Consider the following 70,511-nt stretch of genomic DNA (forward strand, 5'->3'; position numbering starts at 1 on the left):
TTGATTTTGTACGAACAAAAAATATAAAACATTTAAATACAATAAAAATGTAAAAAAAGACATTGATAATTTGAATTATTGTATTACAAATTTATTTATTTAATTATATTATTAATAATATTATATATATATATATTATTTTTTATTATATCATAGATAAATAAATTGATGGATTTTTTTATAAACTTAAGTTCAATCTTTTTAAATAAATAATTCTTTTTATTAAATAAACTAGATCAGATCATAATTTAAATAAATAAAATTATAGATCTTTATTTAAAATTTAACCTATTTTTATTTTTAATTATGACATTTGAGTACATGTTACTTCGTATAGTGGAGAGTGATAAATTTTAACAAGGAAATCACTACTAGGTAATATCGATCAATTTGAATTTTCTCTTTTTCCTCTTTAAATTAAACAAACATAAATAAAATATAATGATATATATGGTTCGTTCTTCCTTCCTTCTAATCACCGGAAATTCTTAACTCTTGAATGTTTTAACCATTAATGTGATTTTCTGTCTCTCTCAATGAGAGTCATTAGGGTTAATAGTAAAATGTGAGTCTTATTCGATTTAATATTATAAAATTATGTATAAAATAAGAATTATTTTTTACTTATATTTATATTTTTACAATTTTATTGATTGATGTGAAATTTGTAATGAATATAAATGTATATTTTTGGTCACTGTATATACTATAGAGCAGTTACATGAAAACTAATCAATGAGAAGCACCTGGATAAGTCTATTAAAAAGGGATTTGAAAAATATGTAGAATGCTCTAGAGTTCTAGTGTTGTGGTGTTACTGTGTACACAAAAAGAGAAAATAGAATGAAAAATAACAAGTATATAGCGGTGTAGCAGTGGTTGGATTGCAGTAGAAGTAGAAAGTAACATAAAATATGAGAAAAGTAGAATAGTAACAGCTAGGGAAGCAGAGAAGTGGTAAAAGAAATGGACATTTCGAAGAAGAAAAGAAAAAGAAGAGAGGAAGTCCAATGAGAAAAGGTAATGATGAAGATTACGAGTCAAAAGAAGGAAAGGAAGTGATTATGCAAAGGCATGAAGATTGGCACTTTTGGTGGGCGGAGGAGTTAAAAGTAGTGCCTCAATGCCACAGTGGGGAGCAGCAGCCAGACCATTATTGGACCACCAAACATATCCCTTCGTAATCTTCAAATCTGTCCAGATTCTGTTTAATTTATTTTTCAGATAATGTTCCATTTTTGCACAATCCTCTATTTCACAACTCAACACTAGTGCTTCCAGATTTAGTTATTAATTAATTCAATCTTATCACCGCATCCATCCTCATTTTTTATATTTCTTTATGTACTAGCACCGTTTCCATTTCATACTCTTTGTTTTTTATCTTCCCCGAGTGAACAAAAACTTCTACCACATGTAAATATGAAATAAAATTGTCCAGATAAAATCAAACTATTTTCCAATTGCTAGTATGGCGTTATTTTCATACATTGATTGATTAACTCCTGGTCCGTTAACACATATAATCCAATTACAGTGGATCTGGATTGCCAAATCAAATTATTTTAACATTATAACGAATAAAGCTTCACACAAGCTCTTCCTTTATATAATCGTATGTAAACAAGATAAATCTAGAATGTAGACTTAAACCAAAACAAAATATTACTTGAACAAGTATCCGAAAAATGTGATAATCATGTCATCAAGGGATAGATATTGCCTAAAGGTTGGGATTAAGGTCCTCTAAACCTAAATAACAATGGAAGATATAAGCCATAAAAAATTGTGTAACTATAATGAGAAAAAGTAAATTAAAAATAGAAGATGTAGAGCACGTAAACTTGCAAGGGGTTTGAATAATATACAAAAACAAAATGTTAAAATCTTCATTTTATGACATCAAGAGAACAATTGTCTAATTAATCTAATTATGTAATTTCATTATCTTGTATAATAATAGTTAATATTTGCTTCCATTAAAAAAATTACTTTGTAATAAATAAAATAGTACATTAAATCTCAAAACAAATTTTAAATTGTATAGTTTTACTGATTTCATTTATTTAAAATAATTTCAAACCACTTGTTATGCTGACAAAATTCAGTGTTGATATTTATTTAATAAAATATGTCGAATATTGTTCTGGAATAAATTTATCAACGCACACTTGTGGAAGATATCCCTACGAAATTGGTATGGGAGAAGAGGGAAACTAATTTGAAATGTAACATTATAAACAAGAGTTTCCTTAACGTGTGACGTGACGAATATCAGGTTAAAAGATCCACGCGGCTTTCAGGATCAGCCAGCTGTCTAAGGCCCTTTGAAGTTTGTATTGTACATCTGATATCATTACACAGAAGAACTTGCACTTTAGCCATAAATGTAATATATCTATATATATATTTTTTCAATCTCAATTTCATTAGAATCCATTAATGGGAAATTTTACCAAACCAGAGAACGTAACATTTTCCAGGAAGATTTTGGCTCAAAAAATGACCCAACAAGCCAAACAAAGCGAGAGCTTAAAATAACTGAAAAAACAGACTTGTTGATCCATCTCCAAAGGTCCGCAGATCAGCTGGTTTTACCAATGCCCTGCATAATGGGCAAGTTCGTTCTCTCTCAAACCTGAAAAACAAGCATGTTTGTTGGTTAAGAGATAAGTTACAAACACGATTATCAACAAATCAGAATACAATTTAAAGGCATCTGAATACTTGTCGTAGTTATTTTTATTTAAACACTTAATGAATATAAACGTGGTGAAATAAAAGCTTTTCATAGAACTGAGGTGCTAAATTTTGAGGGAAGTACTTCTGGCCATGAAGCATGCAGAAGAGTAGCAGAAAAATTCCATTTTCATCAATACATTTTCTTCACTCACCAACATAATGCAAAAGAGGAAATGACCATTCATCTTTCTTTGTCAAATACCATACATTTTCTTCAATCACCAACATAATGCAAAAGAGGAAATGACCATTCATCTTTCTTTGTAAAATACCCCCATTCTCATGTTCCATACAATTACAAGCTAAACTCAACAATGCAACGCTTGGATAACAAGGAAAGGCATAAAGATAAATTGAAAACTGAATTTTTTTAACAGGACAAAATCTTAATAAATAGCTAAGGATGCACAAGGATGGACAAAAACAATTGAACAGGTGTTGAACTGAACAACACTATAAATATTCGAATTGTTTGTAAAAAACTTGAGCCGAATTATTTTAAAAATAAAATTGAACTAAATTGTTTAAAAACTGAACTAAACTAATTTTACAAAAGGATAAAATTAAATGTGTCTAAAATAATCCTTCTTGATGAGTTAGCCGTTGGTCCGATAGTCCGACAATCAAGATATCAACAAAAGTGATCCAAAAAATAAATTGTGTCAATTTAGCCAGACCCAAAATGTTAGGCCACTAATTTTTAGACTTAAAATCTACTGGGTCTATTTGGCCCGATATATATATTCCTTTGAAAAATTTCAATATAATAGATATAAAATAAAATTGGCAAATTTGTCCTGTTATAACAGATCAACATGTCAAAATAACAGTTCAATTCAAACTTTTATAGGGCAGTACAATTCAGTTCAATGAAATCAAAGAACAGATCAGTTCATGTGAACTAATGTGCAATTTAATTCAGTTCAAGCGAAAGTTGATTGCAGATTTTATAAGTTCAATTTACTTCATTTTGCCCGCTGCTAAGATGCATGACAAACTAGGGTTTTAATTTTTATTAGTAAATAGTTACATAGCCTATTCAATTTTTTGAATTTATTACACAGAAAAGTATTATAGACCATTGAAAAAGATACCAAATATATGCCTAATTTTAGTTGAAAGGGTGATGTAAACCAAAAGCCAAGAACGACACAATCTATCAAATTTAATATTTGACAATGCGTTCCAGAGAATTAATAGATGCAGCTTATAGGATAAACTCTAGACTGATAACTAAACCACCCTAACCAATTATCTATCTATTACTTTTAAAATCAGTAAGCTTTCAATTTAAAAGGTCCAAACAAGGAATAAAACTCTAAACTGACCATTCCGATACACACTCCTCACAGAACATGTGTTTACAGCTCAACAATATGGGAGCCTGCATCTTCTCCTGGCATATAGCACACATGTCACCAGCTGCATTCACCTGCAGTTAGATACTTAGAATCACCATTAAAAAAATTCCTCAACAAGTTTAAATGATTGTATATAAAGAGTTCTAGCCTCATTATAAAAGGAATAAATGAAAAGAAAAAATCAAAGGAAAAACACCACATTGAATAAAAAAAAGTAAATAACATAATACATAATAAAAGTATAAAACCACATCAATGTATCAAAGACCTTCAGCTCTGCTGCATAATCATATATAGAAAATACTTCCATTAACCAAACACCATATAAAATAGACAAGACAGAGACTCTTCGACAAAACAATGCAAAAGCAGGAAGTTATCCTTGAAAATTTTAAACTTCTCCTCTCAGTTGAAAACTGCAAACAAGGCATGTCACAATCATCTTTCCTCCACACTCCTAAAAATTAAAAACTCTATGCCAACTTAAGCAAATTTGAAGCCAGGCTCAAGATTCTAAAAAAAGCCAAAATACTTAAGAGGGCATTTAACGTATGATTTTTGGACATGAAAAAAAATTTCTTCACAAAACGCACCCTTTGTGTATGTTTATTCAGATTCTTTTTGGAGAAATAATTGTTTTTTTTTGTCAAATTTCAGTTGGAAGCTCTTGCTGAAGAAAAAAAGAAGCAATTACTTACCAGAAACAATCTATTTAACATGCACTTAATCTAAAGATACAGGTAGTTGAAGTGGTAAAGAATTTGAAGGCAGGCTAAAGATTCTCAAAAGACACCAAAATGCTTAGTGTATGTTATATTCAGCTTCTTTTGGACAAATAATTGCTAGCTTTAGTCAACTTTGAGTTGGAAGCCTTTGAGAAAGAAAAAAAGCAACTATTTTCCAGAAACAATATGTTCAGCATGCACTTAATTTGAAGATACATAGATACATTGCAATAGGTAAAAATATGTAAAAGGGCTACTTGGTGCATGAGGCTTCCACCTGGTGGGGTTTGGGGAGGGGCGATGTATGCAGCCTTACTCCAATATGCAAAGAGTATGTTTCCAAAATTTGAACTAGGACTTTCAAGTCACCAGACAAACCTTACCATTGAACCACAGCTCAACCTTAAAGAGTAAACATCTGTGCGTAAAAATAAAAGTAGTGTGCCAAACCAACAACTAAAAACTATTGAAGTATGATAAAATAAAACTGATAAACAAATTTTTGGATCCACAAAGAAATACAAAAGATGTACGTTTCCCTTTCTCTAGTTAAATTTAACACTTCAAAATGTTTTCTAGATAAAAATGGTGGCAAATGAAGAAAACATGCTTGTACAATATAATAGATTTCCTGCATGTTTTGGTAGGTCCTCTGACAGTAAAATCAAGAGTAACAAATAAAAAAATTAGAAGATATAATCAGAATTTACTGCTCTGCCACCAGAAGAGTTGTTCCCTTCAAACAACTGTAATACAGTTTTCATACAATCCTTTCTCCTGCCTCTCTACCCCAAAACATCTATTTATAGCTTATAGGTTCCACTTATAAAGCTGTACAACATATTCTCCTGGAACTAACTAATCTCTCTTCCTTCTAGCATATACTTTAAATATTGGAACCTCTTGGTTCCTAAAATGTTTGGAATTTGGATGTCCATTTGTTGGGGTTGGATGGGCATCATCAAAGCAACACAGTTGTTTTTGATGCATTTTAGGTTTTATCGTGGAAATTGGTTGAGACGTCGATCACACATGAGAACCCAAACCCACAGTTCTTCCCAAGGATCCCTCCCCACGTCATCCAAAAAAATGTTTTATTTTAACACACAACTGCCACATACAAGCAAACAACTAAATAAAATATATGGAAGCCATGATGTCATAATACATTTCTGAAAAGAGAGAATGCAGATATATCCAACATCTTTTTACTATTTAATGACGGATTTCTATCTACATGTGATTACATAATCCTACGGGAAATAAAGGACTAAAGAGTTAAAACTAGGAAAAAAATATTATAAATTCATTTTAAAATTCATATTTAAGCATAAAGATTAGATAGAATATCGTTTTGGTCAGTTGTGACAGTGAAGAATTGGGGTTTAACATGTTTCCTCCATTAACCGTCTGGATGACCTAGTTTTTAACAATTTTGACTTCATATTTTCAAAAGAGCGAAGAGTTTTGTAACTGCAAGAAAACCCCAAACATCAGCACCGGATAATGTTATCAAATTTTAGAATAAGATATAAATAGTTAGAAGAACATAGTTTATAATCATTCTCATCCTTTTGCACTTTTTGCCAGAGGTTTGGAGCTTGGACACCTTGAGGAACAAAACAAAAACCAAGGCTAACCAGCGATTTAAAATGAGAATATTGCACTCTACTACAATAATGTTTCTATCTATCTGGTAATCCTTTTGCAGTCTTCAATCCTTGGCATGAACAAAACACCATGGCCACAGCAGTGCCTGGGCATGGCTGTTTTGTAACATGCCACAAAAACCATGGTGGGGTACTGTTCTTGTCACTCATTGAGGCTGCTTTTAACATAGCATTTATGGAAGAAATTGCCACCATAGCAGAAAAAAAATTGGAAGTTTTAGGGTTTTATTTTATATTAAATAAAAAAATATAAACAGTCTCCATGTGAGACTAGCCTTCTTACTTTTGAAGAAAATGTGGCTCTAGCCATGTTAAACCTAAACTCTACATAAACCCAAACCATCTCCATTTCATGTCCAGTTGTCAGAATACCATTGGTAATAACCAGAAGTTGTCTCTGGCAATCCATGACAGTCTTCAGGCAATCAATTCTATTTCTCATGTAATGGGACTGCCCCCCTCTGTTTCTCCCTTGACAGAATTATAGTTCCCTATCTTCCATTATTTTATTTGGTTTCTTTCCTCTTGCTTTTCCTTTTATGTTCTTTCGTTCCCTCAATGTCCTGTTTCATGAATCTGAAATTCAGATTCATTATTTGCAATATTATATTCTTCTTTTTACAAATAAATTGTCCTTGACATAAATTCTGTTTTACAAATAAATTCCCATTCTTAATTCTGAAAACAGAAATTCTGTTCTCTCTGGAGCCAGTACTCTTCTTTGAATCCAAGCATGATACTGAAATTCTGTTCTCTTCCCCACTTTTTGTTCCCTCAGTTATCTATGTATTTACTCTTTGTTCCCTATTTTATGAATTGCGATACTCTTACTGACTTTTGTTTATATTAATGTTTCAAATTTATTTATCTTGATATATATTATATTATACTGTTATTAGTTCTTTTATTTATAATATTCTACAGTAATTTTGTGTTTGTGTATAGCCTCATGCTTCTGCCAAAGTCTGCTAAGGCATCCACCATATAAAAACAATGCAATTGCATTGAGTCAAAAATTAATCAATCTCATTCATTTCACAATCAATTTTGCATACTCCCATGCATTAAATTCTTAAATAGTAGTATTATCAGTTCCATGATACATGATTAATATGCAACAATTTACCACCATACATGTACACTTCACTAAAATGCATAATCCATACTAAAAGTAATTATATTTTAAGTAATATGATGGAGAACACTTGCATAATTGCATTAACTTATATTACTTTTTTTTTTTCACATTCATGAATCATGCAATGTACTATAGAATAGTTAAACATCGCAGAATTATTTGATTCATTAATTCATTTTACAAATATATAGGTTTGATGGTTCATAATTAAGAGAGGGACTCATCTTTTTGTTGTGCATCTAAAATTTGCATACCCAATTTTAAATATATCATGTGCATTTACAAATATAAGAAAGCTATAAGTTCCAAACAAGAAAAAGCACATAACAGTATCACCAAAATAAATATATAGTAACAAAGGAGAGAGAAGAATTACTTATAAGGCAATTATTAAGATTCAGACTTAATCAGAGCATATTACAAATTATTTACCTGTTCCGTTGTGGCATAAACCCCATAATGAACTTCCTTTTTCGATAACGCTTTTAAGGCAGAAACGAAGCATTGGACCTAAATAAGTACATAGAAGGTTGAACAAATTGGAGTAATTTAGGTTCATGCACAAAAGTTACAGCACTGGGTAGGAATGCCACTTTCAGAGAATGAAAACATACCTTCTCAACTACTGATGTTAGCTTGAAAGTTAGATACAATCCTGTGGTCAGTGAGGAAAAGAGACTTCCGTACTCCTTGTTCAAGAAAAATCGGTACCAAACAGGTGTTGGCAACAAGGCACGATACAACAGCAGAGTGTACTCAACCAGAGTTAACATTTGACCCTTTAATTAAGTTAAATGATTTTAGATGATTATAGGAGGAAGGAAACTATACTTGAAAAATATATGCTTGTTAGAAAAAGTAAGGAAGGTACTAAAAACCTGCCGACGGAAGTTATGGCCTCTTCCATTTTTGTAGTAAATAAGCAACACACACTTGGAAGCCATCGCTGCTTGCCGCACCAATGTATCTAAAAGTCAATGTATATTGTGGTCATCAATACCAACGAACCAAAAAAATATTGACAAATGAATTAGAAACATTATATGCCAAGACCAAAAAAAAGATCAACCAGGACAATATGAAGAGATTTACAAAGATGCTACTTATTATCAGTGTTGCCAACGGAAGAGAAATAGTGAAATGTTATGCAAATAACAAATTTTTTTTTTTTTTTTCGGGGGGGGGGAGGGGGGGGGGTTGAGATTTTACTAGAACGTAGAAAATACTTCAAATAGGCACATAGTGGAAGACCCATAAATCTTGGCTCATCATTGAAAACACATATAATATTGTAACTAATTCATTTAGATTCCACCAAGGTTGGCTGCATAGAAGACAGAAGAAATATGCAACCTAAATATCCAGATATAAGCATTTAATCCATCCACAATACTCACAGTCGCAACACAATTGATGTTAATTCCATGATTCATGTGGCAATATCAATTCAAATGAAACCAGGGAGTTTAGCTCATGCTAGTCAGTCACAATAAAAAATATTCAAGCTTTTAGAATGAGCTATTAAGCTATTGCGAAGTTGTAACAGTTCATCTAAACGCACATTTGTGTAAAGAGTTTAATTGCTTCACATGAGAACTTATGTCATAAGCACTTAATTCAATAAACTTATTTTGATAACCTTCACCATGAAAGCTCGTTGAATTAAGCTAAAAGGAACTTATAGGAAGGTCATAAGCAACTTTTACTAGCTTAATCAAACACATTCAGTTGCTTTAATATTTATGTTATAAGATAAGCTCAAATTCTCCATAAAAGCTCTTCCCAACACCCCTGAAAGAGTCTTGAAATCAGTTGATATCAAAATTAAGAGTTCAAAATGTTTTGAAATTGGTCACCATATAGAATTTTGGATCTTGAACAAAATGTCAGCAGTAATATTCCTTTTTTCCCAGGAAATTACCGACACTTGGGCAACACAAGGGGTCAAGCAATGACTGTGCATAGCACAAAAATGAGACTTTGTTTCTATGTCAAAGAAGGGGAAGAAAAGAGTGGTTAACATTTTTGGTTGATTGAAGTTTAGGGTGATTAAGGCTCTCCCGATTCCAAGGCCAAGAAAAAACACCGATCTAAACAAAGATTTTCAATGAGATTATAGATCATCCACTAATGAGGGAACCTTAAGATTCAAGCCCAATTCATGCAATTTCCATTAGTGAAAGGTTGACCAGGTAAGGCAACCCTCATTGGCAACAAACTGTTAACTTTATCCATAGACAATTTTTATTCAGGTTCAGTCCAGGACCACTGATTAAGTACAAAGAACCCTTTTTTTTTTGTATTTTTTCGGTTCTTCTACCCACAAGATATATTTTAAGAAATATAATAAATTACACTTTCATCCCCTAAGAGATATGAAATATTACATTGTCATCCCCTATTATGTTAAAATTTATATAACATAGTATTTAACATTACTAATATAGCATTAAGTAAATATACATATAAACAAATATTTTTCTTATATAGTATTAATTATTATACTTAATAAATATAATATATAATTATTTTTAATAATTATGTCAAATATTATATTATTAAATATTATATTATTAAATATTATATAATTATTGAATTTAATAAACTTAATGATAATAAATGTATATTAAACACACAACTTTTTATATGAATCTATATATCTACATATATTAAAGATTTATTATTAAATAAAATTTAATTATTAAAAAATTTGAATCTTATATATTTTAATTAAGAATATATTCTAGAGTCAAGCTAAATGGGTAAAGAATATTTTTTAATGGAGTTAAACTAAATGTGTAAACTATATATCTTAATATAAGAGAGAGGAGTAGTGTAATATTCACATATTTTAGGGAAGAAAATGGGTAATTTATTTTGTTTTATATTTGAACATAAAACAGGAGGACATTGTAATACACACATCTCTTAGAGGAGAGAGGTGTAATTTATTTTTAATGGTGTTAAGTTAAATGGAATAAATTATTATTTTAGCATTAGAACGATCAGTTTAATATTCGCATATCTTAGGAGAGAGAAATATAATTTAACCTAAAAATAAAATATTTCAAAATAGAAATGAGTTATGAAGCATCAGAAAAAGGAAGTCTTCAATTTTTCATCAATATCAATCAAGCAAATAACCCTACTATTGTGCTGAAACTTCCAAGTCACTTGCACATTAATCAAGCATTCAACAAGCAAAACAAACTGCTCAGTCATTCACTAAGGAGCCAAATTTCTGTCTCGGTCACATACTATTAACATACATTTTGTCTCTATGCCCAATAGAGTAAATAAAACTGTCTAGTGTAAACAAACTATAACAATGTAATAACTGTGTGTTGTGCACACAGAATAAATACATACCATTAACCAAAATGATGAATATTGTATGCCAGAAAGGTGGTGTTGATTTTGGTGGAAGCATAGCCAAAGGGTATAAAAGATCATCATTTCGATACCACCAGTAAATGCATATCACATGCAGCATAAAGGCAAAAGAGATGCCAATCAGAATAGATACTTTCCGATCTCCCTGCAAAATAGAACATGAATTGAGACTCTCAATTCTATTTTCATTTTCATTAAAAGGACTTCCAAAAATCTAGGTATAGCACCTTCAGGGCTGTCTGCTTCTTAACAATTTCATTTGACTTGAACATCACAGCTGATATACAAATTGTGACGAAGAAACCTGCAAGTTCCCAGAAATTAAAATAAGTTATGTGGAAAGAATCAACTCAAGATAAGAAATTCAGAGTAAATCAATAAACTGAAAGTCTGAAACTGTATGTGAGAGGCAGTTTACCACTCCACTAAAAGTAGAATCAATCAATGCAATATAAATAACAGCATTTAAAAATATACTAAAAAAAAAAGATAACCACATTGCTTCTTTCCCTATTCAGAAGGGATGAAAAGGTTGTAAAGAAGAAGATGAGATACAATCATAATCACATAGAAAATAAAAAGCAAGCAGTATGGTATTCTTCATTAAGTAAAACTTTGCCATAATCAAGTAAGTATAATAAAAGAAAAACAAGGAATTAACTTAATATCGGAATAAACTCTATAAAACCATCTTAAATCTCTTATGATTCCCATTTCCATACAAAGGAGTGGCAACTCCAAGTAGGAGATACAGTAAGCAAAAGACAGGCACAAGCACAACCCTACAACATCCTCAAATTGCTTCAGGTAATGGTAATCTTATCTTTCGCTCTACCTCTTTCCTTGGTGACACCAAGAGATGCCAAGCCACACAGCAGCCCACTCCAGCTTTATTCAGGTTGGAATTAATATAAAACATTAAGCAAGACAGAAACACCAAAAATCAATTAAAACCAAACGGGTAGCGTGTATGTTATTGACTACTAATGTCATAGTGTCCATCCCATCAAAAGGCTCGCAACCTTTCTTTGACCCACACCATTAGCACATATCATGAGAAAACCTAGACAGGCTTCCGAATACAAGAGGCAAGCTATATTGAAGCAACAATCATCAACATCAAAGAGAACCGGGCAGAAAATAGCTACGGATATTTTATTCACTTTTTCCAGTACACCAACAAGTCAAGCAGACACAATCTCTCTAATATCATAAATTGCTTCACCGACGACCTCAAACTCTCGCACATAATCAAAAGACAAGAAGCATTACCTTGCAAATGCTGGCGGATGAAAACTATCAACAACAAGAGCGAAAACGGAAGAATCTGCTCAATCCACTTGGCGACCTGCTGAATATCATACCTCTGGTAGGTAGACGACGATGATGATGAAGAAGAAGAATCCCTGCCGCCACCAATCCCATCATCCAACGAAACCAACGGAACCCTCTCCTCCGCCATTCTCCGGCGAGCCTCGGACGACAGCATCGCGCTCCTCCCGATCACTTCCTCCTCGCAGCCTGCCTCCCGGCCCCGCGACGACGACGGCGAGCCGCTCTCCTGCTCGCCGGCCCCAATTATGCGTATCGCAACCTCCTCCGCGCCGCTGCAGGCATTCTCGTCGGAATCAGAGGCCGAAGCGGACGCAGAAGCCGAAGCCGAAGCCGAAGCCGAAGCCGATTCAGGCTGAGCCTGAAACCGAGGGCGCGTGCGGGGAATGATGATCACAGGCTCCGCGGAATCCTCGCGCGCGCAGTAATCCATGACGAGAGAGAGCGGAGAACGGAACGGGAAACTCATCCCGAACCACGTGACAGCGCCACCGCCGGTCTCGCTCCCGGAAGATGACGACGAGGAAGAAGAAGACGGCGACGATTCCATCGAAACCCTAACGAACGGCGTGTTCCTCTTTTTTTTTTTCCCGATTTCGGCGATCAGCGACGGTAATTGAGAGTCATTAGGTTTAGGTTTAGGATATTTAGAATTGCGAAGTTAGGTGAATGAAGAAAAGAGGTGCGGATGTACATGGTGAGAGGATGCGAGGGTTTAATTGTGCGATGCGATGGACATGGCGGAAGCAGAAGCGGAAGAAGAGAGGAGAAAAGTCAAGGTCAGGAAGCTCAAACAAACCCTGTCTTTCGAAATTTGTGACTGTGTGTGAAAGAGGACGCGAGGTTGACAATGATGATAGAAAAACGCGTTTGATTGGATTGGATATTTTTCTTCTTATACTTTTCTTCCTCCTTCTATTCCAACGGATCAATTCCATTCAATTGCCTTTGCCTTCTCATTACCTCTTTTTTTTCTTCTTCCTTCATTATTATTATTATTATTAATTGCCGTTGCTAATTTGTTTTCGTTAGATTAATGGTGATCATTCGAGTTTGAACGGGTTCTTTTTTGGTATTAAGTCAGATTGTTTGTGTAATAAATTCTCAACATCTGTTTAATTACGGTTACGGGTATGTATCTTAAGTCTTCAAGAAAACTTAATTACGTGTACTTTTTTTTTACAACCCTACATTTCTAGTTCTCATAATTTTCAAAGTCTTTTAAAGAGAAAAAATAGCACTGGTCTTTTAATAATTTTAAAAAATATAAAATAATTTATTAGATAAAATTGGGACTGAATGAAAATAAATTAGATAGATCTCGACGGTAAGTTAGTGTCTCAAGATGATCATCTCGTTTTTCTATCAATAGAAAATGCACTATCAAGTAGTCTTGTCTCTTATGATTCTCCTTAAGTATCTTTTGAATGTAAAAAATGTATATGCTTTCATCCACTCCATAGATCTTTTCATTTGTAGTACGGTTTGATGGTATGAAATTAACATGGCTTTGAATTCATCAAACAAGGTAAAATTAAAGACTAATAAACTCAAAGTCATATGATAAATAAAAAAAATTAATGGGCTAGAATTTAAGTAATTTGGGACTGAATAATTAAATAAATCTATTATCTTATTTTTTAATATAATTTTCATTTTATTTTAATTTATTAAATAAATTTGATGAGTTTCTTTTGTTAAGGGGAAATAAATACTAATGGGAATTAGTGAGAATTTATTGGTGAGTTAGTAGACTAGTGAAGAGTCAATTTTAGTGGATATTAAGTATTAGTGAGAATTTTTGTCATCTTGCCCATCTAAGCTTATAAATAGGAACCTTTTGTAAAAAATTTAGGATGAAAAAAGAAAATGAATTATTCATAATTTGGATATTTCTTCAATTGAGAGGATTTTCTCTCTCTAAGTTGTTAGGAACTACTTTTGATTCTTACCCTTGAATTTCTTAATTCAAAGTAGCGAATTTTTCTCAACTTATCAATCTTTAGGGATTGTGGCGTTGTTCTTCCATTTCTTCCCTCAATCCATATTTTTTTTCTTTTAATTTCTTAATTATGAACTTTCCAACCTAGATATATCTGTAAAACGAATCCATCCCTCTGGGTTCATATCATTTTCCAACCTAGATATATCTATAAAACGAATTCATCCCTCTAGATTCATATCATTTTGTTAAAAGGTCTCATCTCTTGAAGTTCGATTCGCAATGCAATGCTCTTAGTGATATCATAGTAGGGTTTCAAACCCAACCTTGTTCTTGTGAAATTCCTTTTCCTTTTCATTCTCAAGTAAATAGTGCTAAAATTATTATTTTTAGTTCCTATTTTTATGTGGTTTTTTTGTTAAAAAAATATTTTTATAAATTTATAAATTTAAAACATAATTATTTTTCAATAATTTTTTCTCCTCCTAAAACTATTTTAGGAGATAAAAGCCGATTTTTTTTATTCAAACAAAATTAAATATTACAACCTTATTTTGCAAATTTATCAAATAAAAAATATATTTTAATAATAATTAATTATATTGTTTAATTTTCACAACTTTCTCTCACACGCCTAAGAAAAAAAAACTTAAATATAATAGATTATAATATTTAAAATTTAAAATATAGTCATTTTTTGAAATAATGAGATAAGAAAACTTATTTTAATTACAAATTCATTCAAATAACACAGTTAAAAATACATATATTATTATTTTCAGAGAATAATTTCAAAAAGTTACGTCACTTTTAATTTAGTTAATTAAAATATATTCATTAAAACTTAAAAAATGAATTAAAAAATGAATTAAAAAATATCAATATAAGAATTAAAAATACATTCGTTTACGAATATAAACCTTCTTTTATCCATATATGACCGGTTTAAATTTAAGGGAAAATTAACACAATAAATTAAAAAATGTGTTTGAAATTTTTTTTTTGACAATCAGTGTTTAAAATTTAAACAGCAAAAAAATGAAAAAATAAACAATTTATAATTTAAAATATTAAAATAGTATTTTGTTTACATGTGAGATAAAACAATAGTAATACCGCTTTAAACTTTATTTTATAACATATAGAGATAATTTTTTTTATCATTATTTAATTATTAAAATATTTATAATTTCTTTAATCAGTATTTCAGCTTTAAATTAATATTGAATGTAATAAAATATTAAAATTAAAAATAATTTTTGAATTATTAGTTAAATGTTAAAATGCACTTTATTTAATTTTTATTTTTTATTAATAATTGAATATTTTACGAGAATGTTTGCTATATTAATTGCCGACCTTGAAGTCACAGTGGCACCGACTCAGCAGTTGCACAAGCGTTTCGCCACTAATTGATGTCCAGTTGTATACGTTTGCCCCCCGCATACGCCAACTAAAATAAAAAAGAGGCGCGCAATCACCGCATGAACTAAAACAAAAAAGTAAAAACCAATAATAGTAAAGTTCGCATGAAATAAAACAAAATAAATCAGTAAAAAAACAAGCCATTATTTTCTGACAGCCACATATAGAATTTAGAAATGAACCCTATTTATATATTTAATTTTTGGTGTTTGTTTTTTTAAATTTCCCGGGAGAAAGTTACTTTGCGGCAGAGAGAGAATGTTTTTGAAGTTCACAAGTATATGACATGAATGGAATGGAACATCTTAGTATTAGACCAACCAACGTAACATACGTGTCTATATGACAGTACGCGAAAATTTAATCACAATCCACTCCCCTAACATGACAACTATCTCATATCTCCTTTTCAGTTTCAGCAACACCATTTACAAGATGCATATATATAAAATACCTGCACTTGGAGGATGGAAATTCCATTACCCTACCCCTTCCACTTGTCTTTCACCTTCCTTAACTCTCTTAATGCTTCAATTGGAGACTTGCACCCTATCTTCTCCTACAAATATCATTTTAACATTTCTCAGAGTTTAGAACAAAGAAATGAAAATATGTCATAGTATGTGCTATAATTACAATTTTGTACATTCAATTTTTTTTTCAAAATTTGCGTCTAAAATTGACAATTTAGACGTGACTTCCATTAATCAAGTATTATTCTAATACCGACGAAAATTAATTTTGGAAGTATCAAATCGACTCCAATGTCCAGGGTTGACCTTACCTCCTATTAATTTGTGCTCTCTTAAGCATACCCTTTAGTCAGAAAAAATGGGTAAGCGGGGGCAAACCTGAAGGGCAGGTAAATCAACCCTCATAAAAGGGTTGGTTTCCATCTCTTCCTCAATGGTAGAGGGAATTGTAGGTAGGCCAGCTTGCTTCTGATTCTGAGCCCATGTTAATTTCTGTTGTATCCTCGAATTATCTGGCTCAATAGTCAGAGCAAATTGCAAGTTCTTCTCTGCATACTGGAGACACACCATATTCAAACTCTTAAGCTTGATTAGTAATATGAAGTACAAGAAAGTATAGTAAATGAACAAGAATTCAAGCTTTTGTGGGTCAGAAGTTGATGGAGGACCATCCATGGAGCTTCATGTGAGACCCATCACTAAGCCAATGGCTAGGAGAGTGGAAGAGGATAGGGAAGTCAAAACCTTAGAAGACATGTTTCTCAAGATTAAAATACACTAATCACTCTCGTAAGCTTTGATAGCCTAGAATTTATCTTTATGCCTATTTTGCCCTTATCTTTGATTTTCCATTTTTACCCTTGTATTTTGGGGTATCTTAGACATATGATCTATTTTACTTGTATTTCCAATTTTATCCTTATATTTTGGGGTATTTTAGTCATAGGATTTATTTTCTTTTATATTTCTCATTTTACCCTTGTATTATGGGGTACTTTAGATCATAGGATTTTATTTTTGGGCTAAGGTATTTGATTAGGGTGGGAACAAAACCTAGACATATTTTTTGTGGCTCTTGGACCTATTTTTGGTGTTAGAAGGCTTAGGCTCAAGTGGAGGCAAAGGTTGCATGGTCTTATCATGCACCTAGATGTAGCCTAACTAATCCCAAAGATTCCATCATTGGCCACCAAATTGCATCTAAGGTTCATTTGCATTTCATTTGGTGTGCATTTGGCTTGTGAATTTCGTCCATGCACTCTCCAAATGCAACCCTAAATGCCTCTCATTCCTATAAATACCCTAGGCTATGCATCATATAAATACTTTGGAATATATGAATTTGAATGACCATTTTTTGCCTCAAATCCTCTCCTTAGTCACTAGGTCTACACGGCCTACCTCTCCTATGTCCTCCCTAGAATGAGTTTAGGGTTACTTTGAGTGGCCTTCATCTCTACTTGGTGAAGAGAGCCAACTAAACACCCAAAAAAACCATCCTCCCAACCTTTCTCCTATTTGCCCAAAACTCCACCTTTCACGCCTATCATCACTTAGCCTCACCCTTGAAGGAACGTCCACCCTCTAAGGTCACCATCTTGGCCTTGGAAAGGAGCTCCTCTTCACCATTGAACGTTTGATCATCCCCTTGGTGGAAGGAGTCTCAGAAGTGTCATAAGTCCACAAGCACAAAATAAAATAATGTAGAGAATATCCACTTTTCTCTCGTATGTTTTTAATGCCTCATGATATAAACTATTTGATCAAGTTTTTGAAACAGTATTTATGAATTACTTAACAGTATTAACTATAAAGAGTCTACAAGTATGGCCTAATGATTATGATTGTCAACAATAACTTTCACAACCAACCATTCCTAGGTTAGGTCACTATGCATCCTAAATATGTTCATAAGTGCTACATAAATTGAGCCAAGATGCTAAAGAATTCTGGGAAAGTGGATTTTAGTACCATATTACCTCATGGCCACAGTAAACTCGGGTTGATTTTGGTAATGAACCTAATGTTACACAGAGTGACTGATACATCTGTTCTGCAGTTCCTTCAAAAAATTTCCCACAACCAGCAATAAACTATACAAAAAAGAAATAACAAAATAAATCTAGGATTTAAACTTTAAAGTAGGAGTCCTACTTTAAACTGTAGGACCTCTACATAATTCATATACCCACAAGCATTCACACAGAAAGCGACTAAAAGGTAAGTCATATACACTGACTCCAAGCACTTGGTGTAGCTTTTTTAGAATCAATTTATTGTATTCTTTCCTAAGAACTCTTATCTTTTGGATGTGTTTCATGAGAACTCCATAAATGAAAAAGGTAAGACTGATCAGTCAACTTACCAGTGTGTCTCCAGTAAAAACAGCAGGTTGCTCATCCTCTTTTCCAGTAACATAATAGCTTATGTGACCTTTGGTGTGGCTGAGCAGGTCAGGAAAATGGTTTATGTTAACAAAAGATAGGGAAAGCATGAAATTTAGATTCAACCACATAAGGAATCATCAAGCTACTACATGTATTTGATAATAAGGAAAAAGATTCAAAGAAGCAGGGTGATGACTAATTGGTGGTTTATAACAAAATCAATGCATCTTTTGGTTTTCACACATAGACAGTGGTATAAAACTCTAACCCTGTGCTTGGAGTAATATGGCTATATAATTAAAATGATACTCCATGTGTCCCAAATCTTAGTCCTTCAAGATTAATGCATATGGATTTCTTTTGGTACATAAAACTTGAATGCTTATGGATTAAGAAATACTTAACAAATATAAATTTGGACTAAAAAAAAACCTCACTTAATATCCCACTATGTCGATGGAAAAATTTGCCTATTAAATAAGGTATAATTGAGAAAAAAAAGTCATTAATTAGACTATGAAATTCTAAAATGTCAATTATTTGAAAGAAAAAAAAAGAAGCTAAAAGGACTAGAGATTTAGGATGGAGGGAGTTTGATTTAAAACGTATGAGAAGTGTGAAGATGTATTAATCATAAAACCTAAAAAGGATTTGTATGAGTTGGATCCTTAAATGAGTATCATTCCCTACAACTTTTATACAATAATTCAGTTATAAATCAGATTCCAAACTTGGGTAACAGAGACACAAAGGATGAGCCAACTTAGCAGTAGCATGACAAAATTCAAGTAGTGTGCTTAGCAGTTAGCAAGTTGATGACTTTTCTAAACCTCTTCCAGAGTTGCATTATCAAGGGTGGTAACTAAATATTAAATTCACACTTTCCAGTTTAATGTTTGGGGAAGGGGACCAATAACAATATGTAATTGACAAGTTTAATAGCTATACCACGGTGTGTGGAGAGACAATATATTAACATCAGCCCCAAGGGACACCTTATCCCCATTTTGAACCTTATCAGTGCAACCCTTGACGTTATCCACTGAACCACCATAAACCTTGATTCCAGGCACCAATTGCTTTATCTTTTCATTTCCACCAGCATGATCCCTTTCATTATGACACAAAGTTTACAAACGTGCATAACCAACCGAGATCTGATGCCTATATATAACCAAGTACAGTTGCATAAACTGTACAATGTACATCATATTTCTTTCTCAACAAACTTCAAAAAAAAAAAAAGAATTTATAACTTAATAATTATGTAGCAGCTAATCCATGTGACAACTGTCAGGAAAATGCACCAAAGCACTGAGATTTCAAAGAAGGAATGAATAAATATCTGACTACTAGCATATTAAAATTACTAAGTTTCAAAGCAGAGATACTAGTATACAGGTTCTAGAATTTATATTATCAACCGCAATTGCGTGGGGTAATTCCACTGTGCCTTTGGCCAGCTAAACAAAGGTTATAGTTTCTTCATACAAAATTTTGTACAATCAACAGAAGCAGAGATAAATATGAAAAGACCAAGACAGTTTACATCCATTTTAGGATAAGTGTCCCTCTATAAGCATAGATAATACAAATTCAGATATTTGCTTCCAAAAGTAGCCATATTAACCGCAGTTCTAAGCTAGGCAAAGCTAAAAGCTAATTGTAAAAGTAATTAGAACTCCCAGTTAAAATATATATCGACCGAAATTGCAGCATAAATACGAAAGTTAACTCAAAAATACCCTAAACAAATAAACATGATTCAACATGACCAACCAAAATGAAACTATGGTACAGTGGATAAATCGAATATGCAAAAAAAGAAGAAAAAAAGTGCAAACTAGTAGCAGCACCCGTGACGATGTGAGGTGAGGACAAGCTTGAGATTGACTCCATGAGAATTGGCAGCTTCTAGAACCTTCTCAGGCTCTACAGGATCCACCACCGCACCTTCTCTGCTGCTCTCATCGACAATTCTGCAGCAGTGCAAAACCAAATTAAAGGATTGTTGCCTAATAGTATTATTAATAATAAACTGTGAAGCATCACAACAAAGGCCAGAACTAGAACCTGCAAGCTGTGTTGTAACTGTTTGCACGTGTGTTAATGTTAAATTTGTTTAGGATTGCATAGAATTATAACATAGACTTACAAGTATGAATAACTGTCTTGCAGACAAGGAACGTGATAGATTTTCATGGTTTAGGAGAAACGACAATCACTATCACTATACAACGTAGCTTCGGGTTCTTTCTAGTTTAGTTTGACTTTAATACGAAATACACGACGAATGGGAACGCAATTCATTGCTGCCTTGGTTTGGTCTTAGATTGCCACGTTCCACTCACCGTCTCCCGTGTCAAAGAATAAGCAAGTACGTAATGTTCTGGCTTAAGAACCAGAATAAATAAAAATAAAATAAAAATTTCAAAAAAAAATTAAAAAAAAAAAAACTATTTTACCAAAATAAATTATTTTGGACACTTAGGAGCGAGAAAAGTGTGAAAGCGTCAAGCAATTTGACGTTTTTAGTACACTGTGCATGGGACGAAAATGTAAACACTGAAGGCGTCAGACTGGGTGACGTTTTGGTAATGTTCATATACAAAAAACGTCAACAGTATTGACGTTTTCTGTATAAAGTGAAAATAAAAAAATAAAATAGAAAAACTGATGGGCTGGGGCTTCGAAACACAACCAGAACGGTCCGTTCTGAAACAAGAACGGGCCGTTCCGATTCACTTTTCGTGTGTTTCATCTGGATCTGGAACGACCCATTCCAGATGCAAATGCAACACAAAAGTAGTGAATCAGAACGGCCCGTTCTGGTTTTAGAACGGGCCGTTCCAGGTTTTTCTGCATTAAAAAATTATAATTTTTTTTTAACATAAATTGTGCTTTTGATTTTTTTATGATATTCAATTTATGATTTTTGTTTCTCAATTTTTAGTTATTCAATTTTAGTCTCTCAATTTCATTTTTATGAATAGGAATATTTAACGTGGCTACATACACAAGACAGGATTCGAATCCCTGACCTTGCTTAAGGTGGATCAACCCCTACCACTGAACCATACGCTTAAAGTTTAATTTTAATTTTATTAATAAATATTATCTATTAACTATTAAAATTATAACATTGATTATGAATTTATATATTAAGTAGATGATTAGATAATTAATATTTACTTCAATTATTATATCATTTATTAGTGAGATAAAAATTGTAAAGTTTATAGAATTAGAGTAAATTTATAAAATTATAAGTCAGGGAAACAAAATCGCAGATTAAATATTATAGGGATAAAAAATAAAATTTATCTTTGATTTTAATATTTAATTTAAGAAAAAAAGTTAAAAATGAAACATAGTATAATATTTTTGATAACGTGACAATTAATGAGATGAATTTTTTTAATAACGTGGCATTTTTATGACAAAACACTAGACATGGTAATAGGCAGAACAAAGGTAAATTTTGTTTTTAGTTCTCATCTTTGTCCTCATAAAAGGCCAACAAGTTCTGATTTGGATAAACTCATAAGAGAATGTTAGTACTTTTTTATAATTTTAATTTAGTTTGAAAATTTTAAAAAATATATATTTTAAGTTATTAATTATATATAATTCAAATAATATATAAAATTAATAAATAATGAATAAATTTAAATAAAAAATTTAAGAATTAAATTATATTGGAACGGCCCGTTCTGAAACCAGAACGGGACGTTCTGGTTTTATTTTTGTGTGTTGCATTTTCATCTAGAACGGGCCGTTCCAGATCCAAATACAACACGTGAAGAGTGAATTGGAACAGCCCGTTCTGGTTTCAGAACGGGCCGTTCTGGTTGTGTTTCGAAGCCCCAACCCGTCAGTTTTCCATTTAATTTTAATATTTTTTACTTTATACAGAAAACGTCAACACTGTTGACGTTTTTTGTATATGAACAGTACCAAAACGTCACCCAGTCTGACGCTTTCAGTGCTTACATTTTCGTCCCATGTACAGTATACTAAAAACGTCAAAGTGTTTGACGCTTTCACACTTTTCTCGCTCCTACGTGTCCAAAATAATTTATTTTGGTAAATAATTTTTTTTTAATTTTTTTTATTTTTTTTTGAATTTTTTTTTGAATTTTTATTTATTCTGGTCAAAATGCCTAATGTTCTTGTAAAATAAAAGGAAAACCCTTTTTAATTGAGGGATACGGTATAATTGAAATTATCAATTTCATTCTAAATTTATTATTTTTAATAATTTATTTATATAATGTTTTCATATTTTTAAATTATTTTATATATTTTTTTATATTTTATCCTTTCATTTTTTTAAAATTATTTAATTGTTCTATTTATATTCTAAATCTTTTTAGTTTTCTTTGTAATAGTATTATTATTATATACTTAAAAAAATCATTTTTAATACTTTTTTAAGCATCTTTTTTTTTATCTTTTATCTTAAATTTTTTAAGCATATTGTTAGCTTTTTCTTTCTTTTAATATTTTTATAGGATTATTATAATTTTATAATTATAATCTCTATAATTTTTTTATACTTTTTATTATATAAATATAATATAAATTATTTAATTTGTAATTAAATTGGATTTTTTAAATTTTTTTATTGATTTACATTAAAAAAATGTATTAAAATCCCTCCATCTTTCATGGTACATTACCAACTCCCAAATAAAAAATGATTTTGGCTTATGAAAATATGATTCACATAAATTAAAATTAAGTTTTTGAAAAAATTAAAATGAAAATTTTATATATATTAATTATTATTAGTGTTTATTTTTTTTCTTCTCTTTTTTCTGCCTTAAAAAGTAGAAATTTATTCGAGCAAACATGTTATATTTTCAATTATTAATCGTTATATATGATAAAATTTGATAATAGTTATACTAAACGTGATTTTTAATTAGTCAACAATATAATATTTTATTTTTAATCTTAGTATTTAATATATTTTTAATATAAATTTAATTTATGTATTATTTTTTAATGAAAATTTAAAATAGTAATTAAAAATGTTATTTTACAAATTAAAAATATATTTAGGCTTAAATTTTTTGTAAAGAATAAAAATATAAATTAAAATAATCGTATTACATCAAATAATTCAAGTAATAAAATTTAATATCATTTTTTTTGTGCATATAAAAAATATATGTTTGACCATACATAAACTTTTTTTGTTTGGATTGGGCCAAAACAGAAGCCGCCGGCCCATAAACGAAGACCAAAATTAACTTATGTAGAATCCTTGCCAGGGTTATTACAATTAGGTCTTTCCCCTTTTCCGTGCAGAGCCTGAAATCCACCGCGTTGCGGAGAGAAACGTCGCAATGGGGAGGAGTAAGCATCTATATTCCTTCTTATCTATTCCCCCTTCCTCGTTCGGTTTTTCACTGTTTTTATCTGAAACGATTATGATGCCTTTTTAGTTGCGTAAGCGTTTTGGATTTTTCGAGTTCCTTTTCTCATGTTTCTGGATCTGAGGATTCATTCGATTAGAAGGATAGCTAGATTGATATATGCCTTGAATAACGATATACTGCATCTTTGTTTACGAACCGAGAATAATTTTAGCCGCTTTACATGTTTTGTTTAAAGCTGGAAGCTCCCTTATTATGGTAGCTCTGTTCACTGAGGAGTTGCTTGTATTTGGTTTAACTTTAAAAGAATGGTTAATAATTGGTTTGGCATGATTGTTTTAGTTGTTTAAAAATTGGCAGGTTGTGTCTTGAATGCATAGTCATATGACATATATTGTGTATGTCTAATCAAATCTATTCAAGTAGACTGATCGTTTTCTAAGATTTTAAACTTGCGTTTGTTGACTTCTAAATCGATTGACCGGAGCTGTATCCTTAGATTTTGTGTTCATGGTCATCCTTGCATGGTAACCGTGTTTGAATAAAACCCACTATCAAGTCTTGCACATAGGACTTAGTCTTGCGAAGGCATATTGTTTATCAATCCTTGTATGAATTATATGTTTTGTTCAATGTTCTTTGCATTGAGAGCTTTATAGTATTGATGTCAGTAATCAGTTAGGAGCTCTTTTTTAAATGTTTTTCCCATTGCGACTACAGTCCTATTTATCTTTGTTGAACCGGAAAATGTGTTTGTTTACTGTATTATTGAAAATGTGTTAGAATGAAATTGTTTGAGTTTTTATGTGCCATATTCATGGCATGTTGTTAATGATGAGTGGTGTATGATTTAGGACCTGCAAGGTGTTATCGGCAGATAAAGAACAAGCCATATCCCAAATCACGTTTCTGCCGTGGTGTTCCTGATCCTAAGATCAGAATTTATGATGTTGGTATGAAGAAGAAAGGTGTTGATGAGTTTCCTTTCTGTGTTCATCTGGTTAGCTGGGAAAAGGAAAATGTTTCGAGTGAAGCATTGGAAGCTGCTAGAATTGCATGCAACAAGTATATGGCGAAATTTGCTGGAAAGGATGCTTTCCACTTGAGAGTCAGAGTACATCCATTCCATGTTCTTAGGATCAACAAAATGCTTTCGTGTGCTGGAGCTGATAGGCTTCAGACCGGAATGAGAGGTGCATTTGGAAAGCCACAGGGTACATGTGCTAGAGTGGCCATTGGTCAGGTCCTTCTTTCTGTCCGCTGTAAGGACAGCAACAGTCATCATGCACAGGAGGCCCTTCGACGTGCTAAGTTTAAGTTCCCTGGTCGTCAAAAGATCATAGTTAGCAGGAAATGGTATGTATTAAATATTAATATTAATTCTTTGACAGTAAGCTTATACAATGATCATGAACATGAATACTTTTAGATCAGTTGAGGCAGTTTTTGACTTGAGTAGTGTTTTTTCCATAATACCTTGATTTGAATTATGAACAATGTATTTTATATTTTCTGAAAAAGAAAAGCCTTATATCTTTTATCCTTTGACATCATGTGATTAATTGGGTTGGGATTACTACCTGTTTTGTCAAGGATTTGATTTCTTTATTTTGGTCCTTTATCATACGATTCATACCCTGTATTTTTTATGCATTTGGTTTGACTATTGTTTTAAAATGCTTGTTCAGGGGTTTCACCAAGTTTAGCCGTGCTGATTATCTCAAGTTCAAGTCAGAGGGCAGGGTTGTGCCTGATGGTGTTAATGCAAAGGTAATGTAAAGCTGCACCTGCGTGCGGATGCACTTATGGATCATATTGAAATTTAATTTCATAGTGTTTTTCATTCATGAGGACATTTAATCATTTATTTATATTTAAAATTGGATCTGATTTTTTTGATCATATTATGCATTCATTTAAGAAGTTATTTTTAGCTTATCTAATTTACAAGTTCTTTCTTGCGGTCTTGCAGCTTCTTGGGTGTCATGGACCACTGGCAAACCGTCATCCTGGACAAGCTTTTTTGACTACTGCTTAGGTCGTTTGTTGTCACTTGGGAATAGTGGGCTTTTACCACAGTAGTTGTGCTCTAGTCAATTTAAGTTTCCCATTTGTTCTGCTTGTAGTATGAAGACTATGTTGAGTTTATCTCCTGTTTTACGAACCATGTTTGAGTGGAATGAATGCCATATTTTGTTCGGATTTCCTTGCCGTTGATTTTTTTTGGCGTTCGATATTTGCTTAATGAAAAAGTTAAGATTGATCAGACAGCTTTCCATTCTATCTCCTGTGAAAACATCTGGTTGCTCCTCCTCTTTTGCTAGTAAAAATAATAGCGACCGGTTCAGAAAAAAATTTAAGAGAGGAAAGAGAGTGAAATTTGGGTTCAACCACGTCGGGATTCATCTAGCAATGATATGTATTTTGTAATAAGGATAATTGTGCATGATAAATGGATAAGAGTTAATCATCCATAAACTCTCAGTGTAGTGTAGAATTTTTTTACATTAGAACTAATCATATCTTTTAAATTATAATTATAAGAGAATCTATTGGTTTTGACAGTCATGCAATGAAGCTTTAATTTTGTTCGAAGTAATATAATATAGTTTTAGGATGGAAACCCCATGATTTATATATCCTACTCCAATCAGAAGTGCAAAGATGTACAAATCAGAAATATACAACGCAATGATTTATAGATGAGTTGGGTTCCTAAATAAATATAATCCCCGCAACCTCCATACAAGAATTCGTTTATAAATGAAGTAAATTCTTCCATTTTATTTTAAGATTCAAAGTGCAAATGTAGGTAACCGAGGGATAAGAGCAATAAGCCTGAAAACTAGGAAGTCGCACACAATTTTCTGCAATCAAATAGTATGTTTTAACAGTTCGTAGGGCGGTTGGAATTTCTAGTAAGAATTTCATCAACTTATAACCAATTGGAGCGCAACTACGAGCATAATAAGAATAAAATCTTACGTTTTATTTTGTAATAAGAAAAGAATAGTGATCTGCCTGAGCCAACTTCTCTACAAATAGCCCACCCTTGGCTCAAGTCTAAACTCCTGATTTATGTTCCTGAATGGTGGCTTTATATTTAATAATTATTTTAAAAATAAATCTGAGATGAAAGTATAAAAGTGTAATTAGTTGACAGTAAAAAAAATGTTAAAATTAAATGCAAGGGTAGTATCTCTTACATACAAACTGTCCACATGAATTAGTCCTTAGGATGTTTTAATTTGGTAGGCGATGGCAGCCTGTTGACATCCCTGGGTTCCCCTGCACGTCTCCTTCCACCTCCATTCATGTCTCATGACCATTGAAACTACCATCAGCTCGTAACAGGTCGGGTCGCTCAGTCAGATAGGAAAAAGGTTTGACCTTAGATAAATTGGTGTTGTGAATTGCACAGCACAGCACTGCGTTTACATTTGATTTGAAAAGCAGAAATGCAAATGTCAAGGGCTTCTTCTTCACAAAGAATCTCCCAATTCCAAATTCTACTCCGCGGCCTTAATCATCGCCGCCCCGCGCTCGCCGGTTCTCCTTCACTTAAACCCTCAATCTCCAATGCCGCCGCCGCGTTCCGCTCCTCCTCGCTGGCGCCGATGTTCCCCTCGCAGCGCCTTGGCTTCCGATTCTTCTCCTCGAAATTCGACAAAGGTTTTGCGCAGAAGGTGTTGGATAAACCTGCAGCTGCAGTGACATCTGCTTTCTCGCGTTACCGCGAGGCAATTGGGTTGCAAATCGAGGCATTCTTCAAGAGGAACCATCTCTTTCTGTTTGGCGCTGCTGGAGTCGTCTTTTGCGCTATTCTGTGGAGGATCCTCTTCGGAGTCGCTAACCTCTTCGTTTCACTCTCCGAAGGCATGGCCAAGTATGGCTTCCTCGCCCTTTCATCTGCTATCGTTGCTTTTACTGTAAGTTCTTTCATCTCACCCTATTCCAATTATTATTATTCAATAGGATCAACTTAGCGGTGAGGGTTGGAGTAGTATGCTGAGGGTATCAGGTTCTAATCCTGTTACTGTCATGTAACTTATACTGATAAAAAAGAAAAAGAAAAGAGTACGCATAACAAATTAATCTGCATTGTCATAATCTATTGCTAATTTGAGATTGGGAGTAATGAGTGAATGAATGGTGCATGCGGTGGAACAATTGTCTGATTATTTTGTTGTGTTGCTTGTTTAAGGGCTTGTATATTCGCTCGAGGTTAACAATCAACCCTGATAAAGTTTATAGAATGGCTATGACGAGGCTTAACACCTCTGCTGGGATTCTTGAAGTTATGGGTGCCCCCCTTTCTGGAACTGACTTGAGAGCCTATGTCATGTCAGGAGGTGGCCTCACCATCAAGAAATTCAAGCCAAGTATTAGGGGCCGTCGATGTTTTCTCATTTTCCCCATTAGAGGCTCTGAGCAAAAGGGGCTAGTCAGTGTCGAAGTCAAGAAAAAGAAGGGTCAGGTAAATTCATACACCTATCTTTATATGGTAAAATGTTAGTAACTTACTCTGTAGAATTTGTTAGTCTTACTGTGACGTTTGTTGTATCTGTTATCTGTCTCAACATCATGTTTTCGCTTCAAATACTGCTAATATTGTTGTTGAGTTAGGTACATTTTGTTGTTCCATGTCTTGAGAATAGGTAGTTACATCCGAGCCTGGTTTGTTGGAAAAATTCATATCTGGTGAGTGGTATTTCCGCCTTCATCTGTGTGGTATGATATATCTTTTCAAAATTATGTCCTCTGAAAACAACCACGTCAGATTTGTCCAGTCTATGAATGCCTGCAATGAACTTCCCAACCCAAGATCTATAAAGCAACCAAATATACAAATATAAATTATCTATCTTCGAGCATGTATTGTACAGGGAAACTCAACTGCAAACATTTTTGATAGAGGCATTTGACTTTTATTTTACATATTGTAAATCATTAGACTGATATGGTTGTGAGGGGTTCTTTTGCATATGTCCACACTGGAAGATATGTATGTATATTTGAGTGATTTATTTGGCAAAACATGGCTTGATGTGGATAAGTATGATTCTGCATTTGATGATAATAATAGTATATGATATAGTGTACGTTGCATTGGTCAATCTATGTTACTTTTGGGCAAATTTGGTAGGAGCATAATGCCCATGTTTGAAGGAGGTTTTCTTTAGCACTGCAGCTGATTAGAGTTTTATTAGGCATTTAGCTTATATTTAGTGTAAAACATATGGTTTTGTTTAAAAGCATTTACCTAACAGATAAGTTGAGGGATTGGGATGCTTTGCTCTATTGATACTTGTGTGTGTGTACAACAACCAAGCCTCTTCGCACGAAGTGGTGTCTGTCAGCTACATACTTTGTTGTTTTTGCTTAGCGTTTAGCTAAGGAAGATTCCATATGCTATAAATTCATAGTTATTTAGTTCTTTGTCTTTATAAATTTCTTTTATATCCCAAAATAAAATAGCGTAGTAGTAGGATGTTTGATACCTGGCAATAAGCCCCGCCCCCACGTAACCTTTGGATAGCAGAAGAGTTGACTGTGCAAAGATGTTCATGCTACGGGTATTGGTTCTCTTATACTTCAAATAGGGTGGATTCATGAAGAAAGGAATGAATTTGTTATTAATAAGAAAAGAAAACATGCTTTAAACCCGAATCTTGCATTACTGGCAGGAAGATTGAGAGAAGAGGGGAATCTGGTGTTGTCAGATCACTGGGAACGGAGAAGTAATACACTGACATGGTTAGATATCCCTTCAAATTGTCAAATATCGCGGTGTAGACCATTTTGGGTTGTAAATATGACTTGCTTGCTTCTAATTTTTGGGTAGGCATATATCAGATAACCTAAACTTTTGAGGGTATACTGAAGAAGGAAACACTGACTAGATTTCTATTTTGAAATTATTTTCAGAATGGTTCAAAACTCAAGCAATTAATGATTTGTTATTTCTATGGATTGGTTTAGTGTTTTGAAATATATCTTACTTCTACCAGAAAAAGTACTGATGCCAACGTTTATGTTAATCCTACCCAAAAAAAATTACTTTCAGATAAGTTCAGTCTTTTGCATGTTATGATTGTAACATGGTATGAAATTAAATTCAACATCCACTTTTTTGTGGATAGGAAATCCTATTTTTAGTTGAATGATTGGAATTGATAAAAAGTGTTTAAATCTAAACTTAAATTGTTGCTGAATTGAAAGTCCAGTCTAATTCTTAAATTCTTTGAAGCTAAATACATGCTCTAAATATTCCCTAGAAATTTTAGTTATATGTGCAAATAACATGGGTTTGTCTCCAGCAATATCCCCCAAGTTACTTTAGAACAGATTTAGGTACTTGATACGATTTCTGATCTTCAGTATATCTTCTTAATTTCTCTTTTCATTTCTGAAGTAGGACATTGTGCTTGGTCTAAGAAATTGGTGCCACGAATTATTCTCAAGAGAAAAATAAATGTAAGGAGTTAATTGATGTTTCTGGGTTTGCTTACTTAGCGTTTACCGTTATGTTCATATGCAGTATGATATGAAGCTGCTGGCCGTTGATGTTCCTATGGCTACTGGTCCAGACCAGCGGTTGTATTTAATTGGGGATGAAGAAGAGTACAGGGTTGGTGGGGGACTAATATCTGTGCTAAGAGATCCTGTAGTGAAAGCAATGGCAGCAACCAAGGAATTTGATGATCTTGATGAGGTTGAGGAAGAGGAGGATGCTGAAAAAGAACGTCTGGAATCTGAAAGAAAGCAGCGTGAAGAAATTGAAAAGCTCGAAAAGAGTGGCACCTAGTAATAGGCTTTCGTGATGTTCCTCTTCTGATTTATTCTCTTGTTGATTACAGCACAGGAGTTGACGTTGTTTAAACACATTTGTTTTGTATCAGTTCGAGTTTTCCCTTGAGCTAGAACTTCACCTTGTATCAGAAATGACCAAGTTTATCTGAACCAAAGTTGAGAAAATAAAGCTGACAGACAGGATCAACATGCATTGGAATGGACTGAGCGTTTGTTGGTTGCGATGTTGCCTTGTCTCTAAGTGTCTAATCCTTGTCTACGATATAGATACTATCTGCCACGGTTGGATGTCATTGCAGGGACCCAAAGTTTTTGACCACCTGTCCCCTTCCCCTTGAAAGTTGTTTCTAGTATTCTACGTGTGCTTGGTTGGTGCGTCATTACAAGTTACTGCTAGTGTTGAAATTCTAAAGTAAAACTCATTCGGTTACCCTGACCTTCCCCTTGAAAGTTGATTCTAGTATTGCTCTGACCAGTTCGGTTGCAGCGTTAAAAATTTAGCTTGCATTAAAGTCATTGATGACCTGTGTAGCTCATTCGCCTTAAAAATGTAGCAATTGTGTTTGAATGAGTGGGGAAAATTTATTTTGAATTGAAGTGATTTATTTTTTAATGTTTTTATTATAGTAGTAAAGTTTAGTAATTTTTTTATCTAATGTAAAAAAAATTCAATATGAAGTATCTAATTTTTGTTTAACTCCATTAATTTTATACTTGAAATTAATTTCTTAATGTGAAATTAAATATGTAAAAATTTACCTTAAATCAAGTAAAGAAGAAAAATAATAACCCGAAAAGTAAAGAAGAAAAAGTCAAAAAGTCAATTTTTCAAGATTGTCTTTTAAGTTTTCCTTTCATTTTAGTTTTTAAATTTTTTCTTTTTTCTTTTATTTTCTTTTATTGTTCGTGAGCCTTGTAGAATCTTTCACAGATATTTAATTTAGCTTAGAGAAAGTAATTATCTTTTCTTCTTTTTAGTCATCTGTATTGATATTAAGTTTATATTTTTGTCCTTATTTATTTTTAATTTAGTTTTTATATAAATGAAGTTTTCAATGTAATACTTCTATTACGATTAATTTCACTATTATCTTTTCCTTTTTACTGTTATCATATAACATTTTGAGTTTTATATATATAAAAAAAATATGTATAAGGATTTCCAGGTAATTTTTGGTTACCATATCATTAATGGGAAATATTTATAATTTTGTTCAAAAAATTTGACTAGTTACTTTTACGAAGGTTTGTCTTTCTAACATTTTTTTCCATCCACACCAAATTCGAATGCCAAAGAAAATTCTTTCGATCTTTATTTATGACACTTATTCTTCTTCTTTTTTTCATACACTATACAATATTACAATTTCAGCAAATGATATTATAACGGCAGTAAATGACGAGAATTAAATATGATAAATGTACAGATAAAGAATAAATTATAAAACCTTTTTTTTTAAGATCAAGTCAAAATGAATAGTAAATATTAGGATTTATTTTTGTGTAAACTCTTGGAAATTAATTCATTCAAATTACCCAAAAAAAAATTTAATTCTTTCAAAGTGTATAAGTTACCAAAATTAGTATTAAGCTTAAATATGTTTTTCTTAAATTTGGAATAAATTTAATTTTAGTCTTTCAAATTTAAAACTATTAGTTTTAATCCCTATATTTTTTTAAATTTTATTTTAATCCCTCAGGTCACTAATAATATATCTAAAATTGACATATTAAGACAATTATACAGTCAGATTTAATGTGATGTTTTACTAACAGAAACACCAATAGATAAATTTTATACAATAATATTTAATATATTTTCTAACAAAATTTGGATATATGAACTACAACAAAAAGTTTTAATATTATAAAGACTAAGAAGACTAATTTTAAATTTAAAAATTAAAAATAAATTCATCTTAAATTTAAAGAAAAAAATATATTTAAATATAAGGATTATTTCTCTTTATAAAGTTGCTTCCGTGTACATAACTAAAAACTAAACTGTAACAAGATATTCAAGAGATGCAACTATCTATCAACAACACAGAATGAGAATGAAAAGAACTACAAAAGCTTTACAAGCACATGTGCATTGAATGACAGTTTTGTTAGGAATTGAAGAATTAAGAGGGCCTAGCCTTCCAGTGCATGACTACTCAATACTTCGTACACTTACATCATTACTATGTCTGGAATAGAAGTGAAAAATGAAGTAAAGTTGCTTTTCATATTAATGAGGGACTTATCTGAGTTGTCTCATAGCTATATGCTAAAGTGACTTCATAGTTCATACCCTAAACTACATCTCCCCGGCCTCATTTCCCTTCTTGAACTTCCGCTTTAAAAAGAAAAATGCTGTATCTTCCAAATCAAAGACTCCGAAAGATCCTCCAAACATGAAGAATTTCAAAAGTTAAATATACTTAACTATTTTATTATATATTTTTAATCTTTCGAAGGAAGTTTCGAGATGAAGTTTACATTACTCTTTTAAAAATTATTGCTCTTTAGATGTAGTACATATGACACTGTTATGGGTCAAGTATTATTAAGCCTTAGCATGTGAATGCTCAACAGATAATCAGGAATTGATTGGATAACCCTAATATTTCTACGGACAAGTGTTGAGTTAATTTTCTCACTTGTACAACACAGGACAGGTGTCTCATTATGAGAAACTTTTTGAGATGTCATCTTTTCAATAGAATAAGCTAAGAGGAAAATAACTTCCCAAAAACAAATCATCACTAATGTCATACATAGTAGTACAATGTGAATTTTCTACTTTATTTTCAAATTCCTTGCTATCTTAATTAGGACAAAACTTGGGTATCATAATAACTACTAATGTTATTCTTTAACCAGAGTTTAAATTTCATCTCAATATGTATTTATATTTAATATAATTTTCAGTATTATATACTTGTAAATTACTGAAACGAAACTGCAACTATAAAAAAATAAGTACCAATAGTATTTATGTTACTTTACTTAAGTTTTTTTCACTTAATTACCCCATTATTCAAATTCCAATAGAGAATGTGTCAACGATATGGTTCATGTTGACATGATGAGTTATGAGTGACAGCGCACCTATAGCTAAAATAATATTAACATTAGTGTGGAAGGGATTTGAAATGGTTCTGTAACAGCCAACTACCTTCTTCGTGCTTTTATGGGTAACTCATTACATGGTTGGCCCCATTATGGTCTAGTCCCCCTCACAAACATAGCCAATATGTGCCAATTTTAAATGTTTAGTTTCTGTTCAACACCTTTATCCTATTCCTAGTTCATGAATGGTCGTCGTTTTCTCACTTCTCTGTGGTCAAACCACTTTGGAAGATGACAATAAGTAATCATCAAAATCTTTGTAATCAATGGACTGTAATGGATTTTGATAACTAGTTAACAAAGGCTGGTTTCTAGCTTACCTCATTCCCTCATTAATTCCTGATCATGGCCTATACGATAATAAGTTAGTGTGCAATACTAAAGTGCCCACCATGCTGCCCTATTGCTTTTAATTAATTAATCATCATGGGGACCATTATGATGGAATTTGATGTTGGATAAGAATTCAAAACATGCAATTATGTCAATCATTTTCCACTTTTTGAACATGTAATTACTCCTTCACCAAAGATTTCAAACTCCATCACAACCATTTGGGGCAGTCATTCGTGCTAGTTTTGACAGAGTATTGGCTCATACTCATACCCTTGCTAAAAAATATTGTCCCCTATATGTGAGGGATTTGGAGTAATGTCAAAATTTTTACTGTAAATGGTAATAGAACTTGTTAATTGTGTAATAAATGATAATAATAACGATGGGGTGGTGAGACTTTTAAAGTACTCTATCTTATGGTTCTTCAGTTGTTTTCTAAAGACATGTCAGCAAATCCTTATTCATGCTCATGTCGTCTTGGTACTTCTTTTCACACGATTAGATCTATACAATCCATGCATTGTTCCTTTCATGTTGGGCTATTATCAACACCAGAAGGTGGACATTAATATACTAGTACTATAGTTAGTTAGATAGTAAAAGACTTTGCTCATTATTGCTGTCGTTTTAGTTAGTGGGAAAGTATTTTTTGTTTTTTCATCGACTGGCCCTCTTTTTTTTTGCTGTGCGTGAATCTCTTGAAAAGAGAAGAAATCAAATCATATTCTTATTATTGGTAAAACTGTAATGCCAAGTCTGGTGCCACCAATTCCAACTGTGATGAGTTGTAAGTAACTTTAAGAGAAACTAAGGTCCCTCTCAATTCTGAAGTTACAAGGTCATACTAGATTTGTAAGCACAAATAGTCTTGTCCTATTGTGCTCCATTTCATACTGTGCTTTGCTTTACTAGCTTTCTTCTTGACATTGATAATATTTCCTTACTCATTGTTTGTGCAGTGATGCTTCACTCTATGATTTGTTCTCAGCCTCCCGGAACCGAATTTCATTCCAAGGTAATAAATATCTCACATCCTTAAGATTCCATGTTGAATACTTGCATTCACTAACTTGGAGCACAAAATATGACATTATGCATGATTAAAGATAGAAAAATAAGGAGTAAAGTTTGTCCATTCTGGTTACCTCTTTTGGCTCATAGTTTTGAGTCACCAAATAACTGTTCTTGGAACCTGATCCCTATAAAGTTTTTTATCCTTCTTCATGATTAAAGTTTTTTTTAAGTCTCTTTCTGGCTATATGTCTTACAACTGGAGAATTTTTCTAGTATGGCCTGTTAAGTCTTGAATTCCTTCTCTCATGACTTTGTTATTTTTAATGTGTTCTCTAATTGGGGCGGACAAATCTTTTGTTTTGCTTGCCTTAAGTGAAGGAATCAGCAAGTTCTTTTTTTTTGTTGATATGCTGATGGTATGCTAACTTTGAGCTGTTTAATACAACACTTGACCCTTTAATTATCCTTTGTTTATGTGCGTGTCTAAATCTGGTTCATCAAATAGTTTTCTGTATTTTAAAATGACCTTTCTGCAGTATTCACTGACTAGATATGGTGGCAAAAATTAAAAATCAATACCAATGATTTATGTTGATCTTTTTTAAATTATGAGAATGAGGGCTACTTTAGGGAAAGAGTGCTTTTTCTTTATAAAGTACAATGAAGAATCAAACTTTAGCTTTTTCTTTTTCAGTTCTATTTTTTCTTGGATTCTCAACTATCACAATGCCCTTTGTTTTCTTTTTCTTCAATTCTCCCTTCTTGGTTGTTTCTGAAACTTACAAGCACCGATTTTGTGAGACAATTTCTTTATTCTCAGTGAAAAATTCACTTTAGTCCCCCATTATTTAAAGTTCACAGGCAAACCTTTGGCTTTTTTACTTTTTCTTTTTAAATGGGGGAGTCAGCATAACACTTCCAAGTATTGAAAGAAAGAAAAAGCCTCAATTGATGCATATGAAAGAAGGAAGTCCCCTTCCTTTCTAAATGGTAAGCAAGAATTAGACTGTTATTTTTATTTATTTTTTGTTTCTTTGCAAAAGCTGCAACAAGTGATGTTTTCAGTTTTCTGCATGAACAGAAAAATTTTCGTGCTAAAATTCAAATATTCTGAGATACAAGTTAGTTCAATTTTTTTTTATTCAATCCTCCAAGATTTTAAATTCATAATGTGTTATTCCTACCCCTTTCATTCTTTAAGCTAATCACTTCCTCTCTGTGCGCTTCTTCACTTTAAAAACTACAGATCACTGTTTTTATGCTAGCTTCATCAATCATGCTTACCCTGAATGGCTCCATTTGTCTGAAAAAAAATTAGTTGATACTAACTTTGAATATTTTATACTTTCCAAGCTATTGTCACTGTCAGCTAACAACTTGCTGTAATTTCCAGAGCCAGACCAGGAAATGAAGAACAGTTAAGCTCAGAAGCTGGAACTATCACCTGCATTTATTTTGCACCAAACAAGACTCATGAAGTTACAGTTCTCTACTGTTGTACTTATTCTATTAGGCTCCACACTCTCTCTATGTGGCCTGATTGTAGCTGACTTGAGTTCTGACCAACAAGCTCTATTGGAGTTTGCTTCTAGTGTTCCACATGCACCAAGGCTCAACTGGAAGAATAACTCTGCTTCAATTTGCACCTCATGGGTTGGTGTGACTTGCAACTCAAATGGAACACGTGTCATAGGCCTCCACCTTCCAGGAATAGGATTATCAGGGTCCATTCCAGAGAACAGCATAGGAAAACTAGATGCTCTTAGGGTCCTGAGTCTTCATTCCAACGGCCTTCGAGGAAATCTTCCTTCTAACATCCTCTCCATTCCTTCACTCCAATTTGCATACCTTCAGCACAACACCTTCTCTGGCCTAATTCCTTCTCCTGTGTCCCCTAAACTCACCGCATTAGATATTTCCTTCAACTCCTTTACTGGCAGCATCCCTCCAGCCTTTCAGAACCTTAGAAGACTCACTTGGTTGTATCTCCAAAACAATTCCATATCAGGAGCTATTCCTGACTTCAACCTTCCAAGTCTCAAGTATTTGAACTTGAGCAACAATAACTTGAATGGCTCAATTCCAAATTCCATAAAAACATTCCCTTATACTTCTTTTGTTGGAAACTCTCTCTTGTGTGGAGCACCTCTCAACCATTGCTCTACAATCTCCCCTTCTCCTTCTCCTTCTCCTTCCACTGATTACGAGCCACTCACTCCACCAACGGCACAAAACCAAAAAGCTCCCAACCATAAGAACAACTTTGGCCTAGCTACTATACTTGCTCTAGTTATTGGGGTCATTGCCTTCTTCTCTCTACTAGTTGTGGTGATTTGTGTGTGCTGTTTGAGGAGGAAGAAAAACAGTGAAAGCAGTGGCATACTGAAAGGAAAGGCTTCTTGTGCTGGTAAGGCTGAGATTTCAAAGAGTTTTGGAAGTGGTGTGCAAGGGGCTGAAAAGAACAAGCTGTTTTTCTTTGAGGGTTCCTCTCATAGCTTTGACCTTGAGGATTTGCTGAAGGCTTCAGCTGAAGTTCTTGGAAAAGGAAGCTATGGAACTGCATACAAGGCTGTTTTGGAGGAGGGAACAACAGTGGTAGTTAAAAGGTTGAAGGAAGTTGTGGTAGGAAAGAAGGAGTTTGAGCAACAGTTGGAGATTGTGGGGAGAATTGGAAGCCACCCCAATGTGATGTCCCTAAGAGCTTATTATTATTCCAAAGATGAGAAACTTCTGGTTTACAACTACATGCAAGGTGGCAGCTTGTTTTTCTTGTTGCATGGTACGTTCTACTTGATGACAAAACTCTTCTCATTTTGTTCCCAAGTAACATGTTTTATGATTTCTACATGAGCCTCTCATTTTTAACTAAACTACGACAAACCAACTTTACTCAGTATCAATCATTGCTCATTAAATTCAAATAGGAACTGAAACTGACAATGACAGTACAACCAACTTGTTTCCACCATGTCATCGATGATATGATCTCATGCCAATATGGTTAGATAGCGTACACACAAAAAAAAAAAAAATTGTAACACCGTTGACTCTTGATATTAAAACAGTTCTTCAATACATGTTTGTAGAGTGGTAGTAAGCATATTCGAGTTTAATTTCTACACACAGATAATCGATCAATAATCATCATTATTATAACTTTTAAGATAATCATTATAAAAGTCAACAAACTTATATAAATATTAGTTTGTGATCAGATAGCTGTGTAGTAACAAAATATTTTCAATGCATACATTATTTACTCAACATATTTAACATTATTTATATCATGCCTTGAATTCCTTGCACATGTTACTCTTGGAACTAAAACTAATTGTCACATGTACTAATTAGTACTTACCAACTGCAATTGTAACAATGCTATACCTTTGGTTATTCCAAACAACAGGAAGCAGGGGTGCAGGAAGAACCCCCTTAGACTGGGATTCAAGAGTGAAGATTTTGCTTGGAGCTGCCAAGGGAATTGCTTTCATCCACTCAGAGGGGGGTCCAAAGTTCACACATGGCAACATAAAGTCAACCAATGTGCTCATAACCCAAGAACTTGACAGCTGCATATCCGATGTGGGACTTCCACCTCTCATGAGCACCCCGGCAACCATGTCAAGAGCCAATGGGTACAGAGCTCCAGAAGCCACTGACTCAAGGAAGATCACTCACAAGAGTGATGTCTACAGCTTTGGTGTGCTGCTGCTGGAAATGCTGACAGGGAAGACACCACTTAGGTATCCAGGGTTTGAGGATGTGGTTGATCTTCCAAGGTGGGTGAGGTCCGTTGTTAGAGAGGAATGGACTGCTGAAGTGTTTGATGAGGAGCTTCTGAGAGGGCAATATGTTGAAGAGGAAATGGTGCAGATGCTTCAGATTGCATTGGCTTGTGTGGCTAAGGGGCCAGATAATAGGCCTAGAATGGATGAAGTTGTTAGAATGATTGAGGAGATTAAGCACCCTGAGTTGAAGAACAGGCCATCCTCTGAGTCTGAGTCTAATGTGAACACTCCATGAATCCTTCATATTCTGTCTTGCATGCCCTCAGGCCTCAACCAATAAGCATGTTTCATTGTAAAACACTGATGTTTTTTTTTTTCCTTCATGTTGGCCATAAAAGTTTCCTTTCATGTTTCACATTATTTGTTGAGTTATGAAACTTTTGGCTGATTGCTCTTCAGTCGATGGAAATAATTCAAGTTCCATTTTGTAAACCAGAGGGCCCCATAACTTGCATTTTCTTTTCCTTCCAATCACACACACAAATGAAGAAGTATCAACAAAGTCCTAACTTATTAATGATCAGTCATATTTTGACAAGAATTTTTTTTTTAAAAAAAAGGAAAATCCAAAGAGGAAAAAAGGAAGTGTAAAAGGAAATGTCCTTAAAATTATCTTTTTGCTTTCAGCACTTGGAATGAAGATATTCTAGATACTTCTTTGGAGAATTATGTCCATTAATTTAAAATTGCTTTGCCCTTTAGTAGATCACATGTGGCTGTGATACTATGGCTTGGTAATTTTTATAAAGATCAAATTTATTTTTAATTTCTGAAAGTATATCATTTTTGAATCTCTGTTTAAATTTTAATTATTTTTAATTTTATATTTAACAATAATAGTAAACGTTTAGTCACCATGTGTTTTTAGTTTTGGAGAGAGATTAAAATTATATTACTTTTGTTGAATATAAAGTCCAAAAATGAATCAAATTTAAAGAGAGATTAATTCCAAAATCGTATTTCTGGAATAAAATACATATTTATGCCTTTTCATAACTAGCAAGAAAATCATGAATCTAGATGAAACTTATCTTGAAAATAGGGTCTTGTTTTTATTTATTTTTCTAGAAATTTAAGAACTCTGTTAAAAAAAATAAAATTATAAAGACATATTTAAAGAAATTGATGAAATAATATATATAGAAAAAAAAACTTAGAAAGAAAACTAACCGGTGTAAAAGTGCAGACATGACATGAAAATTTAATGCATATACAAAAATTCATTGAAATAGGTTTTCAAAAATCTGAGTGCGATGATAATCAACATGGACACTTATCAACAGCGTTTTTGATTGGAACTTTTTAGGATTTTTTTTTACCTTCGTATCTAATTCAAATTTTTATTTATCATATTATTTATAAATAAAATTTAATATTTAAAAAAAAAACTATTAATAATTAAAAAATTTGAGTTATAATATAAATTATTTATCTTAAATTTAAAATATAAGTTATATGTTTAAAATATTTATTTATGCAAATCTAAAATATAATAATTATTTGTATATATAATTTATTATAAATTTTAGTTATGTATAATAAATATTTAATCATAAAATGAAGAATTATTCAATATTTGCTTGACTTTTTTTATTTTTCATATTTACTCATATGGTCACATCTCCATGTGGCAAAAGAAAAAGATTAGATGATATTTTGATACAATCAGTTTCGAAAACTTGCAGCAAAGTTATGGATATAAGATTCACACCATTGCACACTTATGAATTGGCTTTTTATCAACAAATATTCGCATATCTGACAGTGAATGAGATTTGGACCGTGATAAGGCCCGCTCATTCCTGACCATAATGGCCCATCCCTCATTCATGTCCAACATACCACATGGATTCTGTACCTAGTGGGCCCTAACCTCAGGTAATAACTAATATAGCATCATGTATATAATAAATAATGGTGACTAAAAAAAATTAAACCGAACCCAACTAAATTATAAAAATTATAAGAACAAATTAAGTATTTTTACACTATCATCAATGAATAAATTAAGAGAAATAAATGGTGGAATGAATTTCTGATTATAGTAAGAATGTATGACCATTAAAACTCAAAAGTTAAATTGTTTAGAGAAAAAAGAAATCAAACCAAACTAATTTATAAAAATAAGTTGGTTCATCTCTATTTGAATGATTATTGGAAGCATGACCTAAGAATTTGAATGACATAAATTGTGGTGCATGTGGTGTCTTGCAAAGAACATGTGGTGGTGTCATGCATGGAACATCGAACAGCAGTTTGTTGATAAGGATAGACAGCAAGATTCCCTCTATAAATCCATTTGTGATTTGATGTTACATAAGGAAGCAATTCCTGCAGAGTCTATTTTATAGATCCATGTGATGGTAAAGGGAAAAGGGAAATAGCATTTTGGATCATCCCTTTCTCTTTTTATGCTCAAGAGAAAACGATCCACAACATGTTAATGCCTAAATTCTTCAATTTCCTCTTTCACTTTAAGACTAGACTATATTTTTCTTAATAAAAATTGTGCCTTAATCTACTTTTTAAGTAATCCACTTAATTTCGTCTTGCATATGAAAGTTTCTATCAACAAAGTTACTTAGTTTCTCTTCGGTATCTCATTCTCTCTAGTATAAGTATGCATAAATGTTAATTAACTTATAAGCAATTTCCTTAAATTTTGAATAAGTCAATTATATCAAATTTTATATATTAAATACAAATTATCATTTAACGTTAGAATATTTGTAGATTTTTTTTCAATGAAATGATTTTATAGATTCTTTTAACTTTTTATTTAATTTAATTTTTATTTATCATAATTATTTATAAATTAAATTTAATATTTTAAAAATAAATTATCAATAAATAAAAATAATTTTATACTATGATATAAGTTATTTATCATACAATAAAATATAATTTATATATTAAAAATATTTATTTATATAAAATTTAAATATAATTTATATGTTCAAATTTTCAAACATAATATTTATCTATATATAATTTATTATAAATTTTAGTTATATATGATAAATCTTTAACTTGTATTAAAATACAAATATTAAAATAATATTTTATTATTAAACAATCAATAACCAACTATCATTAAAGATTTTCTAACACCGAACATTACTTTCTTTTATATTACCAAAAAAAAAAAAAGGAAAATCTTGTGTTAGTTTACTTACACGATATAGAAAGGAAAAAAAAATTGTATATAAAGAATAGTGATGATAAGATAGAAAACACTTGTTGATGTATTTCAAAATTTAAGATTTCAATTCTTTATAATGGTCATAAGTTTGTCTTATAGACAAAGATTAATAATAACCTTCAACACTTAAATTTTATTATTTCCATGACCTAACCCTAATATCACAACATAGCCATCGATTATATATATTAATTTAGTAGTTAACTGTTGTAGAAGGTAAGAGTGATAGCTTTAAATGCCGTATATAGCATTTTTGATAATTTTTTTCACATTTTTAGACGTAAATTTGTATAATTGTAATATTTTGAACTTAATTTTATTTAACTAAAGTTTACAAACCTAAATCACACAACATAATTATTAAAGTCTAATCAAACAAAATTGGTGAAATTGACTAACTGGATTTGATAAGTAGTCGAATCAGTAAGACAATGATTATGTCTTACAAATATAGTATTATATATATATACAGTTTTATTTATATTTTCTTATCATAAATCATGTTAATTAAAATAGAATATAGAGCAATTTTACTAATTTAACAAATGACCCTCGGGTGGAAGCATTAAATGATGAGATGGGTATTTATATATATAGGATAAGAGCAATTGATATATATTATTGATGATAATTACAAGCAATTAATGTTTGATGTATTGGATGAAATGGAATTGGCAGATGATAATGCTATACAGTTGCATCAAATCCAAGATGAGAAGCAGAAGCTTTGAGAAGCAAGGCAAAGAGAAGGAAGGGAGTGGAGAAGAAGGGGCTATGGTCACTGTCGAGTTGATAGACAGTGCATGGTGGCCACTTGTTAATCATGGCTTCCTGTTGCTCAGCCTTGACCACCTTGTCATGCCGTGTCATAATGTAGACGCGGGCCACCTTCTCCACTTCTCCATCCTCTCTGAATTGCGCACGAGTCAATGCCAGCACTGGCCCTGGCTTCAGCAGCATCGCAGCCAACGTCGAATCCTCAACAAAACAAAACAATATCACCATTAATATTAACACTATTTTTCATGCATACTAAATATTATTATATACATGGTATTCTTTTAGTGAAAAGTTATTATATTTATGTACCTCGTGAGGGCTCAAAGGATAGATGATTTTGCGTTGAAATTCTTTCTTCACCAAAGCACTGGTTGGAGGCTTATCATGTCCCAATCCAAATCCTAGCTCGTACACATCCCCATACTCGGATAAGTCAGGCACCCCCTGCTTCATACAAACCACAAAAATTAAACAAACTTTCTACTATTATTTAGTATTTACCACTGGACCAGAAAAACTAGCTACTCTACTCTCGCAATTATGGCCTAATTAATTAGGCTCCTGAGTTTTTTTTTTTTTACTTTTCAATCATTGGCGATACACTGAACACAGTTAAAATTTGCTATTACCTCTTGAGGACAAACTAGATATGTGGAAAAGACAGGGTTGTCGGATTGAAGGAAAGATATTTGTCAAGTTCTTGTCGCCAAACAAAGATTGCTTACAATGATTAACACAAGGATTGCTATTTTATAGGAGTTTAGATGGCACACAATTATTGATGATAATTCATTAACCAGAGTAGTAGACACATAAGGCAAACTTTATTGAAGTCGCTACGATGATATTAATTAATAAAGACAATTAGCTTTATTCGTACGTTATATAGTAGGCTTTTAGCAGATTGGGTTAGCCTTTGCAATTACATCATTTTCCAGAATCAAAATCTAATTCTATATAATATAAAATAAACCATAACTTCCCGGCGTCAGAATGCCAGCACATTTTATGGACCATTATTAAATTACAACTTTGTTGTCAAACCCTGAAAAGGTGGTAATCTGAGTAGAAAAGGCCATTGACTAAATTTTTAACTCTAATAATAAGATAAGAAAGTATGAATTTTCTGCTATACAAAGGAAAGAAAAGAGGGGATAACATGAATAAAGAAAAAAAGGTCCCTTTCCACCCCCTATTGCTAAACAGCTGCTGGTTTGTTTGCATTTGGTGCTAATGCTAAACTTAAAAAAAATTGAGAGTTGGTACCAGCATATGTAATTTAGTGAGCCTCAGAGTTGGCTATAACTATAATTTTGTGAAGACAGTTGGCAACCAATTATTTCAACACAGCATCACCATCATCCTTGCTGGACACCTCCAACATTCAGCAACAATGGAAGCCAATACACAGAGTCTGGATGGATTTTTAAGAATTTCTTTACTAAAAATACAAAAGTAGAGGAGCTCTTAAAAACCATTATAGACTTTATCCAAACATACTCATACACATCACTATTATATTATCCTATCTCTAGTTCTCTACCCCCAACTTTATGATTCACCATAAATGTTACCAAAGACTAAAATTTCAAAGGAAAAACATGCGGGGCAGAATGAATTCAGACAATCAAATATTCAACTTGACAAAGTAACACATAAAGAGGGTTTGTGAAAAGGACTCACATCTTTAAGATCTTGATCGGTGCAGAATCCGAATTTGAGCATAGTTGCTGCCACATAAACGGCTAAGCGAATTTTATTGGAAAACTTGTGACATGCCTGAGTAATGCTCAACCCTCCAGCACTGTGCCCCACCAATATAACCTATAGTAATAACATCACTGATGGATTTAGTTGATGTAGCCCTCTATGCAATCACATATTCCCATATAATATAAGGTGGAGAAAGAGACATAAGGGGGAGAGAGGGGGGACCAATTAATACAACATATTTCACCACCTGTTCATTCTCAGGCAAAGCAGACATGAAATCCATTAGAGGCTTATTATAATCATCAAAAGACAGGACTGAATCAGCATGAGATTGATCAATTCCAGCACTTTTGAGGTCTATGCATGAGACCTTGTAGCCTGAATTCTCCATGAGGCACCGGATTTTGTACCAGCACCAACTTCCACCACTTATGCCATGTACAAGCACAAAGTGGTGCTTCATGCCTACACCAACTCCTTCTTCCCTCGTAGGCATGCTTTTCTCTCCCTTCACTATCATTTTGCTTTTAACCTTGTTGGTGAGCATATATAGGATAAGAAGAATAGTACCAGTTTAAAGGGTCAACACAAGTAATGATGTTTATCTTTCTAACTTTTCTTCTTAATATTATTATTCGACTACTCAGGGTTTTTTATGTATATATACTCATTTATTCTCTTGGGGGTCATTTCCATTCATCATCGGAACTTTGAAAATGTCTACATAGATAGCTTACACTGTTGACTGCAACTCAGCCTTGCATAAAAACTGGCGTAGGGTGCACTCACAGGATGATTGTGTGCAACAGTTTAGATTCAATTATTTTCTTACTTTATATTTCATTTTCTTACTTTTATTTCCTGTTTAAAACCTTATTTTAATGAACATATTGTATTTCGTATGTAAGAAAAAAATGTTTGATTTTTTTAAATTGAAATATAAGTAAATTTTATTCAAATTAACTTTATTTAATATTTTTAATAAAAAAATATGTTAAGATAATAAATGAAATCACTATTTATTATACGTGTAGTTAAGGATATTTTAAAAAATATAATATATTTTATATAAAATTGTAAAAATTAAATGTATTTAATTAATTTTTTTAATTTGTATGAGATTATATATATATATATATAAGTTTAGAAAGAGTATTACTTTTAATAAATAGCAAAGAATTTGAATGTCATAAAATTGAATCCAATAAAAATTTACTCCGAATACAGTTTTAGCTTTGGAAAAGAAAAAAGAAAAATAGATTGACAATTCAAAGAAGATTTGGCTTTGGAAATGGTGTTTTGGTCTTCAACGGACGGCAAGAATTTTTGTTTTTTATTTAATGCATAGTAACTATTATCTGCTGCGTTTGGTAGTGGAATCGGTCGGTCGTAACACATTAACTTCATTGTTTTTTTCCACATACTTGCTCTGACTTTTTCTTTAGCTCTGTACTTCCTCTGACTTAATTATAACTATAATTTATTAAGCTGAATGCTAATTAAAAATAATAATTTAAATTATTTAATTTAATTAATTTCAATTACAAAAATTTTATACTTTTATTATAACGATTTTTTTTCTTCTAATTAGAACTTAATATTAAGAATAAAGAAGATAATATTAAATAGAATAAAATTTGATTATATTTAAATTCATAATTCATGGGATCTTATATGCTTGTAGTTGAGTATAAAGGAAGCACATTAATTTCTTTCAATATGATGAGTTAGCGAAATAACTCAGCATTATACATTCACATGTCATAAAGACAATTTATTTAGCACTAACTTTATATTTTCTGGTGTTTTGTATGAAATTTTTTGAAATCAATACTATTATTACATTGAGCTGAAAATACTTGTGATAAGAAATAAAATTTTCAATAATCATGTATTTTATTACACATGTTGTTGTGACACATTGGTTTGTTTTTTATCCATGGTGTGCTGTTTTTTTATTAGGATATTGCTGGCCGACAATATCCTTTTTTTTATGTATAATTTATTGGGTATATTTGTGTGGTACTTATAATGGACATTTGTTAGCAGGGCATTTATGTTATAAAACTATACTTTTGTTCATTGCCTCTATGTCTTTCTTGCAACAAGGAGGCTCTTAAATGGAACAACGACACGAGATTTAGCACTACTATTAAAAAAACATAGAAGCTTCAAATCAAGACGAACTTAATAATATTTAAAAATTAAAACTGTTTTTTCATGATTTTCAGCGACTGGAACAACTAATTGGGCCACCATGAATGGCAATAGCTAATCTTCATGAAAAGCCAACACCAACAAAGGCATTTAGAAGTCTAATAATGGTCCCAATTTTGATGGTTCCTTACAAAATATTGGACATTAATTGTATGAATTTAATCCCTGTATATGACTAGAGGTGTAATCATTGACAGGTCTTGTTATAATTGTATAAACTTTTGAGGATTTTTTATTTTATTTTTATGATTAATGCTTTGATTGGAACAGTAAAAGAGAGAGGAGGAGGAAAAGAAGGAGAAAACTCTGAAAATTGAGTTTGAAGGTGTGTTTGGTGAAATGGAAGAGCGTGGAAGAGGAATTGAATTTTTGTAGGTCTTGTATCCAAAAACTCACTCAAGATTCCAGGGAAACGTGTGACATGGTACACGTTGTTAAAAATATGGCCAAGTTAGTTGATTATGTCTAAAATCTTTTACACTTTCAACTATTAAAAAATTATTAGTAGTATGATTTTAGAAATAATTATTTTAAAAATTAATAAATTTATTATATATGATAGTTTGCAAATAAATGGTAATATAAAATTATTTTAAGTTTTTATGTATATATTCTTGCTTCTCATAAATATATATATATATATATATATATATATATATATATTAAAATATAAATAATAAATATAATTATTATAATATATATAATAATAATAATATTTATTAAGTTAAAATTCATTAATTTAAATTTTTAATTAATTTAATATAAATTAATGACAAATATATTTTTAGTCTCTTCAAAATGAGTGGATTTTAATTTGATTCCTATAGATTTTTTCTTTGTTTTTCATTTTCTAAATTTTATAAACATTAATTTTGGTCCTTATAAGATATATTTGATCTTTGTAAAATAAATAAATTTTGATTTTCGTTTTGTAAATTTTTTTCATTTTTTTAAAATTTAAAATTACTATTTTTACCCCTAAAAATAATTTAAAGGTATATAAATAATATCTATTATAATAACCTATAAAAAAAATATTTCAGGTAAATTTAATTAGTATATTTTTTCATTACTAATCTACCTCACGAGAACTATTGTCCTTCAAAAATTTAAGATTTAGGATTTAACAAATATCAAATATGTGACTATTTTCTCTTAACTTAAGTTTATAAATATAAATGACAAATGAAATTAAATAAAAATAATTTATTAATCCATTTAGATTCATTATAAATTTACATAAAAAAATAAATTTTATTCATAAAAATAAAATTTTAAAAATTAAATTAATTTTATGTTTTAAAATATTTTATTCCTCTCTTTTTTTATAAATCATTACATTTTTATTTAATCTTTTAAAATTTATGAAAAAATCTATGTCAAAATAATTTTTTTAAAATTTCAATTTAATAAATACTTTATATATAATCTAATGGATTATGAAAAAATAATGATAAATTATTAACTATTTATAAAATTAAATAAGTAGATTGAATCTAATTTATTATTTATTTTTATTATAATAAATAAATTTATTTATGAACAAATAAAATTAATGATAGATAAATAAATTTATTTGTGACTTCTATTTTAAGCATACGAAAAATATTTAAATCTCAATCATTTTATTAAGCGAAAATAATCTTTCGTCATTGATACCGACCAAATCGGTGAATCCTTGGCATATTCGTAAAATATCTCTTCCTGAGCATTGAAAGACAAAAGTTTCGTCCACAGTTTTTATTTATTAAAAAAATCATTTTTCAAGTGAATAAATAAATAATTTAACTTCACTAATGCGCATTTCAAATTTTTCAATCAGAATTCCCCCCTAAAAAAACATGTACACAGGATTTTTTTTTCTTACATAAATCAACTTTGGGATTCGATGATCAAAAAGTAGTCATGATGCAGTTGTTATGAAATCTAGTTGGGTATGGTGATTAGAAAGTAAAGTAATATAATATTATCATCTGCACATGAATCAAAGGAATGAACCCCGACGTGGTTTAGTGGCAGGGGTTGATCCACGCTTAAGCAAGGTCAGAGATTCGAATCTTGTTTTGTGTATGCAGCCACGTTACAAATTTAAGAAATTTTAAATTTTTAGTATTTGAATTACTTTGATTTTAATTTCTATCATTCTTAAAATATTTTGTTTGGATAAGTCAATTCAAATTTCTTAAATTTTAAATTGTTAGGTTCAATATGATAATTTAATTCCATCATAGTAAAATTAATTTTAAAAATATATTTATATGTTAATATTTTTAAATTAAATTTTATAAAAAAAAATATTAATCCATTTTTAAATATTTAATAATTTTAAAAATTAATATTAGATAATATTTAATAATTTTAAAAATTAATATAAGATGATATTTAATAATTTTAAAAATATTTTTGAATATCTAATAATTAAAAGAATGAAGAGATAAAATAAAATATATAGGTGAAATAAAAAAAAACAAATATGAGGAATTTCAAATTCTCCCATTTTTTGAAAAATTTGAAATTCTACTATTTTAAGGAATTTCACAAATGTTTAGATTTCAAATTCTTTGTAAATTTCTCATCTAAACAAAATATTTCACCTCAAGAAATTTGAAATTCTTCAAATAAATGAATTACCCTATATAAATTTCTCATCCAAACACATCATAAACGTTAATTTGGTTAAATCAACATCAATAAGATCATCTAAAATAAATTTTTCAATCACTTCCAAATAGACTGTTGTAGTTGTGCATAACATACAAAAACATCTTTAATGAATGATGGTGTTAAATATGTTTAATTATTTTTAAACAAAATTAAGTTTCTTCATGATAGTATGTGTTTTTTGTGCTTTTAATGTGAGAATATACGTGTATAGCATTTGGTGTTGATTGTTAAGTCTCAATTTTACCTCTTTTTGGATGAGACTTATTGAACAAATTCCACTCATCCTTTGAACCATTGCAATATAATTGTTCTCTTTTTGGTTCATTTTGTGTGCAGATATAACTAACCCAAATTCATCTAACAATACCTTAATCCACCTCATTCTTTGTGCAGGTATTGAGGAAGAGTGGAAAGTTGAAGACTCTTAGGATTGGAAACCTAAGAAGCTAAGGAGCAGAGAAGAGGTTCTGCGCCGGGCTCAATATAACATGCGCTGGGCGTGACAAAAACAGAGTATTTCATCTCTGCCAGTTATATTGCGCCGGGCGCAAAAGGAATTAAGCCGGGCGCAAAAAGAATTGCGCCGGGCTTGTGTTGAGACAGAGAGTGCTTGACTTCTCTGGAAGAACTTGCGCCGGGCGCGAAGAATTGTGCGCCGGGCGCGGAACCCTAATCTGATCTCCCAGGCTCGTATTTGAAGCCATTTTCGGGGATCTTTCTCTCCATTCTCACATTGGGCGCCTCCAGCAGCTGCGGAAGGGATTCCCAGGGCTTGGGATCGTCCGTGTGCGGATCTTTCCTTCGGTTCTTCATCCTCCTTTCATCTCTATTTTGTATTTGCCCTCTTTGTTGAGTGGTTTCACCCATTTTGTGGGGTTAGATGTAGCCAACATACTCTATTGTAATCCTTACGTTTTCAATGATATATATATTTGTTGTTTCATTCATTGTTGTGTTTGTTTCTTTGCTTAATGCTTGCTTTGGATTGATCACCCTTTGCATGATTTAAGGTTCCATTGAGTATTGGGAAATACCTTTGAAATTAGTTCTGGAACATATGCCTAGTGGAGATTGTATCTAGGGATAGAGCTTGACCCATTAGTAGTCTTAAACCCTAGCCCGTAATGCGGGTGTAGGTATTGGGTACTCAAGGGATTGATATTCAATATCCGCACCTAGGCTCTTTCTCTAAGGGATTAGGTTTGAGTAAACTTATGGGTTGACTAAGCAATGAATTCAACAAGAGATTAAGGATACATTAGTGTTACGTTCGGTGAAATCTGACCCCCACAACCTCACAATACCACAATACCATTCCTTACCTTTTCCACTCACAAAACAATATTTATTTACAGCTTTCATTCCAATAGTCACAACTTTGCATTCACTGCACAAACTATGAAATTGGAATTATTCTTTAGTCACGAATAGTCAATAAATGCTTATATTACCTTCTAATCCCTGTGGATACGATATTTTTACTACTTGAACGGCCGGTATACTTGCCGTGTTTGAGACCGTTGATAGAATTAAACAAATTTACAAATATTAACAAAAGTGTTTCAACGGAATTCTCAACAAGTTTTTGGCGCCGTTGCCGGGGATTAGAATGGCGATTTAGTATTTATAGCTATTTGTGATTTAATCCTTTATTGTTTTCTGTTATTTTTTTTTTTGTTGTTAGCAATGAATTGATGAAGCTAACTTGTGTACTCTAGTCTTCAGCTTTCTCTTGTATGCAAGGTATTGTTCAAATTAGAATGACCAATTCCTCTGAGCAGTTGCTGAACAGTCCTCAGATTGAGCACAAAGCAAGGAGGAACAAGAGCAACAGGAGGAGAAGGAGAGTAGAGCACTTCAAGTTGGTCACCGTCAGGCTCGGGACAGTAAACAAGCGCTTCCTGGGAGGCAACCCAGAGATCTGCCTTTGTTTATGTGTTTGTCCTTTCATTCTGTTGTAGATTTTAGTGTTAATGTTTGTTATGCATGATTGTTTTGTGTACACGTTGTTTGTGTTATATGTTGGTTTGTGGTATGTATTATTTTGTGTTGGATGTTGATTGTTAGAATCATGCTTGAGTGGGTAAATATAGGGTACATCTTGTTGGGAGTGTGAGGAAGAGGTAACTCTGTATCTAGGTGGAAATCAGGCCTTATCTCAAAGTAAATTTAGGCAAAACTGACCATATCAGGGTTATGCGCCCGACGCGCTTCACCTCGCGCCCAGCGCAAGACTCGAATTGTGGTCTCTGGAACCCACCACGCCGGGCACGTTTAACGCAAGCCCGGCGCGATATCAGATTTTGAAGCCTTGTTGAATTTTACTGATATGAAGCCCGGCGCATCTGTGTTGCGCCCGGCGTAGGACATTCCTGACAGCCCATATTTATCTGTTTTCAATCATGTTTCTTTATGTTCTGTTGTATGTTGTATGTTTGTGTGCTTTATGTTGCATTGTTATAGTTCATTTCCGTGTGCATGCATGTTGTGCTTAATTTTGGTCTAAGGATATTCCCCATTTTTGCTACATTTGCTTGGTCATCACTGTGTATAAATTTTGTGCTCACCATGTTCTTTCATGATTACACTCTGCAATCACTTCTGGTTACTAGGACTTTCAGGCATATACTGATTGGCCTGGGGACCAGGCTCCTAAGTTTGGGGGAGTAGTGGAGCTGTTGATGCTGATGGAGTTGATTATGGTGGAGCAGCTCTTGGAGATGATGATGACTAGACCCCACAGATGGAAGCAGATGGAGTTTACCTTAGTTTATCTTTGTCTATTGCAATTTATTCTTCTGTCTTTTATTTTCAGTATTTAACTGTTTTTATATATAGTCTTTTTGACGATTACTTTGTTGGTTCTTTTGTGAATAGTCTGCCTTAGCATGGTTTTTAATCTTGTTGATACTTGTTTTGCTTGTGGTCGATTCTGGATTATAGTTTGCTTGATGTTTATGTTGTGTGTACCTTAGACATTTTCAAGTCACATTAGATCTTTAGTTCATGACTAGTTGCATACGGGTTTCAATGTTGATCATAGAACTGAGCTGAGCTTGATAGTTTGTGGATGCATAGCCGGGTGAGGTTTGAGCCTAAAACACTTATGAGTGAACTACGCTTAAGTTGCATGATAGACTTTGCTTGAGTTTCCCTGGTGGTTTGCTTATGTTGTGCACTTATATGATCAAGGCATTCATACTCCTCTATTTTGTAACCATCTAAGCCAAAAAGCCATCTCCACTCTTCACTTGACACATACCTTTCTAAGCCTAAACACCACACCTTCCACTTGTCCCAAACCATGAAAAATTAACCATAACCCTTGCTTTGGTTAAGAGAGCAAACTGATGACATCAAATAAGTTTGGGGGAGTTGAAGAATGGGAAATTTTGGGAAGAAGAAAGTATGTGGTCAGCCATTACAAAAAAAAAAAAAAAAAAAAAAAAAAAAAGAGAAAAACAAAGCAAAACAAAAACAAAAATATTAAGATGCAAAAATGTAAATATGCATCTCATAAAGGCTAATGACTTGGATCAGGTAAAGGGCATGTGCCAAATTGTTGTAATGGGGTATGGAGAGGGACATCATTGTAAAATCTTATTTGCTCTCTTAAGCTATAGCACCTTCAATCCTTGAAAAACCATAAAACTGCTACCGCTTGACCCTGCTTGACCCAGATTGCCCTAATAAAGACCTTGTGATAAGTGTCTGCATTTGTTTTACCACTGGTTTCATTTGGAAACGAAGAGCAAAGTTGAATTATGTGGCGTGAGTAGTAGACTAGAGAGAAACACTCACCCTGATACACTAGTGTGCATAGAGAGAAACATTTTCCTAGTGAGGATGCTTACACAGATAGTCATTACTCTTCTCAGCTCTTTGATCTCTTTTGAAACCTTTGTTTGCACCTTGTCATGTTCTATTGCAATAATTGTGATTGGAAATTCATCTGAGGTTCATGCTTGCGAAAAGAAGATACAAGTAAACTAGGATGTAGAAATTGACTCACTTGCATTGCTTGTTATCTGCTAGATTAATTACCTTTTGCTTGAGGACAAGCAAGGTTCTAAGTTTGGGGGAGTTGTTAAGTCTCAATTTTACCTCTTTTTGGATGAGACTTATTGAACAAATTCCACTCATCCTTTGAACCATTGCAATATAATTGTTCTCTTTTTGGTTCATTTTGTGTGCAGATATAACTAACCCAAATTCATCTAACAATACCTTAATCCACCTCATTTTTTGTGCAGGTATTGAGGAAGAGTGGAAAGTTGAAGACTCTTAGGATTGGAAACCTAAGAAGCTAAGGAGCAGAGAAGAGGTTCTGCGCCGGGCTCAATATAACATGCGCTGAGCGTGACAAAAACAGAGTATTTCATCTCTGCCAGTTATATTGCGCCGGGCGCAAAACCTCTTCTCTGCTCCTTAGCTTCTTAGGTTTCCAATCCTAAGAGTCTTCAACTTTCCACTCTTCCTCAATACCTGCACAAAAAATGAGGTGGATTAAGGTATTGTTAGATGAATTTGGGTTAGTTATATCTGCACACAAAATGAACCAAAAAGAGAACAATTATATTGCAATGGTTCAAAGGATGAGTGGAATTTGTTCAATAAGTCTCATCCAAAAAGAGGTAAAATTAAGACTTAACATTGATTTAATAATTCCACAATACTGCAAATATGTGCTTAGTCAATAAAATTATTTATTTTACAAATTCTTTTAAGAAAATGATAAAAATAAAATATATATTTTTTTAAATAAATTGAGTCAAATTAATACAAAAACAAAAGCTTTATATTGTAAACATCTTTTAGAAATTTTTTTCAAATAAATTTTTTTATTAGTATAATTACGACGATGATGATAAAGTTTTAATATAAGACTTTGTATATATTATTTCAATTCCTCTCGTGAACTTTAGTTGTTATTTTTTTCTTTCAAATATAGATCAATTCACTAAATATATTTATTGTATCATACCTTATGTCATGCTAAATTAACATAATATTTTGACCTCAAGTTTGTTGGTGTTTTTGAGTCATCACGTTTAACATATTGTTTATTTTGGTGCTAATGAGTCATTACAATTTTGTCTTGAAAATGTCTCTTAGTGGATTATCGAAAGTGAGTGTCTATAAATAATCATTAACCTTAACTTCCAAGTGATATAGAACTTTTTGACATTTCGAAACAGGTCCCTAATTAAGGTTAAAGGACAACAATAACCAAAAATCATAATAAGTAAATAAGAAAAATCTTATCTTGTCCCATAATAGTACTTTCTCAAATAAATATGTTCAAATGTATTAAATTGAGATGCCTTTTATGGAAATAAAATCATGGTAAAACCTATAATGTTGAGTGAATAATATTTCAAATAAAATGATCTTAATAATACCAACAAACTTGAGATTAAAATGTTGACACTAGACAAATAATCTAAATAACTTATGCTCATTTTCTCGATTGGGTGGTTTGCTTATGTATGCAAGAAACTTTTAAATTAATTAAGAATTAAAATCAATGGTGGTTTATAAGTATTCTCCTCCTTTAATCTATTGTGCCTTTTCAAAAGAAAATGTAGTTGTCCAGTGAACATTAAAACATTTTATTTCAAATATGGCAATCTTAACTACGTTGACAAATTAAAATATGTTTTCACATTGTGACCATGTCATACATTTTTAAATCTTATCACAGTCACTAGGAGCATGAAGTGTGTATGATCAAAATGGCTTTAGAAAAATAAGTTTCATAGTTATACATCTATATACTTCTTATTTAACTTAAATGACATACCTAGTTTAGAAAAATGGGTTTAGAAAAATAGTTTCATATATTTTTAATTATACATCTATATACATTTATATTACCACTAAGGTGAGCTTAATAGTGAAGAGCTAGAGTAGAACCTCAAATTCAATGTTGTTAAATTCTTGAAGATTCATGGTTACTTAGTAGAATTGAAGTTATAATTGAGTTGTATTAGCTGTTTAACATCATTCATATGGTTTGTACGTATTTTGATTTTTGAACCAACAAATTGTGAAAATAATGACATATCAATGTTAATTATTTTTTTTTGTTATTATTGACATTAATTATTTAATTACCATTGATATATTAATTACTTTATTATTGTTGGTATTAAAAATCTTAAATATTTGTCAATGAACTAATTGTATGTACACTATATAAAAAGTGGCAGAGTTAATCTTAAAAGAGTGTGAATCACATATTTTTCCTTTTTATTATATGTTATTTTGAACATTGTTTGTAAGTTGTGTTTAGGCTTTAAGTACACATTCAAACACGATATTGTATAAATTTTAAGGATTCAAAATTATATTATGAGTTCACTAGAATTTGTTTTTAGAGTATTGACCAATATTATAATACAATATTCTCTTTCATTCTTTTTAACTATAATTTTTTAATATTGAGAGTTTTAGGTTTGAATTTGTAGAGAAAATAAAAAATGATCACAACAATAATTTTGTTTGAAGATACCTACTTTTTTATATATAGTAATTATGAAGAATATTGGAAGGTTAGGAGGTTTAAGTAGCAATCCTATGTCAGCATGAAGTCATTATGTTTTGGGAGATGACATAGGTCATGGACCTTAGGTGATGCTGCAATTTTGTTCACTAAGTATTAGTGTGGAATGTCCAAATCTCCTGGATTGAAAGCCAAATTTGGGTGGAATATTAGATACAGTGCATATGAATGGAACAAGACTATTTGATGGCATTGTCAATTATATTAGTGTCGTTTATATTTGGCATTTGATTCGTTGAGGAGGAGCATCCACTCACAGAATAGTATAGCCCATTCACATTATTCTTCCCTTTTTGATCCTCTAAATCAGGAGAATACCACGAGTTACAACTTTTAATATTACGCATTGTTTCTAGAAAGACTACTATAACATTCATCCTTTTTCAATAATTTGATTTTATTTAAATTTTAATTTTAATATAATTTTATATTTTCTAAATTAAATTTAACTTACCTTTTCCAATGTAGACGGTGAAACCTATTTGAAAATGCTGATCGCCGTAACTACAAGTGCACGACAATGAATTTTTGCATTCCTCCACTTCATGACTCTAAAAATAAAAAGGTTAAAAGCATAGTTATAACATACTAGCAAAAAAAAGTACTTCATGCCTATATTATATTTTTAAAAAAAATATAAGTTACTCATAAAAAAAGGTAATTATTAAAAAATAAATAAAAAATAAAATGGTTCATGTAAAAATGGAAATCAAAAATAATTATTGAAAGTAGTATCCCCTTTATATATTACTGTAGATACAAACAAATACTAACATTTGTTGATAAGTATTAACTCTGTGTCTCAATAAAATTACTTATAATTTAAATTCTGACTGTGAACATAAAATACACTTTTTGGAAGAAAAATATTTATTTATTTTATATATTTATTGACAATTTTTGATAATATTATATATATATATATATATATATATACACGTGTGATCAAATTAGCTCACACCATTCACACAGTGATGTCTCTGATAGGGAAGTTGGACAAGTGATTCATGGGTGGTGCATCCAAAATCACCATAGATATAATATTATAAATAATGAATCGTTGAGATTATGATTTAAGAGTAAGAATACATTGTACACCTTCACACACAAAATCAAGATTTTCGAATTTTTTACTGAAATTATTTTTTTTTAAATTACCCACACACAAAAAACACGTGTTACGATGCATGACGCAGTTGCTGTCACTTTCGGAACGGGCCGTTCTGAAATCAGAACGGCCCGTTCTAGATGAAAAAACAACACATGAATAATGCACCGAAACGGGCCGTTCCAGAAGAAAAAAAAAACACGTGATGACTGGACCGGAACGGGCCGTTCTGAAATCAGAACGTCCCGTTCCAGATTCAAAAATAACATATGAATACTTAAACCAGAACAGGCCGTTCTGAATTCGGAACGGCCCGTTCTAACTACATGTTTGACATAAGCACTTTTTTTTAAGCAATTTTTTTTTTCATTCTACTAAATTACATTTAAAATTTAAGTATAGTTTTTCAATTGAGTGAGATATGAAGCCCCTTCCTCAATGATATCAAGCATCCTATGAACGAAGCCCAAAATTAGGCCTAATAAGCTTAAAATCCAAAAAGTTTTATACTAAGGCCCATAATACAAGACCAAACAATATAAATTCCTATACTACCAAATATATGAGAAAGGCGATCATCCATGTAAAGCCCAAGTAAAGTGAATCTTAGGCCCACCAAACCCATCGGGCTCACTAAGCTCAGAAGCAGTCAAAAGCTCAAAGGCCCATGAAGTCTAAAACTAGGCCTAATAAGCTTAAAACCCAAAAAGTCTTATACTAAGGCCCATAATAATACAAGACCAAACAATATAAACTCTTATACTACCAAATATATGAGAAAGGTGGTCATCCATGTAAAGCCCAAGTAAAGAGAACCTTAGGCCCACCAAACCCATTGGGCTCACTAAGCTCAGAAGTAAACAAAAGCCCAAAGGCCCATAAAGTCCAAAACTAGGCCCAATAAGCTTAAAACCCAAAAAGTCTTATACTAAGGCCCATAATACAAGACCAAACAATATAAACTCTTATACTACCAAATATATGAGAAAGGTGGTCATCCATGTAAAGCCCAAGTAAACAAAACCTTAGGCCCACCAAACCCATTGGGCTCGATGAGCTCAGAAGCAAACAAAAGTCCAAAGGCCCATGAAGTCCAAAATTAGGCCCAATAAGCTTAAAATCCAAAAAGTCTTATACTAAGGCCCATAATACAAGATCAAACATTATAAACTCTTATACTACCAAATATATGAGAAAAGTGGTCATCCATGTAAATCCCTAGTAAAGAGAACCTTAGGCCCACCAAACCCATTGGGCTCACTAAGCTCAGAAGCAATCAAAAGTCCAAAGGCCCATGAAGCCCAAAATTAGGCCCAATAAGCTTAAAACCCAAAAAGTCTTATACTAAGGCCCATAAACCCTAAACCCTACTGGTTTAACTCGTCATTTGTTATTTTTGAAACTGGAACGGACCTAGGTTTATCTTTACTTGGGCTTTACATGGATGACCACCTTTCTCATATATTTGGTAGTATAAGAGTTTATATTGTTTGGTCTTGTATTATGGGCCTTAGTATAAGACTTTTTGGGTTTTAAGCTCATTGGGCCTAGTTTTGGAGTTCATGGGCCTTGGCTTTTGTTTACTTCTAAGCTTAGTGAGCCCAATGGGTTTGGTGGACCTAGGGTTCTTTTTACTAGGGCTTTACATGGATGACCACCTTTCTTATATATTTGGTAGTATAGGAGTTTATAATGTTTGGTCTTGTATTATGGGCCTTAGTATAAGACTTTTTGGGTTTTAAGCTTATTAGGCCTAGTTTTGGGCTTTATGGGCCTTTGGGCTTTTGTTTACTTCTGAGCTTAGTGAGCCCAATGGGTTTGGTGGGCCTAAGGTTCTCTTTACTTGGGCTTTACATGGATGACCACTTTTCTCATATATTTGGTAGTATAGGAGTTTATAAGGTTTGGTCTTGTATTATGGGCCTTAGTATAAGACTTTTTGGGTTTTAAGCTTATTGGGCCTAGTTTTGGGATTTATGGGCCTTTGGGCTTTTGTTTACTTCTGAGCTTAGTGAGGCCAATGGGTTTGGTGGGCCTAAGGTTCTCTTTACTTGGGCTTTACATGGATGACCACCTTTCTCATATATTTGGTAGTATAAGAGTTTATAATGTTTGGTCTTGTATTATGGGCCTTAGTATAAGACTTTTTGGGTTTTAAGCTTATTGGGCCTAGTTTTGGGCTTTTGTTTACTTCTGAGCTTAGTGAGCCCAATGAGTTTGGTGGGCCTAAGGTTCTCTTTACTTGGGCTTTACATGGATGACCATCTTTCTCACATATTTGGTAGTATAGGAGTTTATAATGTTTGATCTTGTATTATGGGCCTTAGTATAAGACTTTTTGGGTTTTAAGCTTATTGGGCCTAGTTTTGGGATTTATGGGCCTTTGGGCTTTTGTTTACTTCTGAGCTTAGTGAGCCCAATGAGTTTGGTGGGCCTAAGGTTCTCTTTACTTGGGCTTTACATGGATGACCACCTTTCTCATATATTTGGTAGTATAGGAGTTTATAATGTTTGGTCTTGTATTATGGGCCTTAGTATAAGACTTTTTGGGTTTTAAGCTTATTGGGCCTAGTTTTGGACTTTATGGGCCTTTGGGCTTTTGCTTACTTCTGAGCTTAGTGAGCCCAATGAGTTTGGTGGGCCTAAGGTTCTCTTTACTTTGGCTTTACATGGATGACCACCTTTCTCATATATTTGGTAGTATAGGAGTTTATAATGTTTGGTCTTGTATTATGGGCCTTAGTATAAGACTTTTTGGGTTTTAAGTTTATTGTCCTGGTTTTGGGCTTTATGGGCCTTTGGGCTTTTGTTTACTTCTAAGCTTAGTGAGCCCAATGGGTTTGGTGGGCCTAAGGTTCTCTTTTGTTGGGCTTTACATGGATGATCATCTTTCTCATATATTTGGTAGTATAAGAGTTTATATTATTTGGTCTTGTATTATGGGCCTTAGTATAAGACTTTTTGGGTTTTAAGCTTATTGGGCCTAGTTTTGGACTTCACGGGCCTTTGGGCTTTTGACTGCTTCTGAGCTCAGTGAGCCCAATGGGTTTGGTGGGCCTAGGGTTCTTTTTACTTGGGCTTTACATGGATGACCACCTTTCTTATATATTTGGTAGTACATGAATTTATATTGTTTGGTCTTGTATTATGGACCTTGGTATAAGATTTTTTGCGTTTAGGGTTTAGATGTAATTTAGTAGAATGAAAAGAAATATATTATTTTGCTTAAAAAAATTCGCATGACAAATTTGTAGTTAGAACGGCCCGTTCCGAATTCAGAACGGCCCGTTCTGCTTTAATTTTTCATGTGTTATGCTTGAATACGGAACGGGTCGTTCCGTTCCATATGTCATGTGTTTTTTTGTCATCTGGAACGGCCCGTTCTGATCCAATATTTATGTGTTATTTGTTCATTTGGAACGGCCTGTTCTGATTTCAGAACGGCTCGTTCCGAAAGTCACTAGCAGCTACGTCAGTGCATCGTAACACGTGTTTTTTTAGGTAATTAAAAGAAAAAAAATTCAGTAAAAAAATCAGAAATTTAGATCCAGTGTGGTATGGTATATTATGGTCTACTAGTTTAGATATATCTAAGGGTGAAAATTGATGATGCACCCATGGACCACTTGTGAAAGTGGTCTTTCAGAGAATTCACCTTATGTTAGATTTCGGATTCTATATTATGTTTGATACATATTGAAAAAATAATAATTATGATGCAATATTAAAATTAGAAATTGTTTTTAGAGATTAAAAAATAGGAATTAAAATATGTTTGTTTACGATTATTAAATTATTTGTCTCCATATAAAAAAATTAAAATTCTAACAAAAGACAATATTATCTATTAAAATTACAAATACCCTCCTCATTCGAACTCAGGATCAAATTTTTTTTTTAAGTAATCAAAATCACCTATAAGTTATAGCTTGGATGGACCTGAAAACGAAACTTTGTAATTAAAAAATAATGTTATCAACCATGCTCCACCATTATTAGTGTATTTAAATATTAATAATTTAATAATTATTTATATTTATTTGAATATGAACTGAAATGTTGGATGTTATGAATAAACTTAATTAAGATTTTTAACAAATCAAGAATAAGTTAATTTAACTTTTGCATTTGTTAATGTAACACTATAAATTGTAGGGTGTTATAATTATTTTTAAGTTATTTTATGTTATTAAGTTTAGTAGTTAATCAATGTTGAAAGATTTTGGGATTTGAATATTTCTTAAGAGTTTCAATAGTGTCAAAAGGTTTTTCAGAGTAAAGAATTTGTTTGATTTCAAGGAGGATAGTATATAAGTTTTTTTCTTTTTAAAGAATATCTCATGATTTTTTTTCCTCTAATGAGAGATTTTAGAGAGGACTTTGGTTCATGAGCTTATGTTTTCTCTCAATCTTCTCCTCTTCATTCTTTAATGCCCATTATGTTGTATTTTTGATCCATTTGTTATAGGAGTCTTCAATTGAGTTATAGTTATGACTTGAGATAACTATTATAAAATTAAGATTCCAAATAACATAATTAAAAAGGCACTATAATCCGATAATACTTGTATATGAACAATAACAAGTAACTGAATAATTGGAGGAAAAATTTGTACGGGTATATTAGGCACAAACTAATCTCCTCGCTACATTAGAGACACCTCAAAGAGTGGGATAACTGGCTCAAAGATTTAACGCAACTGCATACATAAGGCAAGATTTGAACTCCTGATCTTGCTTGAAGGTGGATCATTCCTTATCGCTGAATCACACGCTTGCATTTTGACAAAGTGGTATATTGATGTTACATCATAATTAAATCCAAAATCAGATAATACGGAAAATCAAAATAAAAAAAGGGTAAGGAAGGTAGTGTATAATAAAAGTATTTTGTCGTGTTGTTTTTCTTTGGTCATGTGAAAATCCCATCAGCTCTGAAAAATGGAATTGGAGGTTGAGGCCGAAAAAGAAAGACAACTACAAATGGACCCACTGGGCCAGCTCTGAAAAGAATCCCCGACATTTTCAAAGTTCTATTTGTTTCTTTTCCCGCCACAAATTTCACCATTTTGAAGCCATTCAACACTGTGGGTCGGCAAAGGCCCACATTTTAAGGGCAACTTAGCCATGGTTTTGGGCAGATTTTCTATTTAATGTTTCATTTCCATTTCATTCTTTTATGAGTTTTTATCAATATAAAATTAATTAAAATACATTATTTTTTTTCTATTCAGATATTTTCAAAAAATATTTGACATTTTGCAGAATTATGATAATTTTAATTTTATGAACTTTATCCTTGTTTCTTTTTTTAATTTCATTTTATTTAATGAAATGGGAAAAATTTAATGAACTAAGATGATAATATAGCCAAATAAATTTATCTTTTGTTAAAATTAAAAACATTTCAGATCTTTGTTTATGTACAATAAATATTTAATTGTAATTGTTTTCAGGGAAAAACTTATTTATTTATTCATTTGGAAGACACTTATTTGTTAATTATAAAGAAAAGATAATTAGCGGGATGACATATTTGGTAAAAAATAATAATAAATTAGTCATATATATCTACTATACAGTATACACCAGAAGGGTAATTGGAGTGAGAAAAACGGGGTATTTAAAGTTTAAATTTAGTCCGTAAAAAACTTGATGGTTAAATTAGATTTTAACATTGATTTAGTGGTAAAAATTTTGGTTACTATACACAACATCTAAGATTTAAACTTTATTACAAAGTGTGAATCAAAGTTTAACTAATAATTTCTATTTTGAATTTTGAATATATAAATGTGTTAAAATATATCTACAATAGTTTTATTTTATTTAAACAAAAATTGTCTTTAGCAGATAATATTTGTGTTTTACAGAAAACTTGTGAAAATTTCAAAATTTGAGTTTAACTTATTTAAATATAAGTAATTTAAATTTATTTTTTTTTGTTTCATTTATAATTTTATTTAATACTTTTTTTATATACTTTTTTAGCTTATTAATTAAATACTTAATAAACAAAATCATATTAAATGTATTATTTGATATAGAAATAAGATTTCATTTTCTTACATTATTATGAATATAAAGGTTTTATTTGAACATGTAGTTGGTATGAATAAAATTAAGTTTAAATCTTTTAACCATAAGTTTATATTTGAGTCTCATAAATGAAATAAGTGTAATTAAAGAAACTACTTCAGTAAAATTCATCAAATTGATTCATAAATATATACCCTCTCCTTTTAGATCAATTTATTTAAAAATAAAGTAATACTTATAGTGAGTACCACTTTATATAAAAGTAAATATTGAATTTTAATTTTAATTAAAAATAAAAAGATCTTTACACGGTTAATTAAATAAAAATATCTTAATAAGATAAGGGTGCAATATTTGTTCATAAATGATAATTTATGAATTTATTAACCGTGTATAAAGCAATACAGAGACAATAGAATATAATTAAATTCATATAATAAACGAACATAATAAAATATTGAATGAAGGAATCCAAAAATTTACGAATTACTTAATTTATTAACACTGTTACAGTTACAAATGAAAGTATTATATAGAATAATATAAAAGTAGAAATTGAATTAATTGTGGGTTGAATGATTTTGAAAAAAGATTGAATTGAAATTTGAGAGGGAAAGCGGGATACAGTACAAGGTGCCCTAAATCGAGGGGCCACGTCTCTCTGTCATTCACTGACGCTTTTCATTTCCGTCTCTTGTCTATCTTTCAAATCAAGATTCGTTCATTCAACTCGCTTTGCCTTTTTATATTTCTTCTCTCACTCTTGTCTCTTCAAAATTCACTACAATCTTCTCTCTTTCTCCGCCACTCGCTACGTCTGTAAGTGAACCTCTCCGTTTCCGCTTTTGCGATTCTTTCTTCCTTTCACTTGTTTCTCATTTTCTTTTGCCGATTCGCCCTAACTAACTCCTTCTCGTTGAATTCTTGCTTGCTTTATTCTATTTACTCTCATTCAACTTTCTTGATGCTTTTGACTGATCTAAACCGTTACGCCGTTTTGCATTTTCGTTATCGTTTCTTTGTTTTCATCATTGCAATGAGAATCTTGTTACAAACTGTGAGTTGTGTTAGGTTTGGTTATTCCTTTAATGCTCGGATTCAATAATTTGTTCTGGAATTCTAGTTTGTAGATCGTCCTTAGAGCGTAGATCGTGCTTGTTATTTGTAAATAAACACAGTAACGTCTACGAATTATGCGTAACATTAGCAACAAGGTGTTTCTTGTGACCGCATGAACGTAGGGTTTGTGTGTGAGTGTGGATGTTCTATTTATCGTTACTTTAAATTGGCTGTTACATTGCTCTTTTAATATAATGCGAGTAGGAGGTGTAACTTTATTCGCTTGTATCAATGAATTCGGGGCTGAATAATGGAGTTAATCATGGAAGGGGATAATTCGAAGTTTGTATGCTCATACTTTTCATTCAAGGATTCTGAAATTTAAGCAAAGTGTTGGATAGGATTTTAATGTGGTTTATGTTTTGATATTTTTTGTTTATTGAATTCATATCTTTGGAAAATAGAGAGTAAAGGGTGATAACTGGTCACTGTGTGGGTTTGCTATCCAAATATATGATTCATGTTATTTGTATTTCTTTTCTTAATTTCTACATTAGTATAGTGTTATAGAGATGTTCCTAGCGGATGATTCGAATGGAGAATTGGTACATTTTAGGGTTTTATTTTTCTTCTAGTGCAGAGTTCTTATCATAGACTTTAACTTCAGAACCTCAGATGGAGGATTCTGAAAATTCTAATGCAGGTTGTGGCCAAGGTAATGTAACGGTGACTCCATATTATACTCCATATCCAAGGCAGATGTCACAGAAGTCTGGCCTTCAACCAGTTAATATAGATTTTTCTCCTAGCTCAGGTGGTGATAGCTCTGTGGCTTCAGTGAAAGAGGGCGCTGGATCACCTTCCTCGTCATCCTCATCACCCTCAGATTCAGAGCAAGAAAGTCAAATTGTTGATGAGGAAAAAACAGATCATAAATCATGGAAAAGTGAGAATAGAAGTTATGATGAATTGCTTAGAGAGTTCCTTAAAAAGGAGGAAGCGCTGAACGTTTCCAACTTGAAACTTAAGCTTTCAGAAGAAGAGAATAGAAAGTTGAAGATTCAAATTGAGAAAAATGAGGGTCAGCTTAAGAATGCGTTGGTAGAATTAGAAGTGAAAGAGGAAAATGTTGAGTATGAAAAGGAACAGGTACTGGAGTTACAAGAAAAGACATCTGATTTGGAAAAACATATTTCAGATTGTTACAAGAAGATTACCAAGTTAGTGGCACAGCTGGACTTGGCTGAAGAACAGCTTAAGATATCAAATGATGAAATTTCAAGATTAAAAGAGGAACTTGATAGCAGGTCATCTGGTACAGGTGAGTTGCAAGGTCAGCTTGAAGTAGCGCAGGAAAATGTGACCACATTAGGAAGCCAACTTGATTCAGAGAGAAAGCGGATTCGGGACCTTGAAGACATGGTTACATGGTACAAAGATAATGAAACCAACCGCGAACTTGAGGTGCAAAAGTTTAAGGCTGAAATGCTTGATGCCCAAGCACAGTTCTCATTGGAGAAAGACCAGTTGCATTCTGATATGGTGCGTTTGTCAGAAGAGAAAATACAGCTGGGCTTCAAACTTGAGGAATATGAGTCTAGAAGCAACGAATTAGAAAACAAATCAAGGCAATTTGATGAGGAAAAACTGGAACTAGAAGAGTTGCTTGCTACTAAACAAATGGTTTTGCAAGGTGAAATCAGTTGTTTGAAGGAAGAACTTGATCAGAGAAGGCTCGATGTTGAAGCTGTGAATAAGGAATTTGACAGGCACAAGCAGAAGTATGACATGCTCATGACTGAAAGAGACGAGTTCAATGCTAAGATTGATAACCTTATGGCTGAGGCAAGCTTCCGAAGCAATCACATTGCAAATATGGAGAGAAAGATATTCCAGCTACGCGAACAAAATGTGGAGCTGATTTCAGGATCTGAAGCTACACTTAGTCTTGTAAATGAGTTGAAACTGAAAGTGGACGATCTTGAAAAAGAGGTGACTCGACAGAATGCTGTGATCTCAGACAGGGCTGAGGAGAAGAGGGAGGCAATCCGGCAACTATGCTTCTCGATTGAGCACTATAGGAGTGGATATAAAGAACTTCTTCAAGCATTTGCTGGGCACAAGCGTCATGCCGTTAGAGCTTCCTAAAGTTGCGTTTGCCTGTCTCTTATTCTTACTTTGTGTTGTAGATCTTTCCGTATTATCAATTTTGCATGTCGTTCCCTTATTCTTGTCGAGGATATATACATTGCATAATATTGTCTTCCTATTGAATTAGGTCAAAAATTGACGTTGGTAATTGACATTGATGAAAGTGTCTATGTTCATTTCTTATAGCCTTCATTTCTGCTGTTCATAGCCTACACTTTCGGCGTGAAACTTGTATATATGCTGGGTAATGTTCTCTGGTGTGTAAATGGGATAAATAAAGAGACATTAGGAAGAATGAAAAAAATTATAGCATGGGTTTAGAAGTGTGTTCGCGACGCGTACACACATTAGGAGAAAATCGCGTTAGCCACCGCCATAGCCATAGAATGAATTAAAAATTGCCGATTTTGCCTATTTACTATATTGTAGTAGTAACCCCTGTTAGCATATTCAGCAAAAATATCTGTAGAGAGAGTGAACATTATAACTTAATTGGAAATGAATATATTTGGCAAATACAGTTTTTGATTTACATTAACTAAAAGTAAATTCTGAAAACAATTGGTGTATTCTCATCATGTGGAAATATGATTTACCCGTATAGTGTGTTAACAACTTGGTGCCTAATCCTCGTCGAATTGTTGTCCATAAATGCCTCGATAAAGGTTTAGGCGAATCTTAATAATTGTGTGTTGTGTTTAGATGACATAAAACTGACCATCAGAAGGAGTAATTATAACAGTTCCATTCCCCCCACTACAGTTTAAAGTACTCCCAAGTTCACACGTAGTCCAAGTTTGTAAAGACTTCCGGTTAAAAGGTATGACCTTTTCCTATGAATATAAGTGGAGTTTTTTTTTTTCTTTGCCAGTTCCAAGGACAATAGGTCGTGCAAAGGAATTTGATCGCAATGTCGCTGCTTGTAAATCAGCAAGCACCTGAAACCGAAAAGGACTGTTAAAAATATTACTTATTACTATATGCAATATTCAAATACTTGATTTATCATGATTAAGAAAATTTATTTCATTTATATATATCTTTTAAAATTATTTTTATGCTATTTTCTCTCTTAATTAATATTTTTCTGTTCTTTATCTAATCAGAATATATGATCTATACTATTCTTTTTGAATTTTCTCTTTTAACTAATTAAAATGCATTTTTTTAGAGTTTATAATTATGTATTCTATCAAAATATTTTAATTAAGAATATATTATTCTAAAAATAATTAATATATAAAATACTATGAATTGAGTCTTTAATAAATCATTGTTTCAAGTTGAGACAGAGGTAGTATTAGCTAATTGTTTCATATTTAACAGTTTATTAGTTAAAAAAATATTTGAATATCTAAAAGATACATCTTAAAATTTAATATAAAGTTTTCTTTCATCTCATTTTTTTATGTAATGCATTTTTTAAAAACTATATATATATATATATATATATATATATATTATGATCAAATATCTGTTTATTTTAGAAAACTATTCTTGTTGAAAGAGTTAGAATATAGCTGTGAATTAAATAAAGTATTTTGATGAAATTTAATTAATAAATTAGAGTATCGTTGAAAATTAATATTTCTGTAACTGGAAAATATTTTAAAATGAATTAAAATATCTAAAGCGATATATAGTATGAGACGGATGGAGTATGGTATAATTTATGATTGGTATTTTCATTTTGCTTTGTTCATTTTGCGATATTAAACACTAGTTCAGCACAAAACGCCTTTGACGCTTGACCTTTTCGTTTATTATTTTCTAAGATAAGAATTTAATCTAATATAATAAATTGAGTTTAAATAAATGGGGATCTATGAATTATAAAAACTAACAAAAATAAAATAAAATTTAGTCGACAAGCTCAAATAGGATAATCAAATTTTAGATTGAGCTTTGTTAACACAATATATTAAGCTATTCGATTAGATATTAAGTTTGTTGAATTTTGACATCTTTTAGTAATTATAACTCCTATGTTCAATAATATTGATAACGTGTTTTTATCCGTAAGACTTTAATAGTGATAGTATAAAATGGTTTAATATTGTTAATCAATCAAATATTATTATTAGTATAATTTTTTTTATATTCTAAAAATCAATGACTTATATAAATAGTAGTTTGTGATTTGAAATTTATTTCAACAAATAATTTATTTAAAATTTTATATAATAAGTTTTTATATAAGAACTTATTTAAAATTTTATATAATTTTCTTATATGAGAACTTATGATTATAAGTGTTTAAAATTTAATAGTTGTTACATTTGGATATAATGTTAATAAGTGTACTTATACAATTTTAAAGTGTTTGAGTGTATAATTATTTAAATACTTATAAGATGTTATCTCATTTTAAAAATTAATCAATACAAATTAAATTTTGACTAAAATTAAAATAAAAAGGTTTAAAAATATTTTTAGTACCTATAAAATTTGTTAGTTTTGATTTTAGTTTATGTATAACTTTTTTTTTGTTTTTCATTCTTCTAAAAGTGAAACTATTATTTTTAGTCTCTATATTTATTAAAGGATTAAGTGAATATTCTCGGAGTTACATATGATTATTAGTAATATTATATAGATTCTTGAAATAATTGCTATTGATCTACCTTAAAATAACTGTTAGAGACAAAAAAATAATGACTATTAAATTTTATATATTTATCAAAATTAAAGAAAAATATTTTACAATAATTAAACCAAAATTTATTTATTTTATGAGAACCAAAAATAATGTTTACAAATTTTAGAAAGATAAAAAAGTAAAGAAAAAAATTACAAGAATCAAAGTTAGAACTTCCTAATTTTACATAGATTAAAAACATATTTAAATCAAATAAAAATATAAAAATAATTAAATAATTCTTAAAAAAAGACATTACACATCACAATAATAATAAAAAAAATTATTAGTCATCATTCACCTAGTTTTAGTTTATAAAAAATATTATTTATAAAATATGAAAAATTAATTATATATAATCATAATTAAGAATTAAGAATCATAATTTTTTTAAATTAAACATCAATTTCATATATATATTATAGAATCATGATTAAAAAAATATTATATAAATATTAACAATAAAATTATTTTAGATGTGCTATTTAAAAAAAAATTGTGAGATTTTTTTTAATAGGGGAATGTAAATTTTGGGGGGAAGGGATAAAAAAAAATTGGAGAAGAGAAAAAAAAAAAGAGGAATAAAAGTGTTTGGAGGGAGTGATATATATATATATATATATATATATATATATATATATATATATATATATATATATATATATATATAATTTTTAGTGAAAGAATGCAAAGATAATTATTTATGTCGGTGGTATTTTATAAATTTTTCTAAACACTCTTATAAATATTTATAGAATATGGTAAGTATAAACAAGTTATTTATAAACTCTTCTGAATAAAATCTAGATAATAATATAAAATTAATTTACTTTGTAAAAGTACTATATATTTTCTTGAAAGTTCAGCGTGTGAAAATTTTCGTAATATAAGTTTCATTTTTTTTATGGTCTTACTATTATATGTTTAGATAATTTTTTTAATAAGCACAGGCAAAAATTAAAAGAAAATAAACTAATTTTTTTATAAATTAAAACTAATTTGTATATAAATTAAAAATAAATTTATGAAAAAATAAGAGAGAAATTTTAAAAATTAGTTTATACATAAACTAATTTAACTAATTTTTAATTTATTAATGAATTTATTATTTTATGGAGCTTGCATGTTTTATTTGTTTAAGTCTAATTCCCAAACATTTTATTTTCATTTGATCGACCACATTTAACAAAAGCACTTGGTGAGTCTCTTTGTAGATAATATTTTATGAAAATTAATACTATTTTATCATATGTTAAAAATAAAATAATGATATACCAAATCAAATCTCTTGAACACTACTAATGCTGGAGAACACTTGCTAGCAATCAATTTCAA

At 31.5% G+C, this 70,511-nt stretch overlaps 7 protein-coding genes and 2 long non-coding RNA genes across 21 annotated transcripts; 5 read left to right on the forward strand and 4 right to left on the reverse strand.

The window, feature by feature from the left end:
- Window positions 1-2,194: 2,194 nt before the first annotated feature.
- On the reverse strand, window positions 2,195-14,733 carry LOC109810057 (uncharacterized). 2 transcript variants are annotated; one of them, XR_003805163.2, is made up of 9 exons: window positions 12,302-14,733; window positions 11,257-11,333; window positions 11,006-11,174; window positions 8,515-8,603; window positions 8,251-8,415; window positions 8,069-8,146; window positions 4,071-4,174; window positions 2,457-2,638; window positions 2,195-2,347 (listed from the first exon to the last, which is right to left on the reverse strand). XR_003805163.2 is itself a non-coding variant. In XM_020373421.3 (8 exons), the coding sequence occupies exons 1-8, from the start codon at window positions 12,909-12,911 to the stop codon at window positions 2,533-2,535; spliced, it is 1,398 nt and encodes a 465-aa protein (XP_020229010.1). In that variant the 5' UTR covers window positions 12,912-14,732; the 3' UTR covers window positions 2,195-2,532. The 2 variants fall into 2 exon arrangements, 1 of the variants encoding a protein (XP_020229010.1); XM_020373421.3 differs by having other exon boundaries at window positions 2,195-2,638; window positions 12,302-14,732.
- Window positions 14,734-15,656: 923 nt separating this feature from the next.
- GLY2 (Metallo-hydrolase/oxidoreductase superfamily protein) lies at window positions 15,657-20,937 on the reverse strand. Of its 7 annotated transcripts, none has more exons than XM_029273728.2 (8): window positions 20,744-20,928; window positions 20,445-20,567; window positions 19,537-19,698; window positions 18,567-18,645; window positions 18,181-18,294; window positions 16,580-16,756; window positions 16,183-16,287; window positions 15,657-15,792 (listed from the first exon to the last, which is right to left on the reverse strand). In XM_029273728.2, the coding sequence occupies exons 1-7, from the start codon at window positions 20,788-20,790 to the stop codon at window positions 16,213-16,215; spliced, it is 777 nt and encodes a 258-aa protein (XP_029129561.1). In that variant the 5' UTR covers window positions 20,791-20,928; the 3' UTR covers window positions 15,657-15,792; window positions 16,183-16,212. The 7 variants fall into 7 exon arrangements, with proteins under 7 accessions (XP_029129561.1, XP_020229114.1, XP_082932580.1 ...); XM_020373525.3 differs by having other exon boundaries at window positions 15,657-15,756; window positions 20,744-20,927; XM_083076454.1 differs by lacking the exon at window positions 16,580-16,756 and having other exon boundaries at window positions 20,744-20,937.
- A 2,857-nt stretch (window positions 20,938-23,794) lies between these two features.
- LOC109810047 (large ribosomal subunit protein uL16) lies at window positions 23,795-26,174 on the forward strand. Its single transcript, XM_020373410.3, has 4 exons — window positions 23,795-23,952; window positions 24,827-25,328; window positions 25,661-25,742; window positions 25,945-26,174. The coding sequence occupies exons 1-4, from the start codon at window positions 23,943-23,945 to the stop codon at window positions 26,008-26,010; spliced, it is 660 nt and encodes a 219-aa protein (XP_020228999.1). The 5' UTR covers window positions 23,795-23,942; the 3' UTR covers window positions 26,011-26,174.
- On the reverse strand, window positions 26,025-30,514 carry LOC145958891 (uncharacterized). The gene is made up of 2 exons (XR_014434439.1): window positions 29,474-30,514; window positions 26,025-29,384 (listed from the first exon to the last, which is right to left on the reverse strand). It is a non-coding gene; the product is annotated as an uncharacterized LOC145958891 (long non-coding RNA).
- LOC109810129 (import inner membrane translocase subunit) lies at window positions 27,118-31,221 on the forward strand. The gene is made up of 3 exons (XM_020373513.3): window positions 27,118-27,901; window positions 28,177-28,449; window positions 30,514-31,221. The coding sequence occupies exons 1-3, from the start codon at window positions 27,431-27,433 to the stop codon at window positions 30,778-30,780; spliced, it is 1,011 nt and encodes a 336-aa protein (XP_020229102.1). The 5' UTR covers window positions 27,118-27,430; the 3' UTR covers window positions 30,781-31,221.
- Window positions 31,222-34,934: 3,713 nt separating this feature from the next.
- Window positions 34,935-39,472, forward strand: LOC109810088 (putative inactive receptor kinase At5g58300). Of its 4 annotated transcripts, none has more exons than XM_020373472.3 (4): window positions 34,935-35,090; window positions 35,198-35,253; window positions 36,646-38,031; window positions 38,659-39,472. In XM_020373472.3, exons 3-4 carry the CDS (start codon window positions 36,726-36,728, stop codon window positions 39,273-39,275), a joined length of 1,923 nt encoding a protein of 640 aa, XP_020229061.1. In that variant the 5' UTR covers window positions 34,935-35,090; window positions 35,198-35,253; window positions 36,646-36,725; the 3' UTR covers window positions 39,276-39,472. The 4 variants fall into 4 exon arrangements, with proteins under 4 accessions (XP_020229061.1, XP_020229062.1, XP_020229060.1 ...); XM_020373473.2 differs by having other exon boundaries at window positions 35,007-35,025; XM_020373471.3 differs by lacking the exons at window positions 34,935-35,090; window positions 35,198-35,253 and adding an exon at window positions 36,101-36,242.
- Window positions 39,473-42,826: 3,354 nt separating this feature from the next.
- LOC109810126 (methylesterase 17) lies at window positions 42,827-45,429 on the reverse strand. 2 transcript variants are annotated; one of them, XM_020373508.3, is made up of 4 exons: window positions 44,983-45,429; window positions 44,706-44,846; window positions 43,332-43,469; window positions 42,827-43,220 (listed from the first exon to the last, which is right to left on the reverse strand). In XM_020373508.3, exons 1-4 carry the CDS (start codon window positions 45,280-45,282, stop codon window positions 42,930-42,932), a joined length of 870 nt encoding a protein of 289 aa, XP_020229097.1. In that variant the 5' UTR covers window positions 45,283-45,429; the 3' UTR covers window positions 42,827-42,929. The 2 variants fall into 2 exon arrangements, with proteins under 2 accessions (XP_020229097.1, XP_020229098.1); XM_020373509.3 differs by having other exon boundaries at window positions 43,332-43,466; window positions 44,983-45,416.
- On the forward strand, window positions 45,085-47,192 carry LOC145958892 (uncharacterized). Its single transcript, XR_014434440.1, has 2 exons — window positions 45,085-45,227; window positions 46,967-47,192. It is a non-coding gene; the product is annotated as an uncharacterized LOC145958892 (long non-coding RNA).
- A 16,762-nt stretch (window positions 47,193-63,954) lies between these two features.
- On the forward strand, window positions 63,955-66,730 carry LOC109810152 (uncharacterized). Of its 2 annotated transcripts, XM_020373542.3 has the most exons (3): window positions 63,955-64,147; window positions 65,055-65,102; window positions 65,202-66,730. In XM_020373542.3, the coding sequence occupies exons 2-3, from the start codon at window positions 65,063-65,065 to the stop codon at window positions 66,533-66,535; spliced, it is 1,374 nt and encodes a 457-aa protein (XP_020229131.1). In that variant the 5' UTR covers window positions 63,955-64,147; window positions 65,055-65,062; the 3' UTR covers window positions 66,536-66,730. The 2 variants fall into 2 exon arrangements, with proteins under 2 accessions (XP_020229131.1, XP_020229130.1); XM_020373541.3 differs by having other exon boundaries at window positions 63,956-64,147; window positions 65,055-66,730.
- The last annotated feature ends 3,781 nt before the right edge of the window (window positions 66,731-70,511 follow it).

This window comes from Cajanus cajan, chromosome 6 (genome assembly GCF_000230855.2).
Source record: "Cajanus cajan strain Asha chromosome 6, NIPB_CcT2T_4, whole genome shotgun sequence".
Taxonomy (NCBI): domain Eukaryota; kingdom Viridiplantae; phylum Streptophyta; class Magnoliopsida; order Fabales; family Fabaceae; genus Cajanus; species Cajanus cajan.

What these genes read in the sequence shown, in the direction of transcription:
- LOC109810057 (XM_020373421.3), bottom strand. Translation starts at nt 12,911, where the DNA reads ATGGAATCGTCGCCGTCTTCTTCTTCCTCGTCGTCATCTTCCGGGAGC. An exon ending in ATTCATCATTTTGGTTAATG is followed by an intron (nt 8,604 to 11,005) that starts GTATGTATTTAT and finishes ATTGACTTTTAG; the next exon opens with ATACATTGGTGCGGCAAGCA. An exon ending in TAACATCAGTAGTTGAGAAG is followed by an intron (nt 8,147 to 8,250) that starts GTATGTTTTCAT and finishes GTACTTATTTAG; the next exon opens with GTCCAATGCTTCGTTTCTGC.
- LOC109810129 (XM_020373513.3), top strand. Translation starts at nt 27,431, where the DNA reads ATGCAAATGTCAAGGGCTTCTTCTTCACAAAGAATCTCCCAATTCCAA. An exon ending in CTGCTATCGTTGCTTTTACT is followed by an intron (nt 27,902 to 28,176) that starts GTAAGTTCTTTC and finishes TGCTTGTTTAAG; the next exon opens with GGCTTGTATATTCGCTCGAG. An exon ending in TCAAGAAAAAGAAGGGTCAG is followed by an intron (nt 28,450 to 30,513) that starts GTAAATTCATAC and finishes GTTCATATGCAG; the next exon opens with TATGATATGAAGCTGCTGGC.
- LOC109810126 (XM_020373508.3), bottom strand. Translation starts at nt 45,282, where the DNA reads ATGCTCACCAACAAGGTTAAAAGCAAAATGATAGTGAAGGGAGAGAAA. An exon ending in CTTTGCCTGAGAATGAACAG is followed by an intron (nt 44,847 to 44,982) that starts GTGGTGAAATAT and finishes TTATTACTATAG; the next exon opens with GTTATATTGGTGGGGCACAG. An exon ending in CCGATCAAGATCTTAAAGAT is followed by an intron (nt 43,470 to 44,705) that starts GTGAGTCCTTTT and finishes GTTTGTATGAAG; the next exon opens with CAGGGGGTGCCTGACTTATC.
- LOC109810152 (XM_020373541.3), top strand. Translation starts at nt 65,063, where the DNA reads ATGGAGGATTCTGAAAATTCTAATGCAGGTTGTGGCCAAGGTAATGTA.
- GLY2 (XM_029273728.2), bottom strand. Translation starts at nt 20,790, where the DNA reads ATGAAAATCTATCACGTTCCTTGTCTGCAAGACAGTTATTCATACTT. An exon ending in CAAGACAGTTATTCATACTT is followed by an intron (nt 20,568 to 20,743) that starts GTAAGTCTATGT and finishes GCACTGCTGCAG; the next exon opens with AATTGTCGATGAGAGCAGCA. An exon ending in TTTTTACTGGAGACACACTG is followed by an intron (nt 18,295 to 18,566) that starts GTAAGTTGACTG and finishes TTTTTTGTATAG; the next exon opens with TTTATTGCTGGTTGTGGGAA.
- LOC109810088 (XM_020373472.3), top strand. Translation starts at nt 36,726, where the DNA reads ATGAAGTTACAGTTCTCTACTGTTGTACTTATTCTATTAGGCTCCACA. An exon ending in CTTGTTTTTCTTGTTGCATG is followed by an intron (nt 38,032 to 38,658) that starts GTACGTTCTACT and finishes TCCAAACAACAG; the next exon opens with GAAGCAGGGGTGCAGGAAGA.
- LOC109810047 (XM_020373410.3), top strand. An exon ending in ATCATAGTTAGCAGGAAATG is followed by an intron (nt 25,329 to 25,660) that starts GTATGTATTAAA and finishes ATGCTTGTTCAG; the next exon opens with GGGTTTCACCAAGTTTAGCC. An exon ending in CTGATGGTGTTAATGCAAAG is followed by an intron (nt 25,743 to 25,944) that starts GTAATGTAAAGC and finishes GCGGTCTTGCAG; the next exon opens with CTTCTTGGGTGTCATGGACC.